Below are 62,812 nucleotides of genomic sequence, written 5' to 3'. Positions count from 1 at the left end.
TTGTGATAGGACCTTAAATATACCGAAAAAGATGCAAGGTATTTTAAATTATCAAAATGCCGAATAGTGGGGCTAATGTTGTATGGGGCTATGAGTATACAAAATACCAAATTATAGCCAATTCGATTGGAAAACGTGTCCAAAATACCAAATATATAGGGTGAGAAAAAAAACTGGAGCAAAGTCAAAAGCCATAATTTTTACATTTTTTTTTTTGAAATTTTTTGAATGAAAACAAAAATTATCGGAAAGAGCATCAAAGTTTAGATTTGTTCGAATTGGTCACCTTTGGCACGAATTGTGGCCTCCAAACGGATAATGAAACTGTCACACGCTGCCCGAATGTTGCTCTGCGGTATTTGGGCCATTTTCCGGCGAAGCGCTTGCTTGAGGAGAACAACACTTTGGTATTTTTAGTGCCAACCTTGCTTTCCAAAATACTCCAGACACAATTCACCAACTGATTGGTATCCGGGAATTTTTGTGGCCATTGTGCTCTGGAAATGAAGTGGAGAACCTCATTTTGTAACCATTCATGGATGGCGCGTGCTGAGTGTGATGGTGCTGAGTCATGTTGGAATGTCCAAGGTCTGCGACCAAAATGTTTGCGTGCCCAGGCTTTAATACACCCTCCAGAATACTTTTGCGATAATATTCGGCATTTATTCAGATGTCATGGTCAATTAATATGGAATGGAATATTGCTAAATGTTCAGCTCACGAGCCATTTTTCGGCCACTGCGACGCCGGTTTCGATCAAGTCGCTTCTTTACTTTTCAAACCATTTCAGCTGATGTTGTTGTTTTCTTTCGTCCACTTTCTTGACGTTGGGCTACGCTACCAGTATCACGGTAACGCGAGCGATGGTACGGGACACAAATAATTTATTCACATTTAAATTCTGGAGTGCTCTAACGATAGCCACTTGTGGTTTTCCAGCCAAATATAAGGAAATCACACTATGACCCTTGAATTCCATCACGAATAAAAAATAAACATGGGTCACTATTAATAGTTTTTGGTGCTGAGATTTGACATTTGTATTCATCTCTATCGTGAATTCATCGACATAGAATTTTATTGTGACCAATAATATAGATATACTTTGCGATGACTCCGGTGAATATTTTGAGGTATTGCAAACGGAATGACATACACATTTACTATAAACTCTACCTTATGATGATGGGTATAATAATAACACTTACCTGTTACGGTGTTCTACTGAGCTTGTTATGTAATCGTCCACTCTAACAATGGTGCGTTCTGCTAACTTTCCTTCGTGGTACATTGAAGTCAATTGGTGGGAAAGCATTGCAGAACAATCGAAATATTTACTGTCCGATACGAGTAATTGGACAATTTCAGGTTTATGTGTCGTTATGAGTTTAGCTGCCAAAATTTGTAGAACAGGACGTTTGATTTCTTGGCCCAACATAATAGGCTAAAATGCGAGAAAATCGTGACAATAACATATTAATTTGATTAAATTGATCAATACTTACCACCAAGACACCAGTTGATAGCTCAGGTAATGGTTCGCTAGGATTGATAGTCTAAAATCAAAAAAATAAAAAAATATTTCACGAAATTTTTATTAATTAGTTTATTAAAAAAAAAAATATAGTACTTACCGCCAACGTGAACCTAGTCCCTTGCTTAAATTCAGGCGATTCTTGATAACTTGTAGGTTCGCCTATTCTTTTCATCACCTTGTTACCCGGCATAAGAACTGTGATTTCCGTAATGATTAAAATAGGTCTGAAAGAATATAATTTTTGACTATATAAAAAAAGACAAATACTCATCAAGAATAGGAGTGAATACTGTATAATTTGTTGTACTATAAGTACGAATTCCACCTATATTTCTACATCTAATATCAAGTTTTTTGCCATTTACGATTTTTCGTATTCATAAGTATGAATTTCCAAAACTAATTCAATACTGCTTTCAAATAGTAATAGCAAGTCCAAATTTAAGAATTTCATCTGAATCAGCTTGATGCACTCCAATAATAATCTTAAGTCCATATTATGTAGACTCTAGCTCTATCCGTTAACTGATAAACAGTAATTTTAATCATAAATTTCAGGATTTAATGTACCATGTAGTACTTTTCGTACTTATATGTTCGAATTTCCAATACTACCTCTAACAGTATAATTTTAATTCCCAATAAAGGTATTACATCTCAAATCTAAATTGTACCAAATTTAGTACCATTTAGTACACAAAATTACAAATTTTCCAAACTACCTCCAAGTCTGAATCCAACACTATAAGCGTGGTTTTACACTGTTGGTGATTGGGATGGTGTTGAGAGTTTTTTCTATCTCTCATTGGTGGAGTTGGAAAACATTGCCACAGGTAGGAACAAAAAAGTACGAAAAGGTACCTAAAATTCTACTTCAAATGATAATAAATCATAATTATCGAGAAATATTGGCCAATATTTATACCAGTTATTTGCATAAATAATATATGTTATAATTTAAGCGTAAATGTATGCATGAATAATAAAAAATCTACTTTTTGTTTTGGTACGTTTATATCATTCCACATTCCAACTGTTATTTTAATTTCAAAATTCTGGAGTCCACATCCACCAAATAGCTCTCTTTGTTCACCCAAATCCAACTTGTATAAACTCTAGTGTCATTTAGTACTTTTCGTCTACATAAATACCAATTTACAAATCTGTCTCTCTACAGCTCAATCCTCAACAGTAATCTTAATTTAAAGAAGGCTCCCACGTTGTGTGCCAATAAAGTAGGCTCCACTTTGGTTGTTAATGAAGACGGCTTCACGTTGGGCGTCGATAGAGCAACTCGTGGTGGAGCTGATATGGCTTCATCCGAAACAACAAGATTTACAAGATTAATTTTTTCCTCCTTGTTTAGGAATTGCTTTCAGTTTATGATCTGAGTCCATCAACTTGGGCAAGCGTGGCTAATGATTTTAAGCCTTCACTGTTCGCTAAACAAATTAGAGTCGGTGAGTCCGGACTCAGAGTGTAGTGATTTTATTGAAATTAGATTGAGCTTAGGTACTACCATTGCACAATCGAGAGCTGCTCTAAATGGACTACTGCCTATTTATTGTACCATGGGTACCACTTATGAGAAGCAAGATTCTCGTCTAGTATTGGTTGTGTAATAATTAGACCTCGGAATTTGCATATTTGCATATTTTTTAATAATGAAGATATCGAAATTCTGATTGGACACAAATTCGTTTCAAAGGATTTAGAATTATTTGAAGGGTTCATATTTTTTAATTTTTTGCATATTTGCATATTTTGCATATGCACGAGATATGCAAAAAATATGCAAAATATGCAAAAAATATGCAAAATATGCAAAAAATATGCAAAATATATGCAAAATATGCAAAAAATATGCAAAATATATGCAAAATATGCAAAAAATATGCAAAATATGCTAGGTCGATATGCAATAAATATGCAAAATATATGCATAAAATATGCAAAATATAGGCAAAATATGCAAAAATATGCAAAATATAAGCAAAATATATGCAAAATATGCAAACATATGCAAAATATGCAAAAATATGCAAAATATGCAAAAAATGCAAAAATATGCAAAATATATGCAAACATATGCAAAATATGCAAAAATATGCAAAATATGCAAATTATGCAATATATGCAAAAATATGCAAAATATATGCAAAATATATGCAAAATATGCAAAAAATGCAAACATATGCAAAATATATGCAAAATATGCAAAAAATGCAAACATATGCAAAATATATGCAAAATATGCAAAAAATGCAAAAATATGCAAAAATATGCTAGGTCGATATGCAATAAATATGCAAAATATATGCATAAAATATGCAAAATATGCAAAAATATGCAAAATATGCAAACATATGCAAAATATACAAAAAAATATGCACGGTATGCTAGGTCGATATGCGAGATATATGCAAAAAATATGAAAAAATATAGGCAAAAATATGTGCAAATATGAGCAACATATTCCACATATGCAATCATTTTAATAAAAAAAAAAAATTTCATGGTAGTTTTCGAATTTGTGTGCTTTCTTTATTTTTAACCTATAGAAATCTAATTGTGTATGTATGCTTTTCATGGTTCAACGGTTAGACTTTTGGGGCATTATGAAAAAATTGCTAAATATATGTATAAAACATGCAAACATATATAACCGTTATATGGCGATATACTAAAACGTGTACCGATATATCCCATTTCCAATACCAAACATCCTAGGAGTAATAATAATATATGTGCAAAATTTCAAAGTTCTATATTTAATATTGCGACCTAGCATACCGTGCATATTTTTTGCAAAATTTGCATATTTTTGCATATTTTGCATATGTTTTGCATATTTTGCATATGTTAGCATATTTTTGCATATTTTGCATATTTTTGCATATTTTGCATATGTTTGCATATATTTTGCATTATTTTGCATATATTTTGCATATTTTTGCATATTTTACATATGTTTGCATATTTTGCATATGTTTTGCATATTTTGCATATGTTTGCATATTTTGCATATGTTTGCATATGTTTGCATATATTTTGCATATTTTGCATATTTTTGCATATTTTGCATATATTTTGCATATATTTTGCATATTTTGCATATTTTTGCATATTTTGCATATTTTTGCATATTTTTGCATATTTTGCATATCGACAATGCATATTTTGTATATTTTTTGCATATATTTATCGCATATCGACCTAGCATACCGTGCATATTTTTTGCATATTTTGCATATTTTTGCATATTTTGCATATTTTTTGCATATTTTGCATATTTTTTGCATATTTTGCATATTTTTTGCATATTTTGCATATTTTTTGCATATTTTTTGCATATATTTTGCATATTTTTTGCATATATTTTGCATATTTTTTGCATATTTTTGACATGACCCCAAATATCGATCACTTAAAGCATGAAACGCCTAAATACAAAATTTGAGTCCAATCGGATAAAGCATAAAAAATATGCAAAAATCCGAGGTCTAGTAATAATGTAGTAATATCAGTGATGTAGTTTTTTGGAATTATTTACAAAATATTTCAATAGTTTACCGTTATTTTAAATATGTAAACATAATTTGAATTAAAATAAAGTTGATCCGTTTCAAATTCCAAATTTCAGGTTTTCAGCTCTATCGTTCACCCGAATTCCAAATTGTACTAACTTTAGTACCATTTAGTAATTTTCGTAGCCATAAGTACATATTCCCAAAACTACCTCAATCCTACACTCCAACAGTCAATTTTAACTCCCAATTTCAAGACTCCAGCTCTATCTGTTCACCTCAAATCCAACATGTATTAAATTTAGTAATTTTCGTACAAACATAGAAATGATTTTACTCCAATAGTAATCCTAATTCCTATTTAGTATCATTTAGTACACATATAAGTATGAATTTCTAAACCCATTTCCATACAACATACCACTTCTCAACCTGCATTCCATATACAATTTCAAGATTCTTGCTTTATATGTTCTGTTAGGGGCAACTCTCACGAACAATGTGGCATATCATATGTTCTATATTAAATATGGTAAGGCTGGACAATATGACGCTTAGTCGTGCAACCGCCAGTTCAATAAGTCGCACATTCTTGTGAATTCCATTTATATCTTTAAATTAGTGGCTGTGAACGCTCATCTCATTATTATTAGTCATTAGCGTCGTCCAGAAAGGAATTTAAGGACAAAATCGAACTTTTTGAATTTAAGGGCCTATTGTTAGATAAACAACTATATTCATCGACATAATACGCTTTTTTATTCAAAACAATCAGCCTTATTTTCACATTTTTTAGTTCGGAGCTCGAAGAATGTTATCGAGTAGAAGAATGTATTTTGTGAAAAAATCTAAAATTGAATGATACTACTCGTAAAGCCTTATCTAAGGACGAAAAATGATCTAAACCATCAACGAAATTTTCGTAGTATGAAAAATGACTTTTAATTGCACGAATTTCTACATCCGCAACTTCCCTTCAGAACTTTTTAAGCGGAGCCAATGTGGTCCGAACCACAAAATTTGAGAAAAAGCCAATTCGGTGGGCGTAAGTCCGCGACTTCCCAAATCAACAGGATAAACATCGGAAGATACATGATACCAAACATTTTGACCAACGTTGTCCTGTAATCTGGAGAACCTATTCGCAACAAAAGATGACCATGTGGAAAGAATTTTCTTCAACCATGATAGAACGATCGTAGAATCGGTCCAAAAGTATGTTTTTGAAAATTGAATATCCATTTCAGCTGTAATGGCTTTGAAGAGTTCAGAGGCCAAGACCGCAACACATAAATCTAGGCGTCGAAGAGCTACTTCAGTTTTACATGACAATAAATGAGTAGAAATGTCACCATTGGATGCAATAATACGAATGTAATACCGTAATAATGACACTTACTTGCATTGAACATACGTTATTGTGTATCTGTCTAATCGAACAATAGTCAATTCTTCCAATTTCCCCTCATGGTACATTGAATTCAATGTTGTGGTAACCATTGCATAAACATTGAAATATTGACCATCCGATATGAATAGTCGAACACGACTATGATCGCCATGATTTATGATTTTACTTGCAATGATTTGTAGAACGGGACGTCGTATTTCTTTGCTTAACATAATAGGCTAAAACAAAGAAAAAAATCACAATAAAAACATATTAGTATTACAACGAACCTATATTCGTATTACAGCTATGATTAAATCTATCAATACTTACCACCAAGGCGCCCGTTGATAGCTTAGGCAATGGTTCGTTGGTTTCAATGGGCTAAAAATCAGCAAATAAATATTTAAGAAAAACAATTTTGAATTGCCAAAAATATATATATATATATGTATATATATATATGTATATATATGTATATATATATATGTATATATATAATTAATTAGTACTTACCACTACCGACGTGGAACCAGTCGATAGTTGAGGCACAATAGTTTTTCGATTAAATTCAGGCGATTCTAAATAATTGCAAGGTTGTCCTATTTTCTTTATAACCTTATCACCCGGCATAAGAATAGTGATTTTCAAACCAATCAATAAAACTCTGCGAGAAAGAAAACAATTTAGAAAGTATCAATCGGTGAGTTGTCCATATATATATATACAGGGTGAGAAGAAAAAAACTGCAACCAACTTCATTTCCAAGCCACTCGTCCGACAACTGTTTAAAATTATTCCAGTGACAACTCATTATATTGTTTACAAGCGTACAAAAGCATTTTGGTGAGAATTTTCCAGAAAAAAAGTTATTCGTGATGGAATTCAAGCGTCATAGTGTGATTTCTTTATATTTGGCTGGAAAACCACAAGTGGCTATCGTTAGAGCACTCCAGCATTTAAATGTGAATAAATCTTTTGTGTCTCGTACCAGCTCTTTAGCGTGATACTGGTAGCGTAGCCCGACGTCAAGGAAGTGGACGGAAGAAAACAGCAACATCAGCAGAAATGGTTCGAAAAGTAAAGAAGCGACTTGATCAAAACCGAAACATTGGCCAAAAAATGGCTCGTGTGCTGAACATATCACAATATTCCATTCGGCAAATATTGAAAAATGAGCTCCGGGGGTAAAGCCATTGAAATTCCAAAAAGTGCAAGAACTTACAACGCAACAGGAAGAAAATTGACTCAAAAGAGCTAAAGAGTTGCTTCGCTTGGCGGAAAGTGGTGATCTGCCGAATTTGGTTTTCTCCGATGAGAAAACATTCGTTGTCCAACACTTTGTTAATTAGAAAACAAACAAAATTACATAGTTTTTCCAATACAATATAAAAAGGTTTCTAAAAGAACAATTTTTGATTTGGTTTTGTAACAGAGTAAAAGAAAAATCTATTACAATATTTGGCGTTGTCGAAAATTTTACATAATACCGACCAAAAAGACTACGACAACGCAATCGACTACGCCTACGAGAGCTGCCGTACAACGACTACGTCTACCGTAATAAGGGTGATTATCGCGAAAATATTCTGGAGGGTGTATTAAAGCCTTGGGCACGCAAAATTTTTGGCCGTAGACCTTGAACATTCCAACAGGACTTAGCACGCGTCACCCAAGAATGGTTACAAAATGAGGTTTTTCGCTTCATTTCCAGCGCACAATGGCCACCAAAATCTCCGGATACCAATCCGTTGGACTATTGTGTCTGGAGTATTTTGGAAAGCAAGGTTGGCACTAAAAATACCATATTGTAGATCACCTCATACTAGCGCTTCGCCGGAAATTGGCCAAAACACCGCAGAGCAACATTTGGTCAGTGTGTGACGGTTTCATTGGCCGTCTAAACTTATTCTAAAATTTGATGCTATTTCCGATATTTTTTGCTTTCATTCAATAAAATTAAAAAAATGTAAAAATAATGACGTTTGACTTTGTTGCAGTTTTTTATATATCACCCTATATATAAGTAGACTTAAAAGCCCCTTACCTGCTATCGGTTTTACTAAATGCACATGTTACATATTTGTCCAATATAAAAATAGTACGTTCTTGAAATTTTCCCTCGTGGTACATTGAATTTAAGTTTGTGCTAAGCATTGCATAACTATTGTAATATTTACCGTCCGATATATGTAATCGAACACGTTCCGTATTATCATACTTTATGAGTTTAGCTCCCAATATTTGTAGAACAGGACGTTTGATCTCTTTGCCCAACATCATAGGCTGCAAAACAAGAAAAGAGTAATCAAATTTCGATTTTTTTTTTTTTTTTGATAATTATCGGATATTTTCAAATGGATTATGAAAGAGGTGTTAAAAATAGAAGCCAAATGTATCGGCGTTTTGAAAGTTTACGTTTACACTAATATGTTAATCCTTAATTGACACGCGAATGGGTCTTTTCCGTGTCCCATTTTTTTCAGAAATGTTTTTAAATCATTGCTCTAAAACGACATCTAGTAAGAAAAACTGGCACAAACTCCGAATGTGATCGGTTTGAAGCCTAAAAAAAGAATTATTTTTATATTTATTGCCGCCCTTGTTTAGGTTACCTCCCGATGTAAACTTTCACAATGCCAACGCAAATTTTCCGGCAATTTGGTTTTTTGTATTGTATTATGATTGTAATTTGAAGCCTTAGCTGGCTTAAAATTGTAATGTTTATACTTACCACCAAGACATCGGTTGATAGTTTAGGCAATGGTTCGCCATCAGTGGTGGACTAAATCAGCAAAGAAATATATAAGAACAATTATTTTTTTTTAAATTTAATTTAAAAATATATAAATAAACAAAGCATACCTCCAATGGGAAATTAGCCATTGAAATTGTGCCTTGAGTAAATTCAGACGATTCGACATAATTTGTAGGTCGGTCGCCTATTCTTGTCATAACTTTTTCGCCCAACATAAGAACAGTGAGTTCTATAATGATCAATACAGGACGTTGAAAACTGAAAAGAAAAAATTGGTTTGTTTATATATATATATATATTTTTATAATATATTTTGATATATTATGCTGTTCTTTCATCACCTTAGAGAAGTTTAATAAAAGTCCCGGGCTAGTTTATAAAATATTGACCCTCTATGGGGGGAGATACCAGAAGGAGTGGACCAATGGGTCCCATCTTTGGAACTGATCTAGCTTTGATAACGATAAAATTTTGTGCAAAATTTGGTTCAAATCGGACATTCCTTTCTTCTAATAATGAACACATAAATATTGAAAATTGTGATCAGTTGTGTGGGAGGTATAAGAAGAAGTGGACCAATAGCTCTTATATTCGGACATGATCAAGACTTGGTGGAGATAATAGGTTATGCAAACTACGGTTCAAATGGGACATTCCTTTCCCCTAATAATGAATTTCTAAATATTGAAAATTGTGACAAATTGTGTGGGAGGTACAAGAAGAGGTAGACCAATGGCTCCCAACCTCGGACATGATCTAGGATTGGTGAAGATAATAGGTTGTGAAAAGTTTTATTCAATTCAGATTGTCCGTTCACATGATATTATAAAATAATTTTTTCCACAATTTTGACCATTTTGTGGGGAGGTAGCGGAACTTGAACATGAATTAAGTTTGGCAAAAATATTACGATGAGCAAAGTTTGCATGAAATCGGTTACTCCATTTCAGAGTTATCGAGCGCGCCAGCAAATGAGCATGTCAAGACTGATGAAAATCAGTATCTGGCTGACAGGACTGTAGTTCTGGGAGGGGAAGACCTACACGGGACTCTAAAAGTTATCCGCGATAGTCTAGAGGAGCAAAGTAAGGAACTCTTCGACCAGTTATACAGACTGATGCCGGAAGAGCAATGTGGGGACACGCTTCCGGAGGAACTGCTACTGAATCTTACCCTAACAGATGATGAGCTGAACACCACGGTGATCCCAGCCAAGTCTACACAGGAGGATTGTTGTAGTATTAACGAAGGAAGCGCAGACCCTGTTGACGGACCGACATCAAGTCTGACTACAACAGGTCCTGTGTCGGCACTTGCCGGCAAAAAACTTCAGAGGCAACCTGCGACAGAGGCGATGTCTGTCGATTCCCCACCCAAAAATGTCACCCATAAGGGTGATCAACGTGTGGATGGTTATGTCTTAAAGCCCGATTCTACGCCTTTTCACATGCGAAATATCTCCCTAGCGAATATCCAGAATAAGGCTGAATGTTAAAAATAGTTTATTGTAGTTTTAGGAATATACTTTGCAGAATATAATATCATATAGGTATATAGAATATACCTATATATACATTATATAAAAACTTACCTTTTATCATTTCTTTCGACCCTACTTATTATGTAATTGTCCACTCGAATAATAGTACGCTCTTGGAATTTCCCCTCATGGTACATTGCATTCAATTGTGTGGCAAGCATTGCATAACTATTAAAATATTTACCATCCGATACGAGCACTCGAAGACGATCAGCTGAACCGCCTTTTAAAAGTTTAGCTCCCAAAATTTGTAGAACGGGACGGTCTATATGTCTTCGCAACATAAGACGCTGAAACAACCAAAACATAACATGTTAATTTCATACCACAACAAATGACTAAATACATTTGAATATATATATATATATATATATATTATACATTTACTTCAAATTCTATAATAATATATTCTATAATAATAATATATTTTTAAAATTTAAAAATAAGTGATAATTTAGTTTAGATTTACTTTAAATAAGGCTATACTTACCGGCAAGACGCCAATTGTGAGGCTAGGCAAAAGGCTATTTGTATCACCGAAAGAGGGGCGGACTTGAAAAGGAATAGGCTCACCAATTTTTGTTGCAACTTGTTCACCCGGTATAAGAACAGACATTTCCATAATAAGCAATACACCTCTGAAATAAAATGAACACATTAAATCGGACGAAAATATATATGAGAGCTATATCTAAATCTAAACCGATTATTACAAAATTTAACACACTTCATTCTAGACTTAATTCATTACAATATGCCAAATTTCGTACAAATCGAAAGATATATAGGGACTTTGGTGCAACATTTACATTAAATCGGACGAAAATATATATGGAAGCTATATCTTAATCTAAACCGATTTTAACGAAATTTGACACAAATCATTCTAGACTTAATTCAGTACGCTATGCCAAATTTCGTGCAAATCGAAAGATATATAAGGACTTTGTTGCCAAATTTCGCACAAATCGAAAGATATATAAAATAAAAATCGGACAAAAATATATATGGGAGCTATATCTAAATCTGAACCGATTTTTTCCAATTTCAATAGGGTTCGTCTTTGGGCCAAATAAATGAGCTGTGCCAAATTTCATCGAATTCGGATCATAAATGCGACCTGTACTTGGTTTACAATTTAACATAGACAGACGGACGGACAAGTATATGTCGACTCACAAAGTGATTCTATGCATATTTTCAAAAGGAATCATGTGTCTATGTCGTTTCCTATCGCCTGTTACAAACATATGCTCAAGGACATAAAGACCCTATACCACAGTGTGGTGAAGGGTATAAAAAATTATATGGCAGCGGCACCAAACATATATTCTTATTTATGTCTGACATTGTTACGAACTGCAGGGTGTAATGGTCAGATTTTGTCCATAATGGACATAAAGACCCTATACCACAGTGTGGTGAAGGGTATAAAAAATTATATGGCAGCGGCACCAAACATATATTCTTATTTATGTCCGACATTGTTACGAACTGCAGGGTGTAATGGTCAAATTTTGTCCATAATGAACAAATATGTTACTATTTTCAAGTACCTACGTTTGGATTGTAGTTCGCTGTTAAAGAGTATCGAATTTCAATATTTGTTCTTTGTTGATGTAATTCGATGCGGAACTAATTACATTGTGTGACAACATGTGTGTAACATTACATGTTTACACACACATAAGTTGGAAATATTTCATTCATATTTTGGTTTGTTCATTTTGGAACAACAACAACAACAAAACTCTATTCCTTTAACGGGTAATCTTTTCCCGATCTGTGTTATCTCTTGAAGTTGTTGTTAAAACAATGAAATGATCTTGTAGACCTGATCGATATATGAGAACTCAACATGTTGAAGTTTTATAAAATTCCAATTTGAGATTTAAGGAATATAAGACAGTGGATATAAAATATGATTGTGGATTTTTTTTCGAGATGAATAAACCTTGGAAAATGTTTTTATCCATTTTCGCTGTTTTCAATTGACACACAAGTAAATATGGTTCTTGCGTATTTGGGTAATACGGACGTTCAACTAACCCTATAAAGGTGAGAAGGTGTGTGTTTTATTACGCAACACACTGAGTTTAGGTTCTATTCTACAAAAATCAAAAATCAAAAATATTTTTGGGGGTAGAATCTGTACAATTCGAATACGAAACGATTTAATTAAATTATTTGGACTGTATACACTTATTGGTACTGTACACATATCGCTCTCAAATATTTATATACATCTTGCTGAATGGCAAAAATGTTTCTTTGGTTTGGGCCAAATCCGTTTCGGATAATTTTTAGTCGATTTACAAATGTCCGTCTGTCTTGTATCTCCCCCAAAAAGTGTCAAACATTGGAAAAAAATATTCTATATAACAATTCGTTTTAATCCAAACATTGCAAATCGTAATACTTTTACCTTGGCTAGACCATGTCCGAAGATGGGACCCATTGGCATCTCCCCCACAGAAAAAAATAGAATTTGGAAAATTTGTCAATTCTAAATCAAATTAATTTTGGTCCAAATCGTAATACTTTTACCAATCCTAGATCGAGTCCGAAGATGTCACCCATCGATCCACTCCTTGTGGTACCACACCCACAAACATTCGATCATATATTTCTATAGAGCAACCTCTTCTGATAGGCTGAGGGTATAACATGTGTAGGCAACATCATTATCTTGTAAATTCATTGACTAACTTCATTTTTATACCCTTCACCACACAGTAGTACAGGGAATTATGTCTTTGTCCATATGTTTGTAACAAGCAAAAGGAATCAAGTTTCACTTTGAGTCGATTTACGCATGTCCGTCCGTCATTGTATTTTTGTGAAGAAAGTACAGGTCGCAATTACGATCCGATTTGGATGAAATTTGGCACATGTCACTTATTTGGCCCAAGGTCAAACCCTATTGAAATTGGAGAAAATCGGTTCAGTTTTTGATATAGCTCCCATATATTGTTTAGTCCGATTTTATGTAAATGGAGCACCATACTGCCAATATTGGTCCGATTGAGACAAAATTTTGCACAGAGTATTGAATTGGGCCCAGATTTATGTATGCGAAGTTTTGTTGGAATCGGGTTGGATTTAGATATAGCTCCCATATATAGTTTCGTCCGATTTTATGTAAATGGAGTAAAAGATAGGCCGATTGAGACAAAATTTTGCACAGATTACTAAATTAGGTCTAGATTGATGTATGTAATATTTTGGTTGTTTTAATTTAGTTCATATATCTTTTTACTTCACGCAGTTAATTTCGTCCGATTCCATTTCAATGGTCCTCCTATGCCTATTCTATCTAAAGGATATTGCACATATCGCTCATTTGATTCAAGACAGGCATAACTCAAAAAAACAATTTTACAGAAAATGCGTTTTAAGTTTTCAATTTACTCACACTTTATATGGGACATAGGAACTTTTACAGCTTCTCAATAAGAGTGAGTAAGAGATATTCATATGAAATTTTTACACAACTTGAGTTATATTATAGCATACAATCGTGCATCATTCACTCAAAAATCACATTTTTTGAGTTATGCCTCTCTTGCGGCAAATGATCGATATGAACATCACTTGTATGTACCCAAAGTGGTAAAGGGTATCATATAATCGGCTCCGTCTGACTTTTGAACTTTTCTTACTGGTTTAAACTATTTTACATTTGGTATTTTTGAAAAAAAAATATCATCGGAGTGATGGTTTTTCTTTATCAAAATCCAAAAATATGATCATTTTGATTATGTCATAGTATATGAATGACACACACAGGTCATTCATATACTATGAAAAATTTACTAGCGGAGCTTTATCAATAAGCATACGTTATCGCTGTAAAGACTCCTGTTTGTCTCCAAAGACTCCCAGCTTGTCTATAGAGATTATCTTTCAGCTCATCTATAAAGACTCTCTTTCAGCTCGTGTATAAAGTTTCTCTTAATAAACGAGTTGAATAAAGTCTCTCTTCTGGTCGTCTATTAAGTCTCCCTTTATCTTTTCTTTATAGATTCCCTTCAGAGCGTCCAAAAACCCCATTCTGTACGTCCATAAAAACTATTTTTTTCTCGTATATTAAGTCTCACATTCAGCTCGTCTATAAAGACTTCTCCCATTCGTTTTTAGAGATTTCCTTCAACTCCTTATGAAGACTTCGTTCATTTTGTCTATACTGATAAACTTCAGTTCGTCTTTAAAGACTCCCCTTAGGCTTGTCTATAATGACTCCCTCCTGTTGTTCATCCATACTTGAGTCAAATCGAATATAATCCTGTCAAGGTTGTTGTACAGGAGCCATCAACACCATAATAGGCTTTCACTTTCTACCCGGCATACGACATTGATGGCTCGTATAGCAACATATCCTTTAGATCACTTCGTTGCCTATGTCACATTATGGCTCAAATACTTACATTTTGTGTTCGTTTAAATGTGACAACATGTACTTGTCCACTCGAATTATAGTAAATTCTTGTAATTTGCGCTCGTGGAACATTGAATTCAATTGTGGTACCATCATCACATAACTATTGTAATATTCACCATCCGATAGCCACAGTAGGATACGTTCAGTTTCCGATTGGGTGCTACATTCAGCGCCCAATACTTGTAGAACAGGACAATCTATAAATTCGCCCGACATGAAACGCTGTGGAAAATCAAAGCATGGATTATAATTAATTTCACAATGGCCAGGCCTATTTCACAATTTTGAATAAATACATATGATCGAGATACTTACCGGTATGGCACCAGTTGATAGTGTAGGAATTTCAAAAATTTCCGGCATCTTTACTTATTTTGTTAATTTATTTCAAAACTGTTTAGATACGCACTTCAGAATTTTGTATGTATACTTTTTTTTTAGTTGACACAAGACGGGATTGATTTTGATTTTTATTCTTCGATGATTTTGATCCTTATCGTTCAGAATCTGTTTGAGAAATGACACAAGACGTTCGCATCACAGCCCAGCTTTAAAATAAACAAATCGATTTGGACGACAGCAACAACAGCAACAAGTACCCATTCGCCGAACCATAATATAAACAAATCCCATTGTACACACACACACGCGTGCACTGCACATTCATCAGATATTTTTCGGTGATGAAAAACAATGTAGGCAATTTGGTAAACCGTACGAAATAGTACTAATGGATGGTGTCATTTTAAGAATCAAGGGAGAACTGCAACAACAATCATACACGATTCTGAAATTTCATGATACAAAAAAATTTGAAAGATAGAGCTGAAAGTAGGAAAGTACTCTTATAGACAAGCTGAGCGCAGTCATTTTTAACGAGCAGAAGGAGTTTTTATAATTGCATAGATGGAAGTTTTTATAAACAAGCTGAAAATAATATTTTTGACGAGTTGAGGGGAGTCTCAATGGACGAGCTTAACATTTTCTTCCAGAACCAGCTGAAGTGGTCTTTAAAGATAGGATGAAGGAAGTCTTAATAGAAGAGCTGAAGGGATTTTTTATAGACAAGTTGAGTGGAACAGATAAACGAGCTGAGCGAAGCCTGTATAGTCGAGCTAAAGGATCAGAAGGAAGTCTTTATAGTCGCTCTGATGGTAGTTTATATAGACGACCTGAAGGGAGTCTTTATAGACGAGTGAAAAGTAGTCTTATAGACGATCTGAGCGCAGTCATTTTTAACGAGCTGAAGGGAGTTTTTATACCCTTCACCACACTTTGTGCATATGTTTGTAACAGGCAAAAGAAAACGAGATAGACACATGGTTTCTTTTGAGAATATGCATAGTATCACTTTTTAAGTCGATTTATGCATGTCCGACCGTCCGTCTGTCTATCCATGTTAAATTGTAAACAAGTTACAGATCCCATTTAGGATTCGAATTGGATGAAATTTGGCACAGCTCATTAATTTTGCCCAAGGAAGAACCCTATTGAAATGAGAAAAATCGGTTCAGATTTATGTATATAGCTCCCATATATATTTTCAACCGATTTAATGTAAATGGTGCACTAAAGACCCTATACATCTTTCGATTTCTACGAAATTCGGCATAGCGTTTTGAATTAGGTCTAGAGTGATGTGTGTTAAGTTTCGTGAAAATCGGTTAAGATTTAGATATAGATCCCATTTATATTTTCGTCCGATTTAAGGTAAATGTTGCACTAAAGATCTTATACATCTTTCGATTGGTACGAAATTCGGCATAGCGTACTGAATTCAGTCTAGAATTATGTGTCTTAAGTTTCGTAAAAATCGGTTCAGATTTATATATAGCTTCCATATATAAATGGTGCACCGAAGTACCTATATATCTTTTGATTTGCACGAAATTTGGCATAGCGTATTGAATTAAGCCTAGATTGATGTGTTCTAAGTTTCGAGAATTATAAATTATATTGAATTAAGTCTAGAATGATATGTGTTAAGTTTCGTTAAAAATCGATTCAGATTAATATATAGCTCCTATATATATTTTCGTGCGAATAAAAAATGTTTCTTGACTTTGATAAATCTTACTGGAAGAAATTTAGCCAGTAAAATTCAGCAAGTTCTCAGCGTATCTCTCTCTTTCCGCTCGCTCTTTACTGGACTTTGGAGTAAACAGACAACATTCAGTAACATTTGGGAACAATTATTTTCAAATATTGAGTAGACACAGCTATTATAGGACCATGATACAAATAACGGAAGTACTGATTCCGATTATACTTTTTCCTTTCAATTCGCCTTAGTCAAATAAATAATTATTTTTCGCCCTGTTATTTTGTGAATTCGGCCCTGGCAACACCCCGCTATGACGGCGATGGAAAACTTATGACCGACGGTGGGGTTCCAAACATAAACAAACGTTTGTTTTCTTTTTTTCCCACTCTTTGCAACAGTGAAATATGGTAAATTTATATTATTTATAATATTTATTTATTAAATTATTACAAACTAAATGTTAATACTTTTCTCTCTCCTTAGGCTCGTAATGCGGAAAAGGCTATGTAAGTTAAACGTTATCTTATACAAGAGAGTTCATTTTTTTAATACGAAAATATTTACAATGTAGGACCACGCTGGCACGGTGGCGTGCCGCTAAAGAAATTGAATCGGGCGAAAAGGATAGGCGCCCTTATTTGGCATCGGAATGCCAAGATTTGCCAAAATGTGAAAAATATCGTTTAGAAATTATTAGAGAAATTTCAAATAAGGTGGCCCAAATACAAAATGGTAAGGGACACACAACGTCATATATTGTTTCCAATAAATATAAAACCTTTTCTTAATTTCTTTACAGCCGGTCTTGGTGAATTCCGTATACGCGATTTGAACGACGAAATTAACAAATTGCTGAGGGAAAAACGTCATTGGGAAAATCAAATATCAGCCTTGGGTGGACCACACTATCGACGATATGGACCGAAAATGTTCGATGCCGAGGGCCGTGAAGTACCGGGAAATCGTGGCTATAAATATTTCGGTGCTGCCAAAGATTTGCCCGGAGTACGAGAACTTTTTGAACAAGAACCTCCACCACCACCGCGTAAAACTCGGGCGGAATTAATGAAAGATGTCGATGCCGAATATTATGGGTATCGTGATGACGACGATGGCATTCTGATACCATTGGAGGAACGTATTGAACAATTGGCTGTTCAGACGGCGGTACGAGAATGGAAAGAGAAAATGGCTCGAGATGGTCATATTGATTTAGACGACGATGAAGAGGGTGATGATGATATTTATCCGCTATCAATACCAGCAAGAGAAGCCGCTGAAGATGCTAAAAAATCTGAAGAGGGAAATCCAATGGAATTGCTGGCACCCAAGTTTACTGCACATGTTCCGGTACCAACACAAAAAGATGTCGAAGAAGCGTTGTTGAGAAAACGTAAACAAGAATTGTTGGAAAAATATGCTGGTGGTTTAGATGAATGATTAATAATAAAAAATTAGTTATAAACACTGACTGTTTTATTTAAAAAAATTTTTGCAAAAATATTAAAATTTTATGGAAAAACGCGAAAAATTAGAGAATCGTGTAGTTTTCTCCCCACAATCGAATTGTTCCCAATCTGAGTTCTTCTGAAATTTATACTCCTTTGACAGATCTAGGGTCGTACCTATATGCCTTATAACATGAGATGGGTATTCAAAATACCCAAAATCGGTCGAAATTCTTAGGTTAGGGGTATATCGTCTACCTACATTATAAACGGTATCAAATCATTTTTATCCCCTGATTGGATTAAAAAATCGTCTAGCACCCTCAAGCGGGCAAGAGGTAGAGCTTAGGCTTAGTCATTTTTATATGGACAATGCCAAAGCATTGACAATTGGCAGCGAATAATCCTTTTCATCGCCCAAAAAACAGAGAATGACTTAAGTCTAATTTAAGGCTCGTCCGCGGAAGTTAGCCGGTGTTAGCATCTGTCTGTAAAGAAACTTTAAAAACATACAAGTTTTAGGACCTTGTACTTGCCGGAACACAGCTCTTGTATCATCAGCTGTTTTTCTGATATTCACACCTTCATCAACGGCTATTCCAAGGTTGCCGCATCAGCGAATTTCTACAACAAACATCGGTTGTTGTGTTTTGATATATCAAAAATATTTTGCCAAAACAAACAGATTGACAAGATTTTTTTACACAAATTCTTGTAGAAAATGTTAATAAAAGTATTGCCAAACAACCTCTTCGAAATTCGGAGATTTTCATTTATAATTTAGTTTTTTAATTTTTTGGTTCAACATTACAACAACATTTATTGCACCAACAGATGCGGCTACCTTATTAAATATACCTTGGGCTATTCTCTATTCGTATCATTTGCAAATAGTTCCCGTCATTCATATCAGTGAATAGTACATTTGAACTTTATGGTTCATCGTCATAAAATTTGTTTAATACAATCGTCGTCTCTCATTTGTATATTGGCATTTGTTTAAGAAACAATTGGTGTACACGTCCACACAACAACAGCAATAACAACAAAACACGGATCATTGAAAGAATCGCGGAAGAAGACAGCAGCGGCAGCAGCAGCTCAATCACCACTAAGTGGGGCACCTCACTAAGAAGCCAACAAATATTAGTGGGTCGTTGTAGGAATTGTGCAAGACATGTCCTACTTTGCTCATAGTGGTGATTTAGTGAATCTAAATGTAGGGGGTCAGAGGTAAGTTTTGTTTTTTTTTTTCATAATTACAGATCAAATTGATCACAAAAAACATAGAAAATACAATTTGGGGTGATGTAAATTTGTTGTCATCTGGCCCCGAGTTTATGTGTGAAGTAATGTTAGTAATGTTTGTGTATACCCCAACCCACCGTGTTGCTGTTTGTTGTGCTGAAAGTAACATTCCAGCATATATACCCATCGAGTGATTTGTTTTCCATAGTTATTTTTGGGGTCACAACAATCATTGTTGTGTCTTTCTGTGTGGCTTATCTACGCAATATGTGTTATTGTTTTTTTTTTTACCGCGGATGCCCCCACAAGCAGTAACAGTTTAATGGGTTAGCGGCAGCGGCACCATTGAAGGCAACAATTGGATGAATGAACACCATGTACATATATTTATTTCAAAACATTAATATGATTGAATGCAAAATGAATAACGCCACAGTCATACATGAATAGTTTTTGCAAAGAATAACAAATTATTGAATATAGAACTCATATTTCCGCTAAAAATGATATCAGGTTATAATCAAGTTCTATGTTGTTCAACAAACAAATTCTGCTTTGATTGTTGTTGAGCTTCTTGTTGTTTTGTTTTACTGCTGATGATGATGAGTTGTTATTGTTGATGCGTGGCGTGTTGTTGTTGTGTATATTCTTCATTTTTTTTAAATAGATATCACATTTCTTTAAGAATAGTCGTCGTCCAGAAGCCATTGGTTTTGGATATCATAATGAATTTGTTCTTATGTATTTATTTTATTTTCCAAATATACAACAAAGTATGCAATGTAAGCATTAACTATAACAATATACAAATTATAGTTACTACATAAGAAAAAAAATGAAAAGAATTTTCTTCTGGAACATGATGGTGTTGGATGGAAATTTTTTTAATATTATAGTTTTACACATTTGTCTCGTAGATAGACATAGTTTTTTTCTTATCAATATCAATATATAAAACAAATATTTTGAAAATGACTCGTATCTATTTTTCCTATTCCTAACATAAATAATAACATTAATTATAATATTGTTGTTGTTATATATCGAATGGTTAAAATTGACAACACCTGCAAATATCCCATTGAAACTCTATTCTTGATCTAAAATATTTTTGCTTGATATTATTTAAATGCTACTTTGTTTTGAATATTCCCTGTCTTATCCCTTGGTGGACAATGCCATACTTTCCCCACCAAAAAAATAGTTGTTTTTATAAAAACAACAAACTGAGATTTAGCCTGATTATTTTGCAAAAACAAAATACAAATGCTATCCGAAATAACCCGCCAACACTACTGGATATTAGGGGGACAAATTAGTAATTCTGGACTGCAGGGAGTGGGAGAATGTGATGAAATTTTTTGCGAAATTTTCCGCTAATAAATTTTAAGGGATCTGACTACAAAAATATAAGTATTAAATATTTTTTTTTATGAAAAGTATCTACACAATATTTATTCTATGATGAGTTTGAATATTATAATTGGTTGTAGGCAAAATTTTTAACTCGAAAACAAATAAAAATTTTGTATGCAAAATTTTTAACTCGAAAACAAATAAAATTCCATTGGAAATCCTATTAATAACGATGCATGCTCAACCAAATATTGCCACGGAATGTATGAAGGCAATAAGGAATATTTAAGTCGTGTTTTGTGTGAAGGTCTGTCTCTAAAGAAAAAATACTAAAAATTATTGGAAAACAACATAGTAAAAATGCATTAACAGTGAAAATGCATTTTTAGAAAAAGTTTAGATTTATTCGAATTGCGCTTGCCTTTGGAACGCAATTTGTTCAAACGGGCAATGAAACCGTCACACGCTGCCCGAATGTTTCTCTGCGGTATTTTGGCCCATTTTTAGTGCCAACCTTGCTTTCTAAAATACTCCAGACACAATAGTCCAACGGATTTGTATACGGAGATTTTGGTGGCCATTATGCGCTGGAAATGAAGAAAATGAGGAACCTCATTTTGTAACCATTCTTGGGTGGTCTTTTGTCGATGTCCGTGTATAGTTGTAAATCTAGTGGTCCATTCGACGCCGATATTCATCTTCGACGCAGATCGGCCAGTAGATCTTTCGGAGCATTTTTCTCTCACACACTTCAAGACCTGCCTCTTTTCCGGATTTCAAAGCTGATGTTATTTATTTTTGCTTATGGCAGTACCGATGTATATAAAATCATTCACTACCTCGAAGCTGTAGTTCTTAAGTTCCACAGTTGGCCCAAGTCTACTGGATGTCTTGGGCGTTGATACATTGGTATTCTTGCCATTTACTGTCAGTACCACTTTGGCAGACTCCTTCTCAATTCGTTCAAAGGTGGCTGTTACCGCTCGCAATGTACGACCCATTATGATGTCGATGTTATTGGTGTAGACGTCATTTCTGTTCATCTTTGCCTCTCGTATGACCTTTTCCAGCAGGATGCTGAAAAAGGTCACACGATTACTAATTTTGCACGAATGCCAAACGCAGACAGGGCTTTAAACACATCTGAACGGATGCGGCTTTATAGTTGTCGAATGGGTGAAATGTGTCGATGTGTGTTTCGTGGGTCTTTTCCAGGATTCGGTGCTTCGGTGATACAATCATGCGGCCAGTGTCCACAATTGAGATGAAAGAGGGAGCAAGATTTGCCATGTTAAAGCCAATCAGAGCCGTTGCTTGGTATCTATCATCCCCTACGTCACCCATATCGTAGGGTCTATACGACCTTAATTCGCATTCCAAATTTCATGTTTTTAGCTCTATCCATTCACATGCTTGGAAATTGTATCAAATGTAGTACATTTTAGTACTTTTGGATACTTATAGTTCAAATGTTCGAAAAACCCTTTGTTACATCTATTCTACACTTCATCAGTGACCCTCATTTCAAATTTAAGAGTTCTAGTTCCCACATAAAGGTCTCAATTGGTTTCCTGTATATTGAAGTTTTTATACCAGCTTTCCAAGCGTAAGTGTCGGTATTTTTCTCAGAACATAATCCCTTCAGCTGGTGTAAAAAATCCAAATATAAATTTAATTCCTTTTTTTGCAGATTTTCAACTTCGCGTCAAACATTAACATGGATACCGGATACATTTTTTACGGCACTCTTAAGTGGTCGAATTTCAAGTTTAAAAGATGAAACTGGTGCAATATTCATTGATCGCGATCCAGCGCTCTTTTCGATCATTTTAAATTATTTACGTACCAAGGAGATCGATGTTAAGAATTGTGAAATTCGAGCACTGCGTCATGAAACGGAATACTATGGTTTGACACCGTTGGTTAAACGTTTGGCTTTGTGTGAAGATTTAAATCATTCGTCGTGTGGAGATGTATTGTTTTATGGATTCTTGCCAGCACCACCAATACCACCAAATGATAATATAATTATTAATCCGCAGCAACAGCAGAATGTTGCACCACCACCACCAGCAGCAGCAACAGCTGGCACAGGCCACGATAATTCAAATTCTTCTCGAATTAGTGCAGCAACTACAGCAGCCGCAGCAGCACCTCCACCACCCGTACCCCTAGAACCATGCTTGCCATCAACCTCTGCTGCTGCAGCATCATCATCGACAAGTGGTAATGCTAGACCTGGTTCCATGGTACGTGTACCAGAACCCTCTAACGTTGTCTCGAATCGTCATTCTTCTCATTCTCGTAATTCATCATGGGATTTGCGTGTGGGTCGCGGCAATTCAGCTGCCCCCGACAATCGTTGTTGGCCATCGACAACACGTGGTGAACACTCTCGAAATCCTTCTCTCGACTTTATGCGTCATTCTCGAAACTCTTCGGCTGATTTGAATAAACTCATACGCAACGATGTTGGTTTGGTATTTTCACCAACACTCACATCGAATTGGGTCGATCCACTTCGAGTGCAAATTATTAAGGCCCATCAAAATTGGTTTGCCGTAGCCTATGCTCATTTTGTGGCCTGTTATCGGGTCAAAGATTCGAATGGTTGGCAATTGGTTTTCACCTCACCGTATATTGATTCGACCATTGAGCGAATTGCCATAAATTCCAAAGTTAATATGTCCACCGGTGAGGCAATTCCCAGTAAAATGATAGCCATTTCGTATGGCAGTCAAATACGTTTGTGGAGTATCCAAGAGGGTGGTGACAAAACGGATATTGGAACATTTAATTTAAATGTACGCGTAGAACATTTATTTTTCATTGGCAGTCAGTTGGTAGCATTGTCTTCATCATCTTCTGGCAAGATTGGTGTCTGGCATGCCATGACACAGCATTGGCAAATTCAGGATTTAGTACCGGTTTTGTCATTCGATTCTGCGGGGTCTTTTCTTTTGTTGGGTTGCAATAATGGTTCGATTTATTATATAGGTGAGTTTGATAGTTGTTTCTTTGTTTCGGATGGTTCCGAATGGTATTAAATAATATTTTCGTTTATTGCAGATATGCAAAAGTTCCCCTTGCGCATGAAAGATAATGATCTGTTGGTAACGGAATTGTATAAAGATCCAAATTTGGATCCAATCACAGCCATATCAGTATATTTAACACCGAAGACATCAAGTGAGTATTTTTGCCACTAAATATTCAGGTCATTTTTTTTTATTACAAAGATTCATTTTCGGATCCTGGGTGGTAAAAAAGTAGTCTACAAGCTTCTGACGATATATTTTACTGTAGAAAAACCCAGTCCTCAGGCTCTGACATTTGTTTTCTACAGAAAAAAGTATTTCTGAGAATTTTTTTTTCTATAGAAAAAAGTAGTCCTCAGGGCGTCAGGATTTTTTTTTATAAAAAAAGTATTCCTCAGCTTCTGAGGATTTTTTTATATAAAATTGTCCTCAGCTTCTGAGGATTTTTTTTATAAAAAAAAATTGTCCAAAGGTTCCTGACGAATTTTTTCTATAAAAAAAATAGTTCTCAGGTCCTGAAAAAGTTTTTTCCATAGAAAAAAGGAGCCCTAAGAATTTCTTTCTATAGAAAAAAATTGTCATGAGTAGTTTTTAAAGAAAAAAGTAATGCCCAGGTTCCTGACGAATGTTTTTTTTTTTATATATATGTTTCTCAGATACTGAAGATTTTTCCTATTGAAAAAGGTAGTCCTTAGGATCTTGCGATTTTTTTTTTATAGAAACTAGTCCTTAGATTTCCGATCATTGAACATTTTTCAACACCTAGACCTCATGAACATTTTTTCATTTATTTTAGGCATCAGTGGTAATTGGATTGAAATTGCCTATGGTACTAAAAGTGGTGCAGTTCGCATAATTGTACAACATCCCGAAACGGCTGGACATGGTCCTCATTTATTCGAAACCTTCACGGTCCATCAGAGTCCAGTGACAAAAGTTATGCTCTCCGAAAAGTATTTAGTTTCTGTGTGTAGTGAATATCATCATGTTCGAACATGGAGCCTAACACGATTTCGTGGTATGTTATCGACCCAGCCGGGTTCTACCCCGGAGGCATCATTTAAAATTGTATCACTCGATGCAACGGAAACCAATTATAGCTATGTGGCGGGTAACGACTTCGGACCCTATGGCGATTATGATGAACAGATTTTTGTACAGAAAGTTGTACCGGAAACCGATCAATTATACGTTCGTTTGGCTTCGAACGGTGATCGTGTTTGTGTTATTAAATCGGTTGATGGTTCATCGATTACATCGTTCTGCGTACACGAATGTGAAGTATCGTCACGCATGGGTTCACGTTTCATACTGACCGGCCACTGTAATGGCAACATACAAATGTGGGATCTCACAACGGCGCTGGCGTTGTTTTTCAAAAAGGACGAAAACCACCACCAGAAGCAGAAAATCAATGGCGGACCCGACACCAACGAGCTACTCCGCCTACTTGACCAATGTGAGATCAGTAATAGCCTCTGCTCAACGCCTTGTATGTCACCATGTCTCTCAGCTCTGGCAGGCATGGCACACAACAACACTATAGCACGTATGAAAGCCAGTAATTTGGCCCTACTCAATCAGTCGCTACAGCAGCAACAACCGGCGGGATCAGCATCGACAGCAAATGCGGGAGCATCTACATCGTCGACATTATCGTCAGTGCAACATGTTCCGCAGCAGCATCAACAGCCGGGATGTTCGTCGGGGCAATTGCGTGGCGGCAATGTCAGTGAATGAAATACGGTAGCAACGTTTCCAGAGGCGGCGTTGGTCGGGCGTATTTATACAACATTTGCAGTGCTGCATCTAACTTTGAATGACATACAAATTTGCTGTAAATGTTTGCGTATTGTATTTTGTACTTTATTTTATTTATCGATTATGATGTTGTGCGTTCTAATAGCTGCCTGATGGCAGGCATAAACAAGAAACATAACAAAACAAAAAAATCACCATTATCATCTTCCCTCTTAAACCACCAACAACCACACCTACATTTAGATATTCAAAAACAAAAATATACTGAAAGAGATAAATAAAACCTTGAAAAGGTTAAATGCATTATCACTAATATACTTAACGAAATAATAATTAATTAGACTACTAGTTATAAATATTATTTTTTTTTTTGAAATTTTGATTTGATTCTCCATTCTTTTTATATTTTATCTATTCAGATATTATTTTTTTGCGCAGAAACAGAAAATCCACAATAAACCATCCTACTTCTATATATAAATATTATACATGCATTATGTATACAGCTGCAGTATAAAAAATCGTTTGTATGTGAGATAAAAATTGTCTTTGTTTGATTTTAGTTTAGTACAGTCTGAGTATAATTCAATTTTATTCGAAAAATATTATTACTATTGATGATTTGTTTGATATTATTTACATAATGTTTTCTTTTGTCTCATTACTATAGTAATAAAAAAATTAAATAGTTAATAAAAAAATATACATACCACACATATAATTTATAAATTTTTATTTCAAGGGGTTAGGAATTCTGATAGTTTTGAAGAAATTGTTTGCTATGGAAAAGTGATACGAGGCCACAGAATTTTTTAAGAAACTAAAAAAATAGTCCTCAAGTTCCTGACTATATATACCCTTAACCACACTGTGGTACAGGTTATTCTGTCTTTGTGCATATGTTTGTAACAGGCAAAATGAAACGAGATATACACATGGTTCCTTTTGAGAATATGCATAGAATGACTTTTTAAGTCGATTTATGCATGTCCGTCCGTCCATCCGTCTGTCCATGTTAAATTGTAAACAATTTACAGGTCGCATTTATGATCCGAATTGGATAAAATTTGGCATAGGCCACTTATTTGGCCCAAGGACGAACCTATTGAAATTGGGAGAAATCGGTTCAGATTTAGATATAGCTCCCATATATATTTTTGTTCGAATTTAGGTAAATGGTGCACCAAAGTCGCTGTATTTCTTTCGATTTGCACAAAATTTGGCACAGCGTAATGAATTAGGTCTACAATGGTGTGTGTTAAGTTTCATGAAAATCGGTTCAGATTTAGATATAGCTCCCATATATATTTTCATCCGATTTCATGTAAATGGTGCACCAAAGTCTCTATCTATCTTTCGATTTGCACGAAATTTGGCACAGCGTAATGAATTAGGTCTACAATGGTGTGTGTTAAGTTGAAAATTGGTTCAGATGTAGACATAGCTCCCATGTATTTTTTCGTCCGATTTAATGTAAATGGTGCACCAAAGTCCCTATATATCTTTCGATTTGCACGAGATTTGGCATAGGGTACTGTATTAGGTCTATAATGATGGATGCTAAGTTTTGTGAAAATCGGTTGAGATTTAGATATAGCTCCCATATATATCTTCGTCCGATTTAAGGTAAATGGTGTACCAAAGTCAATCACCCCTATTCCGTATGTCGTCGTCGTTGTCGACGACGTTTCTCTTTCGACATCACTTCGCATCGACATCACTTCGACACTGATTTGGTATTCTGTAACACTCATGCGACGATGTCGACTATTTATCGATAATATCAATAAAAACAAAAATTTTGTTGCATATTTTTGGGCAAAAATGTGTTTGTATCCTTCACCGCACTGTGGCACAGGGCATTATGTCTTGGTAAATGTGTTTGCAACGACCAAAAAGAAACGAGATAGACCCATAGTTACTTTTTAGTCGATTTATGCATGTCCCTCCATTCATGTATTATTTTAAACAAGTTACATGCCACCATTATGATCCGAACGGGATGAAATTTGGAAAAAAAATCCATCCAATTTGGATGAAATTTTATTTCCACATAGACATTGGTAAAAATCGGTTTAGATTTATATATGATCCCATATATTTTTCTTTATTTACACTTTATTTTCCATTAAGTATTGAATAGATTCTAGAATGATATATCCTGTTCTTGTCCGGTCATGTTTTTTTTAATTTAAAAAAAAAAAAAAAATGTTCAAACGCTTCAGTCGTCAACAAAAACTATCACGAAGAAATCTTCGACATCGTCGTCGTCACACATTGTTACGGAATACCAAAAATGTTTCAATAGTTATCGATAAATGTCGACAACGACATAGGGAATACCAATTTGCAAAAGACGACTCTCTTCGACGTCGTTTCGTGTCGACGACGACATACAGAATAGGGGTGAATATATATCTTTCGATTTGTACGAAATTTGGCATAGGGTACTGTATTAGGTCCTGAATGATGTGTGCAAAGTTTCGTGAAAATCGGTTCAGATTTAGATATAGCTCCTATATATACTTTCGTCCGATTTTAAGCACTAAAGCCTATCGCTAGGCCGATTGACACAACGTACTGCAATTAATTTAAATTAACCTCTGGCATGTTTCCTTGAAATCGGTTCAGATTTAGATATAGCATTGCTTCCATATATAACTTCGACCTATTCACGTTGATTGTGCATCAACTAATCAATGGTCTGATATTACATTTTAAACAGTGAAGCATACCAAATATCGGGTGTAAAATCTGCTTTAAATCTGTTTACAAAATTTAGAATAGGTTGCAGAATGACATGTGTTGGGATGGATGTTAGTCGATTTATTTGTAGATAAAGATCGAATATTTAAGTTCGTTCAATTTCATGTCAATGTTCCTTCGAAAAAGCGACGTCTATTAGAATACGTATGTAGAATATACCCGAAGTGGTGAAGGGTATCATATAGTCGGCTCAGTCCGACTTTACTATTTTCTTTACTGTTTTTTTTATAGAAAGGATTTTTTCTATAGAAAAAAATAGTTCTTAGGTTCCTGGCGATTTTTTATAGAACAAAAAACTAGTCCTCAGGGGCTCCGGATGAATTTTTTCTATAGGAAAAAATAGTCCTCTGGGGTTGTTGACGAATTTTTTTCTATAGAAAGAATAGTCCTCAAGGGAACCTGATGATTTTTTTTTTCTATAGAAAAAAATAGTCCTCATGGGATCTTGACAATTTTTTTTTCTATGGTAAAAATAGTCCTCAGGCGTTCCTGATGAATTTTTTCTATAGAAAAAAATAGTCCGCAGGGGTTCCTGAGGAATTTTTTCCTATAGAAAAAAATAGTCCTCAGGTGATACTAAGGAATTTTTTTCTATAGAAAAAAAATAGTCCTCAGGTGATCATGAGGAAGTTTTTCTATAGAAAAAAATAGTCCTCAGGTTCCTGACTTATTTTTTTCCTATAGAAAAAAAATTGTTCTCAGGTTCCTGACGAATTTTAAAAATTAAAAAAAAATTATTATTATTAGAATAGATTTCCAAAGAATATTGAATAACAAAAACAAATATTTTCTTCACCTTGATAAGGGTGAATATCTTAAAAGAGTTCAATACAATAATACACCTATCACCTATTTTATTTATAAATTTATCTGATGTTGTTTTTTGCTTTTGTGTTTTGATATTTGCTTGCACACTTTAATAATAAACAAAGGGTTTTTAGAATAATACCGCAAAAAAAAAAAGAAAGTGATAAGGAAATTTATTGTCTGTAAATCGTTTGAAGTAGATTCGCTGCGTATATTGGTTACTTACCTACCTCAATTAATTTGTAGTTTTTATTTTTTTTAATTTGTTAAGAAGTCGTGTCACTGGCTTGCTTACCTTTTAATAAATTTGCGCTATAGAGAAAACTACAATTCTTAATGTTTTTTTTTTGTATAGTAGGCATAATATAAAAGGCCTTTATATTTCTTAATACAGTTTTGTTGCATCTTCTCTCTTCTTTGTTTTGTTTTTTCGTTCTTCTCGTTTTTTATAAATAAATAAAAACATAATTATTAAAAAAATACATATGAATTATTTATGTATGTTTGTGTGTTTTTTAAACATTTATGTTGATAAATAGATATATGCTACATAATTGGCTTATCATCTGTTACAATACAATACTAATATTAATTTTTTAAAAGGTTATAATAAAAAAATTACAAAAGTTTTTAAATCTATATTTATATGTTGTTCATTTCTTTAATTTATTTCTAGGCCAACGTGCATTGAATGAGTGCGTTGAATTGTGCTCTGGTATTTTGTTTGTTTGTAAAATGTATAAAAAATAAAATGCATATAAAAATATTTGTATATCATCAATGAAACAAAAAAACAATCAAACGAAAATTCGTTGAAAAATCTAACCGATTAGGAATTAATTAATTATTTTATACAAAAAATAAAACACTCTGTTCTGTGTGTTTCAAATTCGTAGGTAACTGTGAATTTAACAAGCAGTCAACCAAAGGAAAAGGTATTGAAGGAAATGTATAGAGTAAAAATTGGAGTTCAGGAAAAAAAAACTTTTTGAGAAGTATTCCTCAGAAGCTGACGAATATTTTATATGAAATAAACTTTTCTTTTCAGGTTCCTAAATAGTCCCGGAAACTGGCGATAGAAAAATAATCTTCAGATTCCTGAATAGTCCTCAGGGATTCCTGGACTATTCATGGATGGGTCTTTATATGGATGGGTCTATATTGAAAATTTTCGATGAATATGTTTTTTTAATCACGAGGAAACCGGATGGATAAAATTACAGCCACTTCAATATGGGAAAATGCACCTACGACTTTAGGCATGTCCGAAATAAATCGGGATTCTTATATGTGAATTATATTGAACATTTTCGGAGAAGATATTTTTTACCTACCACCTGAGACCTGGACTGAAAACAACCTTTTTGTTTGAAGAATTAACCTAGGACCATAAAAAAAATAAAATACTGCAGGATCCTTATATGGGTATCAAACATTTGTACTGTACAAATAGATTTTTCAACCCCCACTTAACCGGTGTGCTAAATTACATCCAATCCGTTTGTAAATGGTGATAAAAAATCTTAAATATACCAACAAGTAAAAACGATGTTAGAGCCGAATATCGGATTCTCCAGCGAGTATTTTTTTGACTTATTGCAAATGGAATGACAAACACATTATTTCTGGTCCTTAAAAGATTTTTTTCTGTTTGGGAAAAACATTCCCCGGATTTATTGCTTCAGGTTTTGTTTCCCAAAATACTTGCGTAATTAACATCAGCTATAGTACTAATATAACAGGTTTCCGTCTCCCCCATCCCCTTACTATAACCATCAAGGGATTTTTTCTTTTCCAATACTTTGGGAGATTTCTTTTCACAATCATCCTGCAACATATGTTGATGATTTGGATTTTTTTTTTGGTTTTTCTAAAGACTCATAACCGGGATCATTTCCTGACAAACACTTCCTTCCTGGCACCTAAATAAAAGTCTCTTTACTGTTTTGCAAAAAATTCCCGGAGTTATTGATTTTTTTGTTTTGGTAATTTTTTTTAATGTCTTTGGAGAGAGCTATGAGATTTTGTCCACAATTTCCTGACGATTTTTTTCCTATAGAAAAAACAATTCTCCGGATTCTCCAATTTTGAGTTATTGGAAACGGAGTGAAGAATACTTTTTTCCTGTGACTTAAATACCTCTTTAATGGTTTTGTGTACAAAAACTTGCGTAATTGTGATTGACATTGGTGTGTTTAACATCAGCGATGGTACTATAACCGGTGAGGTGAGAAATGGAAAAATCTTGGGAATATTTACTGTCTAGACGGTGAAGATTCCCTTGATGGTTATAGTAAGGTAAGGGGCGAAACGGAAATACTTCCAATACTTTGGCATAACCATCACCCGAGGCGCCGCCGGAATTTGTCGATCCTTTTGTAACCTCATAGTTTGGATCATGATCTGTGGATTTATTTTCTCAATCATCCTGCAACATTTTTTAATAATGTGAATTTTTTTTCTAAAGACTCATAACCGGGATAATTTCCTGAACTGCTGAATGACAAACACTTCCTTTCTGGGACCTAAATGCCTCTTTACTGATTTGGAAAAAATTCCACGGAATTATTGGTTTTTTGTTTTGGTAATTTTTTGAATGTCTTTGGAGAGAGCTATCAGATTTTGATATAACTCATACAAGAAGTTTTTGATAATTGTAAAAAAAGATAAATTTAAATTTGCTTATAAAGGAGTTACCACATTCCACTATAGTAGACTGCTGCAGCAGGGTAAATTATTCTTACCAGAACAGAGTGATAATTTAGAATATATATGTATATCAAATGTTTACTAACTAATATAGTATATTATATAAATATATATTTATATAGATACATAAGCTAAAATGACATATACATATTATATATATTTTGAATACACTAAAAACAAAATAATCGTAAATGATATACTTTTTCAAAGCATATTTGTTTTGTTTTTTGAATAAAGTTAAATAAATTAAATTAAAGTAAAAAAAAACAGATTCATTCACAAAACAGAAACAGAAAACAAAAATCAATACAACAAAAGATCATCATCATGGAAATGATATGTTCGTGCCAATACTTAATAATTGCTAAGCAAAAGAGAAAGACAATATATAGCCTTAAAATATATATAGTAATAGTTGGTTTGTTTCTAATATAATAACACTTAGTTAATTACCATCACACCTCAATTCAACTCAACACACCTCGTCACCTCACGCCATTTATTATGGTTTCGAGTGAGTGGATGGGGTTGTGGTATGTGGCTTATTATTATATTTACTTGTAAAAATCCATCATCATTAATGATGGAATCACTCTTTAATTTCTTTTTTGTGGTTTTTGTTGTTGTTGTTCTTACATTTTTTCTATACTTGAAAATAGTCATCAACCAAAATATCATTTGCTGTTGTAGTAGGATCTGGTTGATTGGTTGTTACATTGATTTTTGAACCATTTGCCTTTAACATTTTGGAATGTTGCTGCTGCTGTTCTACCATAGCTGCCGAACTGCTACTACTGCTGTTGTCACTTTTTGTTGTTGTGTGGGTGCTGGTGGTGTTGGTATGGCCACTTGATGCCTCTGGACTACTTAGCTGCGTTATATCATCCGATATTTCCGTATGCAAACGCTCATACGGATTCTCCTCCTGACCTCCTGATGCATTCAAATAGCAGACGGATTCATAGTTGGGATCTGTTTCACTGCCTGTAAGGGATTCATATTGAGAAGATGAGGTAGGTGTTTGTCGTGAACTAATTGTGCTAGTGGTTGTTAAATTTGTGGAAGTGGAATTGATCGAGCTGGTGGTATTAAGCATAGAACTACTGGTAATGGACGTTGGTGATGTAATGGATAGTTCAGTGGTGGTGCGTGGTGTTAACAATTCATCGTCTACCATTGATTTTTGTGATGAGCTCAGCGGTAGATTTGGTGGGGTACGTGCTGCTGCACTATTCCGTTCAGCAATGCGTGCATAATGATCGCTATCAGTCTCTAATTGGTCTCCACCACCACCAGCAATTGCTTCACGTTTTGTCTCCAAAATACTTGCGTAATTATGATTGGCATCGGTGCGTTTAACATCAGCGATGGTACTATAACCGGCTGCCGTTTCCGTCTCACCCCTCACATTACTGTAGCCATCAAGGGAATCTTCACCGTCGACCAGTATGTTTTTCTTTTCCAATACTTTGGCATAACCATCATCCGAGGCTCCGGCGGAATTTGTCGGCCCTTTTAATACCTCATAGTTTGGATCATAATCTGAGGATTTCTTTTCACAATCATCTTGCAGCCTTGGTGGATGATGTGGATTTTTTGGTTTTTCTAAAGTCTCATAACCGGGATCATTTCCTGAACTGCTGCTACTGCTGGCGGCATTGACGGCCATTGACGATGGTTGTGGTGGTGCTATAGTTTCATAATGTTTATCACTATTACTTAATTGTACACTGTAGACATTTATCGGTGGTGGCGGTACAGATGAGTTATGAACTGTAACATATTGAGGATAGAGGTTAAAATAAAAATAAATGTGAATAAATTGAAGATGGTTAATAGAAAATAAAAAACTGGACTAATTTTTTTAAATATATACAAGGTATAAAAATATATATTTAATAGAAATATTTTTTCAAATGGATTATTTGAACAGAAAATTTCTATAACATAAAACACAAAAACAGTTTCAAAATAAGTCAATCAATTTTCAAAAGGACGGATTAAAATAGGAAAAAGTAAAAACGAGAAAATGATGATTTAAATTTCCAAAGTACCAAATAGTGGGACTACAGTTATATGGGTGTACGGTGATCAATATTATTAATTTTCCGTAGTGAGATTTGAAAACCAATAGTTATACAAAATAGAGAATTATCGGGAGAAAAGTAGAGAGGAGAAACGTATTTTCAGAAAAAAGAAGAAAGAACAAGCAAATCGAGATGTACAGGAGTCAGAATGAAGTCCGGAAATTTTACCAACGAGTAAAACAACAAACCGAATGCTTTTGTGCGGGCACATCCTCCTGTACAGATGAAGAAGGAAACCTGGTGACAGATACTGGCAGCGTGCCGAGGATCAGGAAGGAGGATTTTGAAAAGTTTCTGGTATCAAATAGTGGCGGTGAAGAAGATACCCCAGAACCAATAAGAAATTATGGTATAGAGTGAGAGATTATGGTAAAAAGGCCTCCAAGAAGGCTGATAAGGCACAACCTCCCTCTGGCAATACACCCTCTGCCGAATTGTCGAAACCGATATCCAATATTGTGACAATTGGGCAGTTGTTGGTGGATGCGTCAAAGGTAGCAAGCGCGAAGCAGGTGCCTGCGTCGGCTGGGCCTATCTCTGCGGCGATTGTGACCGAATCTCGGCCACAGCTGTGAAGAGAATGAGGTTCTCGGAGGAACAACAACCTGCTGCCAAGAGACCCACGCAGTCGACAGCTGCACAAAGTTCTGCTTCGTTTGCGTCGGTAGTAGTGTCGAAGGAGAAACCTGCTAAAAGTGGTGAGGGTGTGGTGAAACCAAAACCCGATGTCTAAAAACAGGTAGCCCAGTGTCGAAGGTGAAACCTGCTAAGAACGGTGAGGGTGTGGTGAAAACCAAACCCGTTGTCTCGAAACAGGTACCCCAGAAACCTACAACGGCGCCTAGCGACTCTGCTGCTCCACAAGAGGTACTGGATGATCTGCGAGTAGCAATCATGGATCGAGCTGACCCTGACGAGATCATCAGCGAAGATAAATCGTTGCTAGTCGACAGCTATATGAAGGACCTCTTCCTATCCGACGAAGTTGATCGACGGAACCTACGGTTTGGCCAAATCTCCTTATACAAAGGGGTCAAGTTTGTTAATTGTCGAACTAAGGAGTATGTGGACTTCCTTAAGAAGACAATTAACCACTGGGAGCCTCTTCGGGAAGGTAGCAGACTGGCAGCCGTAGCGGTCCAAGTGTGGTAAGCGGAATGGTAACCTCTGTGTGGATCCCCCCACCTTTTACGGGACTGGAGAACACACTACGGTTAGTGGAAAATCAGAACGATGGCCTTCAGATGAGGAGGTGGAGAATCCTCGCCTCATTTGAAAGGAACGGCGGTGTAGTGGCAAAGTTCGCTACCGTCTCTGCTGGCGAGCAATATTTGAGGAAGAACAAGGAGAGTTGTTTTATGGGATGGGGAAACTTTACTTCAGTCTCCCGCCATTAAAAAAATAAGCAGACAGCAGCAAGCGCTAAATGTGGTGCACATTAATCTGCATCATGGTAAAGCAGCAGCTGCTCTCTCTCTACAAAGATAAGGTGGCTGGCTAGAGTGACAAAAAATACACGGTTTTGACCGCCTCCATGTGGGAGAAGGTAAGAACGTGTACTCTAGCAAAAATATATATATACTAGCGGGACCCGTGGCGCTTCGCTGCCCCTGATGTTATCAAATTAAAATTTAGATAAGATCAATTAGTAAGCATCCTATATACAGCTGCAATATTTACTAAATAATTATTTACTAAAATTAGGTAAACCCTGAATTTATCCTATCCTAGTCTCTGACTTTTTCCAGATGATAAAACGATTTATAATTAAAATGCACACTACTCACTTGCTTTTTTCTTTTTGTTGAAATCCAATTAACATTTTGTTTGATTTTGTTCAAACTGACAAAAATGGAAAATTTTAATATCAACCAATTTTCTTCAATTTTACATACATATGTATGTAATTCAAAATATATCCTCATCGGATGATGAGTATTTGTATCCATGTAACTCAACCATATTTTCAAGCCGCTACCTTAAGATATACCCATAGAAAATGTTCTACATATGTACATTCTTTCAGATAGATGTACTTTTGAAGCTATTACTCCTCAGTTTTATCTAACCTATGTTACTTCCATGGGATCGCTTCACTTACTATGAATATTTAAGTAAAATCTGTTTAGTGGTTTTTGAGTCCACAAAAAATATTTTTTCTGTTTTCTAAGTATGGATTTTAACAGGGACCGAAAATAACAGTTGTTCTTTAAAATGTGAACAAAAAATCTTCATGTTGGAGACATGGGACACCTATAGTGTCATAGATTCGTATTGAGGAGCCCATTAAGGATATTGAGTGATCTTGGGAAAACACTCTCAGTTTCCATGTTAAGACTTATAATTCAACGGAAAAAATAAACGTCGATTTTTAACTGTTACAAATGATTGTTATTTTTTCCGTTAAACATAAAACTCTTTGAGAAATTTTTATTTTTTCCGTCAAAACTAAAAGTCTGTTTGGGATTTTTATTTTTTCCGTCAAAAATAAAAGTCTTTTTGGGATTTTTATTTTTTCCGTCAAAAATAAAAGTCTTTTTGGGATTTTTAGTTTTTTCGTCAGAAAATTAAACTCTTTTTGGGATTTTTATTTTTTCCGTCAGAAAACAAAACCCTTTTTACGTAAAGAAGCTTATACAACTTGTAATCAATTACAATAAGTGTACACATAAGTAATCAAGATCAAAGGTAAAAAATATGTGTATTCACACCTTCGTTATTCAGGCAAATTTTAAAAACGGTATCTCTAACCGTTCTTAAGATAAACGCATATTACATGTTCAGAAATTTTGAGGTATGTTTACTATTGATGCTATAACTCCGCATCCACGCGGAATTTTAAAAGTTTATATATCCTATGTTACTTTCAGGGCATGCCCGACATACAGTGTAAATCTCATTAAGATCTGTTCAGCGGTTTTGGCGTCTATCGGTAACAATTTTATTTTCCTATTTTATATATGTATATAGATAGTTTTTTTCAAGGCAATGATAATCCAATTAATTGTAGAAAAATTAACATATTTTAAGAATCTTCCATAATTGACAAATACTTAAGATATACGCTGCCCATTTTATGCCCAAAAAGAACTACGAAGAGATGAAACCATAAAGGTTCGATATAAAATGTGTGAAAATGATAATATCTTTCAAAATATATTTTGCAATATTTTCGCGGATTTTTCTCAAAATGTTCTGTCATTAAAACCTTTCCACCTCAATTACAGACTACTAACAGAAAATTTAAATCAAATCGGTCCAGCCATTTCTTTAAAATAATTTTTGGAAGATTTTCGCGGATTTTTCTCAAATTTTTCTTTCATAGAAACCTACCCACTGTAATTACCGACAACTGAAAGAAACTTTGAGTCAAATCGGTCCAGCCGTTCTCAATTGATGAGTTAGTATACATTTTTTTGGCTCCATTTTTATATACATAGATATATCTCGTTAGCTGAAATATATATATATATATATATATCGTTAGCTGAAATGCAAAAAGGCGTAACTAACAAAAGCATAATTGTGTAGGAGAAGCAAAAAACTGTTTTGAATGAAAACTATAAACATGTCATGTGAAATGAAAAAGTATGCCCGGCAGGGTGATATTGCATATGACGAATAATAGACTATAATTTTTTTAACAAATGTGGTTATTTAGTTTAATGGCAGTCATAACAATTAAGTAAAAGCGTGAATTTTTTGTTAGTTACGCCTTTTTGCATTTATCAAATAAACCCACTTGTAGTTACGTCTTTTTGTTCTTTGTTAATAGAAGCTCCATTTTTGACCGCAGACGTGTAAAACTTTGTCAACACATGTAGTTTATTGACATTCACTATATTCATTCAAAAAGTGAATTTTCAATTTTTTGTTAGTTACGCCTTTTTGCATTTTAGCTGACGATATATTAAAACCCATTTTTTAGTTTATCCCCTAATATCTAGAAACAATATTTGATATTTGAGATTTTTTCTGGAGCATTCAGTGAAATTAAAACTGAACACAACACAGGATAAAATTAAAAAAGGTAAAAAAATTTATCTCAAACTACATTTCATAACAATCACACATACAATGCATAACAAAAAAAAAAAACACATATTTCGGTTATAACAAATCATGCAGCGTTTTTTTAAGGATAACAGGTTTTTCATATTCATACTAACCACAGGTTCCAATTTTACAAATTCGTTAAGATTTTTTTGTGGGTGGGTAAGGTGTTTTGTTTATAAATTGGTGGTGTTGTTGAATTTGATAAAAAATAGGTAAGAAAAATCTCTGAATAAGATTTCAGTTTGGTATTACTAATTTGAATGTGGTTTACAAAATTGAATAATAAAATAAATTGAAGGCGAGATGAAAGAAAAAACATGTAGAGGTATAGTAGTGAACAATGGACGTAGGAGCGAGGAGAAGCATATAAGCATTTGCACGATTTTTTATTTGGTTTTGTATACACAAAAAAATGTTTAGGAAGAAAGAAAAATTTATAGACACATGAAACACATGGAACATGTTGTTGTTGTATATAGAAATAATTGGAATAACAAAGGGGAAAGAGTGAAATACAAAAACTATTTTAAATACATACCATTTTCACGTTGACGCTCTTTCTGCAGTATGTGAGCATAACCATCCGATTTACGATTTTCCATAATACCTTGCGTGGAATTACCACCACCAGCACGCATTGCATCTGCGGGTATTGTTTCATAGCCATGATCTTTAGAAGCTCCATAACTATTGCTGCGTATGCGACGATCACTATTGACACTATATGAATTATTTTCTAATTTATCCAATGGACTAACACCCAAAGCCGCAGAGGCACTATCTTCGGCAGTGTATTTTCTTTGCAATATGGGTGAACTGTTCTGGGATGATGGGGAATTTCGTGAGAATTTGTTCTTTTTGATTACCTAAAAATGAAAACAATATTTAATTATTAAAAATAAATAATATTTTTAAGGACCACCCACCTTAGCATACATGCCTTCAATATCCTTGGAAGGACTTAAACTTTTATTACGCCGTTGCGGTGAACTTTCAAGTGGTACATCGGTGACACCCTCTTCCATTAGTTCGCCGGAACATTCAATCACAGATATTACCGAGTTGCGACCCGATGTCAAATTGCTCGAACTCAACGCCTGTAACTGGCTGTTGGACGAGGAAATATTCGATTTTGGTGTGGGCGGTAGCGGTGAATTGGCTTGACGTTTTTCCGGTTTCGGTGAACCTAAATTACACAGAGAAGTACTGTTGTTAGACGATGCCGAGGCCTGCCTCGAATGCATTTGTGCTCTTAAACTATCCACTGGCGGTGGTATTGGTGTTGCCGTAGTTGTTTGTTGGGTGTTTGTTGCCGTAATCAATTCTAAACTTGAACGCATTGCGCTATTTGTTGTTGTTGTCGAATGTTGAGAACTAAACGATGTATTGTGATGATCTACTATTGTCGAGTGAGAAGACGAATGAAGCGATGAAAGACTTTGTTGGGCCGTTACGGCCACCAGATGACTACCACCACTGCTGACCGGTGGTAACTGTACCGTCGTAGTTGAAGTATTTGCATTTGGATTATTTATTTCTACTGAAACTACCATTGAATTTGGGGATTGCATTGGTTGAATTTGGGCATATGTTTCCGAGCCACTTGTATAAATATCGGTTGTGACATTTGTTTGTGGTCGATTGTTGGGATCTTCAATAGCTGCATAGGTTTCATCTAGAAGTTTATTAATTATGGTTAGAAAAATAAAAGGGCGGTGTGATTGGTTGTGTGGTGTGATGGGTGTTAACAAATATTTAAAGGTATTGCAAGGACATGTCGATTCTGTTTGAAAATTTTGGAAATAGTATTGGACTATGGTCCCAAGAGGACAATGGAAATATATTGTTTTTGAAAAGCAACACTTGGGTACCAAAAAAGACCACCATCAAGAAACACATGGTACGATCAGGAGTGTCGTAATGCTACTGATGTGAAAAACGCAGTGTATAGGGCAATCCTGCAGACAGTAGCAACATTTAATGCGATGGAGAATTATCGGGAGAAAAGGAGAGATGGAAACGTAATTTCAAAAGAAAGAAGAAAAACATGAGCGGAAGCAAATCGTGATGTACAGGAGTCAGAATGAAGTCTGGAAATTTTACCAACGAGTAAAACACCAAACCGAAGGCTTTGGCGCAGGCACATCCTCCCGTAGAGATCAAGATGGAAACCTGGTGAAAGATACAGACTGCGTGTTGAGGATCTGAAGGGAGCATTTTGAAAAGCTTCTGGTATCAAATAGATACCCCAGAACCAATAAGAGATGATGGTATAGAGTATATATCATCTAGCCAAGATGAGGTAAGAATAGCAATTAATCGGCTGAAGAACAATAAAGCAGCAGGAGCCGATGGGTTACCAGCCGAACTATTCAGGACTGGTGGTCACGAGCATGCACCAGCTGATTAGTACAATTTGTCTTAAGGAATGCATCCCCAATGATTGGAATCTCAGCATCCTGTGTCACGTGCACAAAGAAGTAGACAAGACGATATGTGCCAACTATAGAGGAATTAGTCTTCTTTCCATCGCATATAAAGTGTTATCCAGTGTGCTGTGTGAACGACTGAAGCCAATGATCAATGATATTATTGGACTATGCCAATGCGGCTTTAGGCCTGACAAATCCATCATTGACCAGAATTTCACTCTGCGCCAAATATCAAGGAAAAACACATCGACACATTTTACCTATTCGTTGACTATAAAGCCGCATTCGATACCCCTATCTGTTCAGAGGTGTTTAAAGCCATGTCTGCGTTCGACATTCCTGCAAAATTAATACGGCTACGCAGGATAACTTTAGCTGACACAAGGACAGCAGTTAAAGTAGGAAATGACCTTTCGGACACCCTTCAATACCGAACGAGGATTCAGACAAGGTGACAGTTTGTTGTGTGACCAGTTTAACATCCTGCTGGAAAAAGGTCATATGAGATGCAAATGTTAACAGAAATGACACTGTGTACACCAAACAGCACATGTTGCTCGCCTACGCTGATAACGTCGACATATTGGGTCGAACGAAAAGGGTTCGTATATTCGTAAAGAACGAGTTCCCCAGTTCCCATTTAGAGTATGTGGAATGTTGCAGAGTTTTGTGAAGAATATTATCTTTTGAGCAATTGTTGTAAAAATTACATTATTCAACACTTACCTGAATCATCCGAGACGGTAGCATAATGTGAATCATTTACATCCCGTGAATGTCCAGTTGGACGTGTAGCCGCTTGGGCCGGTGGTTGCTGTGCCAAGATATTCGCCAATGGTTCACGTACACTTATACTGGTATAACCTTCTAATAAAAAAGAGAACATTTTAAATTTCATAGCAATAAGTCACGTGCTGTTTCGATTTTTTTTAATCTTATCTTACTTGACGAATCCTGTGAATCACCACTAAAATGTTGGTTAGCTATTGGCGGAGTCATATACGGTAAATCTTGGCTAGCCGAAATCATACCGGCAATAGCCGAAGCAGCGGGTATTTCAGCTTCATGTTGACCATTATCGTTAACATGCTCGGCATTATTATTATCACTGTGATGTGATGTCCGCTGTTGATGGATGGATGGTTCGTTATTGTTAGCATTCAGCTGAGTACCTGATGTATTGTGATGGTGTGGTTGTTGTTGTTGATGTGTTTGGGCGCCGTCTACAATGGAATTAGTAGAGGCCGCCGATGATGCTAAATGCGATGTTGATGGTGCATTTAACTGTGCATATGGATGCTCTGTGGGACGTACCTATAACAACAACACAAAATAAATAGTAACAATGTGTTATTTGTTTTGTATTTTGTTTAGTAAAAATAGTATTTGTTTATTAACATACCTTTGCATAGTCATGTGGTGAATTCTTAACTCTCGAATAGGGAGAACTAACATCATCTGCTTGACTTATGGAACTGTGCTGGGAAACACTGATTTGTTTCTTTAAACTTGGTGTAGCTTGAAAAAGAAAATAAGAAGAGATTAGTTATGTTGTTCTTAATGGGAATTTTCAATGTAAGGGGATTATAGATTATTTAGAAATTAAATTGAGTTACTGTAGAAGTTTGTGTCTACTTTTATATTCGGATAATCGTGGATTCAATTCAATTAATTCGATTATTAATAGCGAATATCGTTTCGGGTCACTACCTTGTAGGAGCCAAGATTAGTACTCGTCTTAATGTAACAGCACATCCTCCTGTAGAGATGAAGAAGGAAACCTGGTGACAGATACAGATAGCGTGTTGAGGATCTGAAAGGAGCACTTTGCAAAGCATCTGGTATCAGATAGTGGCGGTGAAGATGATAACCCAGAACCAATAAAAGATTACGGTATAGAGTGTATACCAACTAGCCAAGATGAGTTAAGAATTGCAATCTATCAGCTGAAGAACAATAAGGCCGGATTACCAGCCCAAATATTCTAGACCGGTGGTCAGATGCTGGTAGGGAGCATGCACCAGCTGATTAGTTCAATTTGGCTAGAGGTATACATGCCCAATGATTGGAACCTCAGCATCCAAAAAGGAGACAAAATGATATGTGCCAACTTTAGAGGAATAAGGGAATAAGTCTCATTCCCATCGCATATAAAGTGCTATCCAGTGTGCTGTGTGAACGACTGAAGCCAAGCCTGGCAAATCCACCATTGACCATGTGGTCACTCTGTGTCAGATCCTGAAAAAGACCCACGAAGAACACACCTACACATTCCACCTATTCGTCGACTAATCGTGGATTCAATCCAATTAATTCGATTATCAATCTTTAAAAATTTTTTTTCTACTATTACTGGAAAATATTCCTCAAATAACCAAAGCGAATTATTTTTTTACTCCCTGCTTATTTATTAGTCTCCTCAGTCTGCCAAAAAAAGACGATCCTCAATCTAGGACTAATGGATTACTTCTTTGGGTTTTACAAAATGGAAAAATACGAACCTAACGGTCCACCCTATTTTATACTTATTGTCTTTTCCAGTTACTCATGCTAATACTACGTATCAAAATTTAATTAAATCCCCTGGACCAGATGTTTCCAAGTGAAGTGACTGCTGTCATATTTTGACAGTCGCATATCCTTTTACCTCACCTAATGCCTTTGTACCCTTTATAATTTCAAAATGTTTGACACTTATTCGATATACTTACGACTTTTATTTTGATTTTGTGCATCCATAAGCATTTTATCCGCCACAGTTTCATAGAGCTCAGAGCCGGTATCACCGTTTGCATCAGCCACCGGAATATCGGGTAAGGAACGATGGGCTGCTGTGCTGGCCCTATGGTGGAGAAAGATATACACATTAATATTCATTATTTGATGAGGATACTTAATATTATCCACTTACCTCTTTTCTGAATCCGCTTGGGAAACTGTGGAATTATTAAGATCAACATGTGATTCACTGGCATTGATTTGTGTCACAACTATCACTTCATCGGGATTTTTCAGTTTGACCATGCCCTCCAAACCCAAAAGGTCATTTCTGTAATGAAAAAAGAAAACATAAAAAAATTATATAATTGAAAGTAAAAAATAAATAAATAATAATAAAAAATGGAAGTGAGTCATTGCAGCCGTTTGTCATAAGCAAGATTTATAGGTTTTTAAAATGTTGATCTACATGGAGAAGGCAAACGAGGGAATGTGTGGATAGGCTTTATTAAAGTTTATAATTATTTTTTTCTGATTATGATTTGAGGTCGATGTGGTTGTAGCTACTAAATTTTTGTTTTAATAGTAAATCCAAGTCTATCTGGTGTTTATATTTTGAATTCTGGGATGGAAATGATAGGTTGAATCTAAAAGAGAACATTTAATACTTCAGGCCTTAATTCACATGCAAGACACATTTGCCTTGTTTAGTGGTGTCAATTTGAACCTAATAAGAATTGTTGTGTGATGTATGGGATAATAGAATATAGTGACTTATCATGGTCCCTCTTTCATCACAATTGTGGACACTGACCTCTCCGCTGTGTCACCTGGGGTAGCTATTTTCATTACCCCTTGTAATAGTGAGCTGATATGTGCCGCGAGTTCACCCATAAGAACTATAAAAAATGGATAGACGAATGCATTCATCCAGTGTTTTAAATGTTCGATCGATCCGAGGATCGAATATCGATTCGGATCACTACCTTGTATAGCAGCCAAGATTCGCATCCGTCTTAATGTAGCGGCAAAGGTGCGATATAATGTAACACGGAAACTCGACGTCGAAAAGCTGCAAACACAGCAGATAGCAGCAGAAGGCTACTCCGTTCATCTTACCCACCAGCTTGACGAAAGCACTCCTTTCCCGATAATAATATAGAAGCTCAATGACAAATAATTGCCCACTCCCTACAAACTGCAGCAAAAGGAACACTTGGGTACCAGAGACCACCATGAAGAAACCTGTGGTACGATCAGGAGTGTCGTAATGTTATTGATGTGAAAAACGCAGGGTATAGGGCAGCCCTGCAGTCAGTAGCAACACGTAATGCGAGAGAGAATTATAGTGAGAAAAAGTTAGAGGAGAAAAGAAGAGAAGAAAGAACAAGAAAAACGTGAGCTGGAGCAAATCGAGATGTACAGGAGTCAGAATGAAGTCCGGAAATTTTACCAGCGAGTAAAACACCAAACCGAAGGATTTGGTGCAGACACAGCTTCCTGTAGAGATGAAGAAGGAAACCTGGTGCCAGATAAAGATTACATGTTGAGGATCTGAAAGGAGCATTTTTGAGCTGGAGCAAATCGAGATGTACAGGAGTCAGAATGAAGTCCGGAAATTTTACCAGCGAGTAAAACACCAAACCGAAGGATTTGGCGCAGACACAGCTTCCTGTAGAGATGAAGAAGGAAACCTGGTGCCAGATAAATATTACGTGTTGAGGATCTGAAAGGAGTATTTTGCAAAGCTTCTGGTATCAAATAGTGGTGGTGAAGAAGATTCCGCAGAACCAATATAGACTGTATACCACCTAGCCAAGATGAGTTCAGAAGGCTAGACACATTGGCTAGAGGAATGCCTGCTGTGTCCCGTGACCAAAAAAGGAGACAAAACGTTATGTGTCAACTATAGAGGAATAAGTCTCCTTCCCATCGCATATAAAGTGCTATCCAGCGTACTTTGTGAACGACTGAAGCCAATGGTCTATGACATTATTTGACTATATCAATGTGGATTCAGATCTAACAAATACACTATTTCAGATTTTCACTCTGCGCCAATTTGGCCAGATTTTCACTCTGACCTACGAAAAACACATCGACACATTCCACCTATTTGTCGACAATAAAGCCACATTTGACATCCTTATCCGTTCAGATAAAAGCCATGACTGCGTTCGGCATTCCTGCAAAATTAATACAGCTATGCAGGATAACTTTGAGTGGCACAAGGTCAGCAGTTAAAGTTGGTAAGGACCTCTCGGAACAGATGCTACTATGGTCTAGATAACCGGATTAAAAACAAGGACACCCCTCGTCTGATCAAACTCATACTCTACAAGACGCTGATACTACCCGTGCTGTTGTATGGATCAGAAGCATAGGTATTTGCGCAAGCTGATGAGACAGCTCTTGGAATGTTTGAGAGAAAAATTCTCCGGAAAAATATATGGGCCGATCTGCGTTGACGTTGAATATCGTCGTCGAATGAATCATGAGTTGGACCACATATTCTCGGTCATCGGCATAGTCAGACGTATCGAGCTGCAGAGGCGTAGATTTTTAGGTACTGATTTTTTAAGGACTGTTTTTCAAGGGATATGAGACGTGGATTTTTAAGGACTGTTTTTCAAAGGGCAATAAGAGGCATTGATTTTTTAAAGAATATTTTTCAAAGGCTATAAGAGGCGTGGATTTTAGGATTGTTCTACAAATCCTAATCTGATCAGCGTCAAATTCTGGTGATTTTTCTGAAAATTTAAAAGCTGCATTTAGTGGTTTCAGTGGTCACCCCTCAATTTCATTGATAAAGGTAATTAGTACTGGACATAGTTGGAACTCTTGAATAGAAAGTAAACCAAGCATAACATCCAGTGGGGAGGCAAAAACCTTAAAAATTCCCCACACAAAAATATATTCTGCAAGCATAACGAATGGTCTGATGTTGCATCCACCATAGGGAAGGGGGACAAAACTATAGCACCTAACAACAACTACACTAGATCTTCGTCATTTGTAAGGTTTTGTTGCTGTTGTTGTTGTGTTATGCCACCTTTACTGCTGCAAACTTTGTTGCTGCTGCTACCAAACTTATTCATGGAGACTTGCAATACTTTCCCCCACAAAACACATCAAAGTGATGTTTACAATATTGTGTGTTGGTCCAACAACACAAAAAACGTACGACAAACATACATTAAAATGCAAACACCTTATAAAACCCACAACAACAACAACTAAAACATTTACACTGAATAAAATAGCAGCAGTGGTGGGGCTATGGCGGCTACTGTAATACTCCACATCGATTTGCGCTGCTATGATTTAGAAAGGTTTCACCAACACAAATGAAATGAGAAAAGACACGACTTTAAGCTCACAATGTAAGCTGCCCCTCCTCACACCATGTTTCTCTCTGCGGATTGTGTTGTTGGATGAGTGTAATAGCCCACAATTGCACACACTGCCTGCCTCCTCCTCAACCACAAACAACTGTCACCTCACTACTCTATGACACAAACTGCAATAATAATCATGATTGTCGCTATCGCCGAAGTCTTCGTTGTCTTCTATTTTGGGGTTTTTGATTTTTTTTTTCGTTTTATTACTCACTTTGGCAATTTTTTCTTGCAACAGAGACACGCCGCCAACATTACCACCAATGTTATGGACACATTCACTGTCATCAACAATATATAAAGAAATCGTTCCTTCTGATATTCCTCGTCGTTCTCTTGTAACATAATATTCACTACTAATAACTTCAAATTTTGGCCACAATTTCCTTTTATTTACTTCGTCGTGTTTTTCCTTATTTCTTGTTTTCGTATAAACTTTTTGTTTGTTTTTCTTGGCGTTCACTGACTGCCTGCGCTTTCCAATTATTTATTTTTCACTTCTATTGCCACTGCTGCTGTCGTTGTTGTTGTGGTTAATCACTTTAGCTCCACCTTTATGGCGAAGAGCTAATGTTTGGACATTTAAATCGCTCAATTCACAACAAGTACACATTGGACGTTTTGTATTATCGCGTTTACTAAAATATTAAATATTTATTTCCGATATAAACTACAAAATATTAAATAATAAATCTATTGGAATAGTTTCGCTTAGCGTATAAAAATTTTTCTCTTCTTCCTTAGCGTAGTAGTGTTGTTAGACTGACGAGTAATGTCATTGGCGAGTACTCATTATGGGAAATGTCATTACTATCAAGTAGTTGTGTGTGAAATACAACCCTGCAAACGTAAGACGGCGACCAATTTTAATTTCGTTTTGTCAACAAACAATTGAAATGGCTAAATGATAATAAATTTAAATTAAAATATTTTTATTCAAACGTTACTTTCGGAAATCGGAAATTAATGAAAATAGTAAAAGGGTCTAATTTAGGAGAATACAAACCAAATTTATTGACTGTCAGTTAGAAGGGAACAAGTTCAAAATCGCTCCCAGGCTACAAAATAAGACGGAAAATGTTAATAGATATAAATAATACTGCAGGTCATAATAAGATCCGTTTTTGATGTAACAAGTTCGCTGTTGGCGAAAGTTCTTTCCTGAAAATGTTGTTAGAAAACGGAACAAGGAAAAGGAAAATATATATTTATTAGGAGGGACACCTATTTAGGTTTCCGGGGGCAATGCGCTCTCGATACGAATTGAGAACATTGCTGTGCCTAGAAAGAATCCTCTCACTATCCGAAATTGCAGGAGGATGTTGGAGTAGGACTTTATTCCATCTGTAGCCATTTATGGCTTCGGAGACCGACGATTTCAGAAAAAGTTTGTGATGGTGGCTAAAGAGCTGGTAAATTTGCACTTACATCGTCAATGCTAACGCTGTAGAAAAATCTCTTGTATATAGCCAATGCCAAGGTATCACAGCTTTTCTCGTCGGGTTTTCCTTCGATTTGTCTTTCACTGGCTGTAACTTTCTAAAAATTGCTCGATTAACAAAAATATGGTGTCATATTGAGGGGAAAAAGACTGTGTTATTTTTTAATTATGGCAATAGCGAGGTATGTATATAAAATCTTTGATAGCCTAGAATCTGTAGTTCTCAAGTTTCTCAGTTGGTCCGAGTCTACTGGACGTCTTGCGGCATTTACTGCCTGGCCCATTTTGGTAGACTCTTCCCCAAGTTGCTTAAAAACGGATGTTACCGCTCGCAATGTTCGTGACATTATGCCAATGTCATCGTAGGCGAGTGACATGTGTTGTTTGTTGTACAGAGCGCCATTTCTGTTCACGTTTGCCTCTCGTAAGACCTTTTCTAGCAGGATGTTAAAAAGGTCAAACGAGAGGCTGTCACCTTGCCTGAACCCTCGTTTGGTATTGGAAGGCTCTTTCCGACTTTAACTGCTAATATTGTGCCAGTTAAACGTATCCTGTATAGCCGTATTAATTTTACAGACATGCCGAACACAGACATGGCTTTAAACAATACAATGGTGGATTTGACAGGCCTAAAGCCACATTGGTATGGTCCAATAATGTCATTGGTCATTGGCTTCAGTCGTTCACACAATACGCTGGATAAAACTTTATATGCGATGGTTAGGAGACTTATTCCTCTATAGTTGGCACATATCGTCTTGTCTCCTTTTTTGTGCACGGGACACAGGATGCTGAGGTTCCAATCATTGAGCATGCATTCTTCTAGCCTAATCAGCTGGCGCATGCTCCTTACCAGCATCTGACCATCAGTCTTGAATAGTTCGGCTTGTAACCCATCGATACCTGCTGCTTTATTATTCTACAGCCGATTGATTACTATTCTGATTTTATCTTGGCTAGGTGGTATACACTCTATACCGTCATCTATTATTGGTTCTGGGGTTTCCTCTTCACCGCTACTATTTGATACCAGAAGTTTTTCAAAATGCTTCTTCCAGATCCTCAGCATGATGTCTGTATCTGAAACCAGGTTTCCTTCTTTATCTCTACAGGAGGATGTGCCTGCAATAAAGCTTTCGGTTTGGTGTTTAACCCGTTGGTAGAATTTTCGGACTTAATTTTGACTCCTGTACATCTCGATTTGCTCACGATCACGTTTTTCTTGTTCTTTCATTATTTTTTCTGAAAATACGTTTCTCCTCTCTCCTTTTCTCCCAATAATTTTACATCATTTATTGTCTGCAGGGTTGCCCTATACGCTGTGGCGGTTTTTGATACCCAAGTTTGCTCCTCGAATCGATCGAACGTCTAAAACACTAGATGAATGCATTCCATCTATCACAACATGATCAATTTGATTTCTCGTTGCTTGATCAGGAGAAATCCAGGTGGCTTTGTGTATATCTACATGCTTGATTGACTTGCTGCCGCGAAGTCAATCAACCTCATGTCGTTGTCTAATGTTGGAGGAGGCTGAATTTTCCGATGGTGGGGCTAAAAATATGTCCCTTCCTATTTTTGCATTAAAATCTCCTAGCAAAATTTTAATGTCATGGCCAGAGCAGGCGATCGTATAATATGTATTTGGTCTGCTCATCTTTGTCTTCGGTCGAAGCATGGAATGAGACTGATGTGGAAGAACATCGTTTTTTTTTACAATTTATAGCAATTCGCTCATCAACTGGAGTGAATCTATCATCCCCTATATTCCTTAAATAATCGACGCTTTGTCATGGTCCCTAAAAATATTTTTTAAATAATCCGCGCCTTTTTTAGCCCCTAAAAAAATATTCTTTGAATAATCCGCGCCTTTTTTAGCCCCTAAAAAAATATTCTTTAAATAATCCGCGCCTTTTTTAGCCCCTACAAAAAATATTCTTTAAATAATCCTTGAAAATCCTATTGTAGTCCTTGAAAAAAATATGCTTTAAATATTCCACGCCTCTGTAGTCCTTGAAAAAAATATGCTTTAAATATTCCACGCCTCTGTAGTCCTTGAAAAAATATTCTTTAAATAATCTACGCCTCTTATACCTCTTGAAAAAGTATCTATCGATTTTATCTAGAAATATGTGGAATCAAAATACAAATATGACTGAGAACAGCTGTTCTGCAGTATGCCCATTTGCGACGACGTATTTTTGCCATTTCTGGAACAAATCATTTCAATTATTTAAATTTAAAAGAAAAAAGTAAAGCAATGACCGATGTGTTGAATGATAGATTTTTTCCGTATGTGATCTATGAGAGAAAGAGAGACTAAAATCAATTCATGTTCGGTAATGGTCGAACCAAAAATACTGCTACAATATGAATAATTTATATAATTTCGTATTTTGAGTTCTTAGTTGGGGGTAAATCTTCTTACCATAACTATAAATATCGGTTGATCTTTGGGTATAGCCCCATATAAAGGTCCAGCCTCATAATATGTATTTGAATGGTCTTATCCCCTTATCCCCGAAGTACCGATCGATTTAGGTATTCTGTGGAAAATATAAAAATTCGACCCGGCTTAACATAAAGTCTTTATTTTATAGTACGTTTACATTTAACCGGATTTCGTTAACCCAGTGGGTTTCAATTGTCAATTCCTTTGCATATATGTCAAATAAATCCTCATAAAGTAGGTTAACCCGGTAAAAAGTTCTAATGTATATGCCGTTTTATTCTTGATTTTTCGAAGAAATTTCTCCCCTTTTACAAACAAATAAACAAACACATTATACCGTCTATAGCATACACTACAACATAGTGTTTTTATTTTGTAAGGATATATATCACTTCGTTGATCTAAAAATAGATCACATCAACGTAATTCTGTTTGTTGGCAGTATAAAAATCTCTCATGTCGTGAGAAAATTCGATTTAGTATTTGATTGGATTTGCAAGGAAAAACACTACAAGAAAAAAGCGGAACAAATATTTTTTTTCTAATTGTTTTAAACAAAAAACAATTATTTAAAATTAAATAAAAAGAAGTACAAAATAAAAAGTATAAAAAATCTATCAACCAAAAATGCCAGCCATTGACAAAGTCTCAGCAGAAAAACACGAAGGTGATATTGTCTGCATTGCCTCGTATGGTGATCAAATATTTACCGGTGGTGCTGATGGTAAAATTAAAGTTAGTATTGAAAAAAAAAACGAAAAAAAAACAAACGAATTGATTTAAAAAACACAAACATTTTTTATGAACAAAATATGTAAAATATTGTTGGGAAACTTCTGGCAAATTCTCTCGGGTATTAGAAAAAAAGAGAATCTTCTCATGACAGAAAACATTTGTTTCGAGAATTGTCGTTTCTGAGTATGTGTGTGCAATTTTTTCTCTTTGTGTTTTATGTTTCGCCCACGAAAATGTCATTGTTCGACAAAAGAACTTCCGATTTGTAGTCACATTGTAAAAGTTAAAAAAAAAAAAAATATTTTCAAAAAATATGAAAAAATGATTTTTTTTTAAATCTATTGCAAGTGAGTTTGTGAAAATTATGAATTATCATATTTTATGGTTATATGAAGTTTGTTCAAACTTCATGGATATTGTCAGCCGCCTTGCTCTGTTCCAGAACCTGCAAGAATCTTTTTTCGATTTTTCGCTATATACAGCTGCTGCCAAAATAATGGCAATATTCTTACTGAAGAAAACCACCTTCTTTTTATAACCTACAGGGTATTGTGTCTTTGTGCATATGTTTGTAACAGGCGAAAGGAAACGAGATAGGCATATGTTTCCTTTTGAGAATATGCATAGAATCGCATTTAAGTCGATTTATGCATGTCCGTCCGTCTGTCGATGTTAAATTGTAAACAAAGTACAGGTCGCATTTTTGATTCGAATATGATGAGATTTGGCACAAACCATTTATTTGGCCCAAGGACGAAACCTATTGAAATTGGGAAAAATCGGTTCAGATTTAGATATAGCTCCCATAGATATTTTCGTCCGATTTTACGTAAATAGTGCACCAAAGCACCAATATATCTTTCAACTTGCATGAAATTTTGCATAACATACTAAATTAAGCCTAAAATACTGTGTGTTAATTTTCGTAAAAATCGGTTCAGATTTAGATATAGCTCCATATATATTTTTTCCGATTTTATGTAAATGGTGCACCAAAGTCACTTTATATCCTTCGATTTGCTCGAAATTTGGCATAGCGTACTAAATTGAGTCTAGAATGATGAGTGGTAAGTTTCGTGAATATCGGTTCAGATTTAGATATAGCTCCCATATATATTTTCGTCCGATTTTAAGTAAATAGTGCACCAGAGTCCCTATATATTCTTCGATTTGCACGAAATTTGGCTTAGAGTATTATATTAAGTCTAGAGTGATATGTGGTAAGTTTCGGAAAAATCGGTTCATATTTAGATATAGCTCCCATATATAATTTCGTCCGAATTAAGGTAAATGGTGCACCAAAGTCCCTACATTTTTTTCGATTTGCACGGAATTTGGCATTGTAGTGTAGAACGATGTGGATTAAGTTTCGTAAAAATCGGTTCAGATTTAGATATAGCTCCCATATATATTTTCGTCCGATTTTATGTAAATGTTGCACCAGAGTCCCTTTATATCCTACGATTTGCACGACATTTGGCATAGCGTACTGTACTGAGTCTAGAATGATGAGTGGTAAGTTTCGTGAATATCGGTTCAGATTTAGATATAGCTCCCATATATATTTTCGTCTTCGATTTACACGAAATTTGGCATAGCGTACTGAATTAAGTCTAAAGTGATGTGTGTTAAATTTCGTAAAAATCGGTTCTGATTTCGATATATGTATATATATATATATATATATATATATATTTTTTTTTTTTCGTCCGATTTTATGTAAATGGTGCACCTAAGTCCCTGTATAACTTTCGATTTTCTCAAATTTGGCATAGCGTACTGAATTGAGTCTAGAATGATTAGTGGTAAGTTTCGGAAAAATCGGTTCAGATTTCGATATAGCTCCCATATATATATTCGTTCGATTTTATGTAAATGGTGCAACAGAGTCCTTTATATCCATCGTCCAGTATCACCATATAAAACTATTTGGATCACGGCATGTTTCTTCGTTTTCCAACTACTGATTGATTATAGGATGCACTGCTATTATTTTGAGCGCAACTGTACATTTTATAACATTTGACCAGTTTTTGTGTACGGCAACCGAGAGTTTTTTTACGGATTCCGCCGTGTCAGCGTTTATATCGGAGTCGAGCCATTTTGCTTTCCTTTCCCTCCTTATTTAAGTCAAATGTTTTAATCCCTGAAAATTTTAATTTTCTGTTAACATGGCATAGTGTATGTTCTATATTGTATTAATATCCTTTCGAATTATATGCGATATCATTACGCATTCAAAAGTAATAAAGAATCTAAAATGACAATGATTTTCTCTAAGTTTGGCATCAATGGCAAACTCTTGTCGTCAGCGCCATCTATGCAAAATGTAAACCAAATTTGTTTTTCCTGTAACTTATGTTTTTCCAATAACTTTTGATATTAAAATAAATAAATTGGAGTTATATGAAAGGTATAATTTCATACTTTCTGATAAAATATCAATTTTTTACTTTTTGTATGTGAAAAGTGGCATTAACGATTTCTATAATTTTCCTCGGTAATATTTGAATTTTTTGCTGGTCATAGTAAAGTGTATTATTTACTCTTTCATATGATACAATTTTTGTTGAAATGCGATTGTCTATTCAAAAGTTATACACTGATTTTCATGATTTGAATCATGTCCATCAATAGATGGCGCTGACGACAGTTTTCGAATTGATGGTATTCGAATGAAAGTGGTGTCATATGAAAGGTATAACCGTATACTTTTTTGTGATATAAATACAATTTCAAAATTAGTTGAATATTAATATGAAATTGGAGTTTCAAAACACAAGGTTTATAAAGTATGGACTACTACATTGTGTGGGAAGTACTGGAAGGAGTGAACGGATGTGTCCCATCTTCGAACTTGATTTGAAAAAATATGAAAATGTTTGAAAGAAATATTCCTACAGTAGATATAGGATATAAGCACATCTCATATAAGAAAAAATCGCATATAAGAAATACTATCAAAAGAACCGTGCTTATACTTTCTTATATCCGATAATTCCATATAAGGAAAAACGCATATAAGAAAGAAATCTCCGGCTTTTTTGGAGTTTCTTATATCCGATATATACTGTAAGTGCATATTTTGTATCAAATTGGACATACCATACGATTGTTATTGGATTAACAAATTTTCAAAAATTTTACTATTTTGTGGGGGAGATACTAGAAGGAATGTGCAGATAAGTTTCCAACTTCCGGTGCGGCCGAACTCAACAATGTTGTTTTAAATAATAAAGACATATCATCCAATCACTTATGATGGCAAAATTTTAAAACATTTTCCCCTCTTTTATTCCATTTACAGATTTGGGATAAGGACTTAAATCTCGTCAAGAGCGTTGATGCCCATGAATCGTATATCTACGCTTTGACCGCCAATAGCAAGGGCAAACTATATTCCAGTTCCTGTGATGGTTGTGTGAAATTTATGCTACCACCCTATGATAAAGTTGAAGAACTTCTACGCTGTGATGATGTCATCCAATCGATGTATTGTGAGGGAGATATCCTCTTTACCGGCGACGATAAGGGTGTTGTCTCGAATTGGGAAAATGATAAAATGATTTTTAAATATAATCTTGTAGAAGAAGTTAAATCACTGGCGGCGGAAAAAGGTTGGATATACACGGTGCGTGATTTAGATATGGTCATATCGGAAATTGTACCCGGGAAATCGGGAAAATATGTTACCAAGTCTGTACTGCCGGCGAAGTCGCCATTGTGTTTGGTTGCACCCACTGATGATGGACGACATAAGTACATTGTGGTGGCCGATCGTACGGGAAAGGGTTTCCTTGTTGTCAGCAATGCAATGGAACAGAAATTTAAGGTTTTACTTGAAGAAAAGGTGGGTTTGAGAGATGAAAATATTTAAAATGTTCAACATCTAATTAATTTGAATTTTGATTTGAAAATTATAGGACAGCCATGAAATGATCATCAATGCCATTTGCACCGATCAGGTCCATGTGTATACGGGTGGTTATGACAACAAGGTTAAAGGGTGGTCCAATTTGGATGAGGGCAAGCTGAAGGCCTTGGGTGAAGTGGACACCGGCAGCTGTGTCAATGCCTTGTGTTGTGCCAACAACAAGGCTGTCTATATTGGCTGCAGTGATGGTCTTGTGAGACGTGCTACATTTGTTTAATTCGTTGCTATATTTTTAGTTATTAGTATTGTGTTAGAATAGAGAAAAATATTAAGTTGAAATATTTTGTAAGTTAATTTAATTTTTAGTTTGTACACTGATTTTAAAATTATTTTTTATAATAAACACAAAAAATTAAAATCGTTAAAAAATAGTTTTTCAATTTTCAGTTACTGGAAAGTCCGGTAAACCACCTTGTTCGCGGTTACAAAGAAGATATTCTAAGCTAAAAATATATATTTGATTTGTATCTGTGTAAGGACGAAAATCGTCCCTCATTTTCGTCCACACCAGAAACACAACTAAAAAAATAATAATTTGGGTTTTAAAGTAATTAAAAAAATAATTAGTATTTTTTTATATTTTGTTAACATTTCTTATAAGAGTTAAATTTTTCTTTATTTTGAATTTCCGATAATATTAAAAATTAAAATAGTTAAATACTGTATTGATAACCAAAGTTATTAATTAATAAATTGAACAAAATAGAGAAGTAAAGTTGTGCCCAAAAGGTTTAGTTGAAAGTAAGTTCTAATGAAGATGTAAACATGTTCCCGTTAATCTTTACACTATGTTCGTAAACAAGATCCCATTAGCAGAGAGGCCACGTGATCGGTGCGGTAGCAGAGGTTCGACGTCGGGAAGGCGAGTGGAAGCCTCCTTGAATTCGCCACTGACTGTAGAAAAGGGAGAGCCAAGCCTGGCTCGGGAACAGTTGGTGCCGAGCGGTCAAGCAAGCAGGAAGGTCCAGAAAAGAGGAAAGATCACCAACGGAGAAAGGGAAGAATGTCGGTGAGTGTAAAGTAGTGATTGATAATTGTCCCTGATTAACCAACGCGCAATAAAGAGTGATTTTAAGTGCACCCCAAAATAAAGAGCCGTCGTGGCCCTTTATATAAAGGAGATAAAGATCCGTCGTGGGCCTTTATAGAAAAGTGTTGAAACCTCGGACAGCGTCAAGGCTTATATCGAAAGCAGCAGCAAGGGCCGGAACCAACTGCGGATCGCCAGAACCAGTAAACCCCAGTTCCTGTAAAACCAACAGCAGTACCGTAGCAGTAGCAGCAGACGTTGCAGACTTTAATAATTTAATTATATGAGATCCAGGTATAAATTTAAGTTAAAATAATGCGATGTATTCTGAATTTGAAAGCTAAAACTACATCTTTCCAATCTCGATCACTTTATTATATCCCAGCAACCGGAGGAAATTTGTCGTTACAAATGTTATTACGCGTTCAAATGTTATGACGGATCACAGAAAATTCCGATTTGCTGTTAACATGACAACTCTGACAAAATTTATTCAATACGGTAAGATAATGGATGTTTTTTAAGGCGTTATAAAAACTAGAATTATCTTTTAAATAAACAATTATATCTGTATCATTCAAAAGTTATGAAGAATATAAAATTACGTCGGTATTTTCGTCGGTACTTGTCGTCAGCGCCATCTATTAAATGGGTAGAACCAAAAATCGATTTAAACCTAATGTGCCATAACTTATTTCACAGTGCAGATATTACAATAAAATTGGTGTCGTATGGAAGTTATAATCATATATTGTCTAGTTAAAAAGCGATAACCTATTCAAAAGTTATGCGCTTTGAAAATTGTGCTACAAAAACTAATGTGCTTGATTTAAATCATGTCCATCAATAGATGGCGTTGACGACGGGTTTGGAAAAATTACAAACCTCCTTTATTTGTGCCATAACTTCTTTTGTATTTCAGACTTTAAAATCAAAGCGGTAAATAAAGTTTTAAAATTTGATGTTATTGGTATTCAAAATACTTTGAACAGAATTTTATGTTACAGAAGATTTGATCGTTGGAGTGTTTTAAGATAAAAGTCTAAAATCCCACATGCAACGCTGATAAGACTGTTGTTGGTGATGAGAAAACTCTTCACAGATCAAATTCTATTATTAGAACAAATATATGACTGATAAGTATTTTGTGTTGTTGAAATTAGGCTAAGCAAGAGTAGTTTAAGTAGTACCTAAGGATACATAATTTACAATAGAATCAGTGCCTTACAACCACTCAACAAAAAAATATATTCTGAGCTACACATATGCTTTCAATTTGCACCTCTGTCGTTAAGCGTTCAAAAGTTTTGAATAAACCTAGAAAACTCTAATTTTCCGAAAACATGTCAATTGTCGTCAGCGCCATCGAGTGGATACACCCAAAAACCGATCGTCTAAAATTTAAACCTCACATATTATGGTTATCATTTTTGACCTGTTGCAAATAGTTTACATTCTTGAATATGAAATGTAGTTCTTAAGTTTTCTTTAATTTCCCTAGGTAATATTTTTGTTATACAAATTATTTGCTGGTCATAGTATAGTAAACTATTTACGTTTTCATAAGGCCAACCACTCCGGTATACTCAAAAGATGGGTCTAGGACCAATATTTCGCGGCGTTGCAAACTCTTGGGGCTGCACAAGCTATAATACCCTGAAATATGAAATTGTATTTTCAAGATGTATAAAGTATGGAATATTACATTGTGTGGTATGTACCAGAAGAAGTGGACGGATGGGTCCCGTGATTTATGTTTGAAAAAAATATTACGATGTGGGTATTTTGTATAAAATCGGAAAATTCATTCGATTGTTATTGGATTAACAAATTTTCAAAATGTTGACCATTTTGCGGGGGAGGTACTAGAAGAAATGCCCGGATAAGTCCCATCTTCCAATAATATAAAGGCTTTATAAAAATATTAGGTTGTGCAAAGTTTGGTTCAAATCGGATAATCCGTTCTTATGATATTACAAAATTCATTTTCAGGAAAAGTTGAATCATTTTGTGTTACAGGTTTCAGAAGGAGTTGACCGAGATTCATCAACTTCGAACTTAAGATTGTGAAATTAAGTTTTAAGATAAAATCGGTTACTTTTTTCTAAGTTAACGGACGGACGGACAAACGGATCAAGTCCAAATTGTTTGAAACGGATTTGGCCCAAAGAAACATGAGGTCTAAAACCAATATTTCGATGAGACACATGTATGTATGTATATATACTCATTAGCCAAAACCCTCATTACCCAAACCTACAATAAATCCGAAGATATGGTCTATAGGGCAACCTCCTTTTTGACCATTGATAAAATATACCTTCTATGCAACGAATAATAATAGTTGTGAATAATTCCGTAGACCTCCGCAAACTAGAGGTTTAGGCTATATATCTGTCGGTAACAGCAACTGACACTTTTTTATTTATTTTGGTTTTAAAATATGAATATAAATTTCAAAATAAACAAGAATGGGCAAGATCGTCCTTATTTTTCGGAAAATGTGTTAATTTCCCATTATTAGAAACATTAAAAAAAAATCGAATATTTTTTTTTATTTGCATTTTCACAAAAAAATCGAATATTTTTTTTAATGACCATACATCTAGCTCTTCAAAGCCATTTGGATGAAAATGAGCATACTTTTCATAGTTCTCAGATGTGAAAATGCTTGTCTATTGACATTCCTTCAAAATATATAAACGTGGGCGAATTTGTACTTATTTTTCTGAAAACATGTTAATTTTCCATTACAGGAAACGTTAAACGAAAATCGAATGTCAAAAATGTTTTTAAACCCATCATACATCGAGAAATTGAAAGCGATTCCGACAAATTTTCCAATTAGCATAATTTTCATAGTTCTCTGTTGAAAAAATGCATGAATATTGTCATACATATAAACTACAAAATATTTCCTAAAAATAGCTAAAAGTTTCATCCAAATATCTCAATTCATTCTGAAGTTATATACATTTGAAGTTGACCTTGTGTCAAAATATAGCGGCTACACGATTCTGTTTGCCTAGTACCTCAAACGAAGAAATTGCATTTTCACAAAGACAGAAAAATAGAGCCACCAGCAACATTGCCAGATTGTTTGTTCGTGTTATGCTTGAGTTTTGATACAGGTTGGCGGAATATGAGCATACTTTCAGACGCGTGGAAATTTACGTGGAAAAAGTGGAGGACATAGATTTTAATGCAACGCCTAAAAGTATGCTCATAATTTAAATAAAACCTTTCAAATACTATGTAAACGATCTGGTAACACAGCTAGCCTGCTGCATTTTTCGATTTTTGTACAATTGCATTTTAAACTTTTTTCAGTTTTTGGTACTAGGCAAACAGAATCGTGTAGCTGCTATATTTTGACACAAGGTCAACTTCAAATGGCTATAACATTAGAATGAATTGAGATATTTGGATGAAACTTTCACTATTTATTAGGGATGAATGTGTAGTTTATGCGAATTTCCACAAGTGAGTATTAAGAAAAATTAAAAAAATTGCCCCAATTTATTTGAATTGATGGCGGTTAAAAATTGATATTCGATTTTTGTTCATTGTGTCCATTAAAGGGAAATTAATATATTTTTAGAAAAAATAAGGACGATCTTGGCCATGTTCGGGTATTTTAAAAGTTATAGTAATATTTTATAACCAAAGCAAGCACAAACGTGTCAGTATGTGTTGCTGACAGATATTTACCCTCAGCCTATGGTTTGTGGAGATCTACGGAATGGCTGGCTGCTGAGCATGATAACTTTCCAAGGAAGTAACTGATTTCAACCAATATTCGTAATATTTCATCCATACATAAATCAAGTTCGATGGTGAGACATATTGGTTCACTCCTTCTGGTACTTGCCACACAAAATGGTAAACATTTTGTTAAATATTAATTTTGTAATATCATACGAGCGGACAATCCCAATATTTTTACCAAGCCTGAATATTGTTGGACCACAAAATGGTCAACATTTGATAGTCCAAATCGTGTGGAATGTCCGAGTTGATACAAAATACACACATCATAATATAATATTTTTCAAACTTAAAACAAGTTCGAAAATGGTCCACTCCTTCAGTTACCTACCACACAATGTAATATTCCATACTTTATAAACCAAATCTTGAAACTCCAATGCCATATTAATATTCAACTAACTTTGAAATTTTATTTATTTAAAAAGAAAGTATACGATTATACCTTGTCTAGTTCGCATCTCATCCATTTGGAAAGAACATTTTCCGTGATGTTGTCTTCTACTTTTTCTTTCCATCGGATTCGTGGGCTTTTATATGCCTTTTGAGCTGGAGCACATTCATGCATTCTCACAACATAACTTAGCCAACGTAGTCGCTGGAACTCGATACGTCCGACTATGTCGATGTCCGAGAATGTATGGTATAGCTCATGGTTCGTTCAACGGCGATATTCATCTCTCAAATACTCCAAGAACTGCCTCGTCTGCTTGCGCAAGTACCCATGCTTCAGATCCATACAACATTACGGGTAATATCAACATCTGGTAGAGTGTGAGTTTGGTTTAGCGAAAGGTGGCCATGTTTTCGAGTTGCTTACTCAGACCATAGTAGCATCTGTTGGCCAAAACTATTTTCCTCCGAATTTTAGAACTGATGCCATTAGTTTTATTTATGGCCGTACCGAGGTACATGAAATCGTTCATTAACTCGAAGCTGTAGTTTTAAAGTTCCACAGTTGGTCCGAGTCTACTAGACGTCTTCGGCGTTGGTACCATCAGCTTGGTCTTCTCGCAATTTACTGCTAGTCCCATTTTGGCAGACTCCTCAATTTTTTTAAAGGTGGCTGTTACCGCTCGCAATGTTCGACCCATTATGTCGATGCCATCGGCGTAGGCGAGTAACATGTGTTGTTTGGTGTACCGAGTGCCATTTGTGTTCACCTTTGCACTTTCGTGTGCCCTTTTCTAGCAGGATGTTAAAAAGACCACACACAAACTGCAAGGTTGTCGGAATCCTCGTTCGGTATTAAAGGCCTCCGAGAGGTCCTTTCCGACTTTAACCGCTGACCATGTGCCAGTTAAAGTTATCCAACATAGACGTATTAATTTTGTGAGAATGCTGGACGCGGACATGGTTTTAAACATCTATGAACGGATAGGGCTGTCGAATGTGGCTTTATAGTTGGAATGTGTCGCAGAGTGAAAATCTGTTCTATGGTGGATTTGCCAGGTCCGAAGCCTTCATTGACTTCAGTTGTTCAGTCATTGACTTCGTAAACTAGATAGCACTTCATATGCGATGGGAAGGAGACTAATTGCTCTATAGTTGGCACACATAGTCTTGTCTACTTTTTTGTGCACGGGACACAGGATGCTGAGGTTCCAATCATTGGACACGCATTACTATAACCGACCAGCATCTGGCCACTGGTCTTGAATAGTTCTGCTCTGGGGTACCATCATCGCCACTATTTGAACCAGAAGCTTTGAAAAATGCTACTTACTAATCCTCAACACGCTATCTGTATCTATCACCAGGTCTCCATCTTTATCTCTTGTTCTTTTTCTGGAAAAAATCAAAAATATATTCCCCTCCGATTTTTAAGTTAAAATCTCCAAGCAGAATTTTAATGTCATGGCCAAGGCAGCGGCGATATGTCTTTGCTAATACTCGAAAACATATTTCTTTAACCCGAATAGTACTGTAATTATTTGTTTCGAATTTTGGGACGAAACTTTCAACGCCTTTAGATTGTGGGTCACTGAATCCAAAAATTTGATTTATATCCTTTTTTCTTTTCAGGATAATCGACAGTATCAATTTTTGGGCTGTGACACACTAGCACTGCTTGGGTACAGGTTTTTTAGATGATTTATTGATGGTCTTATTAATGTGACCGTATGGTCACGCTAGCACAGCTCGGGTTAAAAATCCACGCTTTTTGTAATACTGGGAAAATGTTATATATTCTTTAAAATCTACGCCTAATACTGGCTTTTTAAAAATCCACAATTATGGAGCTTTAAAAAAATCTTATGAAACTTACCTTTAAAAATATTTTGATTACCATTTAAACACAATATTCTGTTTTTCTTTCTGAAATGTTTTAAACTTATTTTTTTGTTTCAGTTGTGTGTTTTGAAAATAATTTACAATTTAAATATATAC

General features: G+C 35.2%; 4 protein-coding genes and 1 long non-coding RNA gene across 5 annotated transcripts; 4 read left to right on the top strand and 1 right to left on the bottom strand.

Annotated features, from left to right (window-relative positions):
- The first annotated feature begins 7,199 nt into the window (after positions 1 to 7,199).
- On the top strand, positions 7,200 to 7,797 carry LOC133338007 (uncharacterized). The gene is made up of 2 exons (XR_009754622.1): positions 7,200 to 7,457; positions 7,720 to 7,797. It is a non-coding gene; the product is annotated as an uncharacterized LOC133338007 (long non-coding RNA).
- Positions 7,798 to 17,425: 9,628 nt separating this feature from the next.
- Positions 17,426 to 18,677, top strand: LOC133338009 (pre-mRNA-splicing factor ISY1 homolog). Its single transcript, XM_061546195.1, has 4 exons — positions 17,426 to 17,443; positions 17,721 to 17,743; positions 17,809 to 17,969; positions 18,037 to 18,677. The coding sequence occupies exons 1-4, from the start codon at positions 17,426 to 17,428 to the stop codon at positions 18,675 to 18,677; spliced, it is 843 nt and encodes a 280-aa protein (XP_061402179.1).
- A 1,117-nt stretch (positions 18,678 to 19,794) lies between these two features.
- Positions 19,795 to 26,067, top strand: LOC133338008 (BTB/POZ domain-containing protein KCTD3). Its single transcript, XM_061546194.1, has 4 exons — positions 19,795 to 19,918; positions 22,980 to 24,286; positions 24,359 to 24,478; positions 25,124 to 26,067. Exons 1-4 carry the CDS (start codon positions 19,863 to 19,865, stop codon positions 26,065 to 26,067), a joined length of 2,427 nt encoding a protein of 808 aa, XP_061402178.1. The 5' UTR covers positions 19,795 to 19,862.
- Positions 26,068 to 33,013: 6,946 nt separating this feature from the next.
- On the bottom strand, positions 33,014 to 47,406 carry LOC133338014 (serine-rich adhesin for platelets). Its single transcript, XM_061546200.1, has 10 exons — positions 47,276 to 47,406; positions 43,857 to 43,994; positions 43,657 to 43,787; positions 42,348 to 42,463; positions 41,890 to 42,259; positions 41,672 to 41,812; positions 39,977 to 40,188; positions 39,440 to 39,799; positions 39,052 to 39,379; positions 33,014 to 34,143 (listed from the first exon to the last, which is right to left on the bottom strand). Exons 1-10 carry the CDS (start codon positions 47,404 to 47,406, stop codon positions 33,014 to 33,016), a joined length of 3,057 nt encoding a protein of 1,018 aa, XP_061402184.1.
- Positions 47,407 to 51,566: 4,160 nt separating this feature from the next.
- Positions 51,567 to 55,840, top strand: LOC133338013 (E3 ubiquitin-protein ligase TRAF7-like). The gene is made up of 3 exons (XM_061546199.1): positions 51,567 to 51,689; positions 54,997 to 55,539; positions 55,613 to 55,840. Exons 1-3 carry the CDS (start codon positions 51,582 to 51,584, stop codon positions 55,838 to 55,840), a joined length of 879 nt encoding a protein of 292 aa, XP_061402183.1. The 5' UTR covers positions 51,567 to 51,581.
- Positions 55,841 to 62,812: the final 6,972 nt, after the last annotated feature.

The sequence above is a fragment of the Musca vetustissima genome, unplaced genomic scaffold (genome assembly GCF_032173495.1).
Source record: "Musca vetustissima isolate MV318-11 ecotype Yass unplaced genomic scaffold, APGP_CSIRO_Mvet_v1 utg24174, whole genome shotgun sequence".
Lineage (NCBI taxonomy): Eukaryota > Metazoa > Arthropoda > Insecta > Diptera > Muscidae > Musca > Musca vetustissima.
The sequence above is the reverse complement of the archived record's forward strand: the minus strand, read 5'-3'. Positions and strand labels throughout refer to the sequence as shown.

Bases quoted from the DNA above. Each gene is read 5' to 3' on its own strand.
- LOC133338009 (XM_061546195.1), top strand. The intron at 17,744-17,808 runs GTAAGTTAAACG...TTTACAATGTAG, and splicing joins CGTAATGCGGAAAAGGCTAT to GACCACGCTGGCACGGTGGC. The intron at 17,970-18,036 runs GTAAGGGACACA...ATTTCTTTACAG, and splicing joins GGTGGCCCAAATACAAAATG to CCGGTCTTGGTGAATTCCGT.
- LOC133338008 (XM_061546194.1), top strand. From the start codon at position 19,863: ATGTCCTACTTTGCTCATAGTGGTGATTTAGTGAATCTAAATGTAGGG. The intron at 24,287-24,358 runs GTGAGTTTGATA...CGTTTATTGCAG, and splicing joins TGGTTCGATTTATTATATAG to ATATGCAAAAGTTCCCCTTG. The intron at 24,479-25,123 runs GTGAGTATTTTT...CATTTATTTTAG, and splicing joins TTTAACACCGAAGACATCAA to GCATCAGTGGTAATTGGATT.
- LOC133338014 (XM_061546200.1), bottom strand. From the start codon at position 47,406: ATGTTACAAGAGAACGACGAGGAATATCAGAAGGAACGATTTCTTTAT. The intron at 42,464-43,656 runs GTAAGTATATCG...TTCTTTTTCAAG, and splicing joins ACAAAATCAAAATAAAAGTC to CTACACCAAGTTTAAAGAAA. The intron at 39,380-39,439 runs GTGGGTGGTCCT...TTTCATTTTTAG, and splicing joins TTGAAGGCATGTATGCTAAG to GTAATCAAAAAGAACAAATT.
- LOC133338013 (XM_061546199.1), top strand. From the start codon at position 51,582: ATGCCAGCCATTGACAAAGTCTCAGCAGAAAAACACGAAGGTGATATT. The intron at 51,690-54,996 runs GTTAGTATTGAA...TTCCATTTACAG, and splicing joins GTGCTGATGGTAAAATTAAA to ATTTGGGATAAGGACTTAAA. The intron at 55,540-55,612 runs GTGGGTTTGAGA...TGAAAATTATAG, and splicing joins AGGTTTTACTTGAAGAAAAG to GACAGCCATGAAATGATCAT.